This window comes from Zingiber officinale, chromosome 1A (genome assembly GCF_018446385.1).
Source record: "Zingiber officinale cultivar Zhangliang chromosome 1A, Zo_v1.1, whole genome shotgun sequence".
Taxonomy (NCBI): Eukaryota; Viridiplantae; Streptophyta; class Magnoliopsida; order Zingiberales; family Zingiberaceae; genus Zingiber; species Zingiber officinale.
In genome coordinates, this window is record NC_055987.1 from 153,927,624 (window position 1) to 153,999,712 (window position 72,089).

The following is a 72,089-nucleotide window of genomic DNA, read 5'->3' on the forward strand; positions in this document are numbered from 1 at the left end:
CTACATTATACTTTTGAAATATAATTTAACCGGTCTAATAGACAAAGAAATATATACATTATTTTTGGGAGAGAGTATCTCAACTCCATTTTAAGAGGGGCTCTCCTTTTTACCGCTACTAGTTAGGATTCGGGCGACACTGTAAAATCTTGACCCGAATCCGGTGGCCGTTTAGACGGGGGAGATTCATAATGATGGGCATCAAGAAAAAAGCGACGAGGCAGAGCCTCGCTTAAGCGACACCATGACCGGGCAGCCATGCCCAAAGCAGCTTCGAGGTGGACCATCGCCCCACCTGCTCCCTTTCCCTTTTTCCTCCCTCTCTGATCGCATCGCTCCCTCCTTCCTCATTCACCCAAACGGGCATCCGCGACGATGGGCGGCAGCAGCAGGACCAGCCCCCGCCTGCCCAGCTTCTGCTTCAACCGCATCGCCGCTCGGGTCAGGGTCCGCTCCCCGCCGCCCAGCGAGAGGAAGCCTCCTCCAGCCGACAATGCGGTGGAGCCCAACCCCGCGGAAGAAGAGGCTGAGGTCGCCGCGATCGGGCGGAGGAGGATCATGATCGTGGTGGACACCAGCCCGGAATCCAAAACGGCGATGCTCTGGGCGCTCTCCCACGCGGTGCAGACCAGCGACTGCGTCGTCCTCGTCAACGCCGTCAGACCATCCTCCAAGCACGGTGAGAGGTGGATTCCATGAGAATTGAAGCGAGCACAGGAGTAACCAAAATCTACGATGTTTTGTGATGGCAGGCGATCGATCGAGAGATTCCAAGTCTCGTGAGCTCCTCCATTCCATGAAAAACATTTGCCAAGCCAAAAAACCAGAGGTTAGTTCCTGAATAACTAAAAACACTCTGTTCTTTATCATGCTACTAAAAATTCAGCAGTTAACCTGATGTCAAACCGTTTGAATTTGCTTCACAGAAAGGATTACAAGAAGGGAATTAACATGATCATTATAGTTTCTGGAAAAGCAGAGTGCATTCTTTTGAGGAAAATGTTAGATAACAACTTTTTTTTTTAATAGATTTTGTAAATAATTAACTAAAGAATCAGTCCACAAATAACTGTAAATACTCAATATAAATGAGTAGCAGCATGACACAAGCTGGAAAATACATTGATTTTAGAAAGCCAAAGGCAATATGCTTTAGCAGACGCGGAGTGACGATCTCTGTCGATGATGAGAACGTTAATGTGTGTCAGGTTGTTGTGGAGGTATCCGTGGTGGAAGCGACGGAGCTAGGGGCGGCCATCCTGGAAGAGGCGAGAAAGCAAGGGGCCTCCCTCCTGGTAATGGGGCAGAAGAAGAGGTCCTTCACGTGGAGACTGGTCATGCTCTGGGCCGGCAACAAGATCTCCGGCAGCGTCGCTGACTACTGCGTGCAGAACGCGACGTGCATGGCGGTGGCGGTGAGGAGGAAGAGCAGGAGAGGCGGTGGCTACTTGATCACCACCAAGCGGCATAAAGATTTCTGGCTTCTGGCTTGATTGAAAATTGAAATTCGGCTGGGTGTTTACATAATTAACTGATTGAATTCTTTTGGTGGTGTTTGGTAGATATTGATGTAGATTTATTGCACCTCCTTGCGATCTGCTAGTTTGCCGATTTGGTTTTTGTTTTTGGGTTGCGGTTAAAGAGAGAGAGAGAGAGAGGGGTATTGTGCCGATTTGTCAAGGCTGAAATATTGAAGAGGCATGTGCCGATCAAGACATTTATGTTTGAATATGACAATATCACAATCTAATACGCCGACCAAGACATTTATGTTTCTCCTGCAATCTCAAAAGACCTTTCGCGAACTCCTGATTCCCGGTAACTAACAGACCATTCAAGACACGATTGAACATGAACTTCCTTGGCAAATGACCCCTCTCCACCATCTCCATCACCATCTTCCCAGCTACTAGCATGTCCTCAGACCGTCTCCTCGAGAACATTGCACTTATAATCACATTATAAGTGTCCAGATTTGGCAAACAGCTCTCCTTCTCGTGCATTCTCCCAAACAGCTCCAAGCCTTTCTCAAACTCGCCCTCCTCAAGCCAATGCCGTATTAAAAGGTTAAACGTCTGCACATTTGGCTCGCAGTTGTCGAGCTTCATCCTTCGGAAAAAAACCATCGCTTCATTCATCTCCCCGGCATGGCAAAGCCCTCGAATCAGCAGATTGTAAGTTATTGTATTAGGAGTGTAACCCTTCCTCGTCAATTCATCAAACAGCAAGGTGGCATCTTTAACACAACCCTTTATGCAGTTTACCTGGATCAACGCATTGTAGGTTGCCACTGAAGGCAAGCAGCCCTCGGAAATCATTTCATCGAATACCTTCCGAGCTTTTTGTAGCAGCCCGGCAAGGCCGAGCCCGTGCACCATCGTGGTGTACGAGACGACATCAGGCCGGCATTCCAAATCACCAGGACCACCCCTCCGTCCTCTCTTCTTCATCTGCTTGAAGAATTGCAGCGCCTCATTCACCTGCCCTATCCTGAAGAACCCCTTAAGCAGAATGTTGTAAGTGTTCTTCGTCGGCTCGATCCCGGAGTCCACCATCTGACGCAGCACCTCGAGCGCTTTGGGAGTGCGCTTGATCCGACACCATCCGTCGGCGATGATGTTGTAGGTCACGGCGTCAGGGCGAAACCGGCCGCGGAAGACCTTGAGAAGGGAGGCGGCCTTCTCGACGCGGCGGGACTTGCAGAGGACGTCGAGGAGCGTGTTGAAGGAGGAAAGGTCCTGGGGGCACCCTTGGTGGTGCATGGAGAGGAAGGTGCGCACGGCGAGGTCGGGCTTGCCGGCGCCGACGTGGCGCTCGAAGAGGATGGCGAAAGTCCGTGGCGAAGGGGGGATAGCGAAGCGGTCACGGTGGGAGAGGATGGAGGCTACGGCTCGCCGGTCGCGAAGGCGCGCGGCGAGGTCTACGGCGTGGTCGAAGGAGGAGGCGGCGGGGCGAAAGGAGGGGAGTTGGAGGAGGGCGCGGAAGAAGAGGAGGGCGCGGGGACCGTCGTTCCAGAGAAGCTTGAGGACACGGTCGACGAGGTGGGGCGGCCATGGGGAGGTGGGGAGGCGGTTGGACAAGGTGATGTGGTCGCCGGAATGGGCGAGGACGAGGCGGACGACGAGGGAGGGGAACTCGAGTTCCTCTTCCGGTTGAGGTTGGATTCGGGAAGGGGGATTGGGAAGCGAAGAGAAGGAAGAAAAGAGGGATTTGAAGTGGAGAGCATGGAGATTGAGACGGCAAAAGGGGTAGTTTCTGCTGCGACGACAGCCGAGGCGGAACGGAAATGGCATAGTGGAAGTGGGAGATGGAACGGCTTTGGGTTGGGTTTGCCATATTTAGTCACTAGGAGGCGGCCTTTACCCAAAAGGCCCAGTAGTATTCGGTATCACTATCTTCTGCTAAGTCTAATGTGAGACGTATTTGACACTAAATACAATATTTTCGTAAACTCTCAATCTGTAACTTTTATAATATGAAGTTATAAAATTTTTAGGGGGTGTTTCAAGTTATTATATATAATTTTGATTATATGATTAGTAATCACATAGTTAAAATTATGAAGAATAAAATATAATCAAATATTATTTAATTCAATTTAAGTAATGCAAAAAAAAATTTATTTATTTAAAATTTTTAATAAATAACATAATTTAATATTTTAGTATATTACCCTTAGTTATAAAACCAACCATATATATCTTTTAAATTCTACATTTTTTTATTTTTTCTTTTCACATTTTTCTTTATTTTTATGTTTTTTTTCTATTTTTTATTTTTTATTTTAAAATTTTTTTTTTTTACGTTTTTTAAAAATTTTTATGTTTTTTTTAGTTTTTTATGTTTTTTTAAATTTTTTATTATATATATATTTTTTATAAATTTTTATTATTTTTTACGTTTTTCTATTTTCTATTTTTTATGTTTTTTATTTTTCCCTATTTTTTAAAAATTTTTACGTTTTTTTCTCTATTTTTAATTTTTTAAAATATTTTTTTACATTTTTTTATTTTTTAAAATTATTTTATTTTATTTTTTATATTTTTTTCTTTATATTTTTTTTTATCATATTTTTCTTTTATTCGAGGGTATTTTGGGTAAAAAAAATTAATAACCTGGATTAAGGAAAATTTCAATTTTTCGAGATCTTTCGATTCATGGTTACATGCCCCTTTTGTTGACATGTCGTGCATGAAACATTATCTAAAAATCATCAATTATCTAAATTAAATAGAATTTTCGTTGATAATTTTGAATGAATAATTAAGATTATCAACATAATTCTCAACTAAATACACCCTTATATTATGATAACTACCGTTTTATAATTGTAATAGTATATACTTATTTTATTTTATTCATACAACTCATTGATATGACGGGATAATATAAGATAATAAATGGGAATAATATACTTAAGGCAACTTGATAATTATACCTGGATTGTGAGTGGACTGGAATATCTTTTTATTAAAAATAAAAAAAAAACCTTCCTGGTAATTAAAAGCAAAAACAAAAGACGTCCTTTTAATTTTTACTCTTTTATTTTTTCAATAAAAGCAACCCATTAAACCACCACTATCACAAGCAGAAGCTCCAACCATTAAAACAGAACAATAAAATGCCAAAATGGGAAAAGAGAAGCTTTGAGAAAGTCCAGTGAATGGTATACTCGTCATGAAACATAGACGAATTCTCCTTCACGGAGAGAGAAAAAAAAACAAGAGTAGATCGTAAACAAAATGACATGTCCTGCTTTATCAACCAACAATTGAACTCCCAACAAATCCAGAATACGTGTTATTTTCGAGGGGCGTAGTAAAAAAAAATGTTCAAGCTCCAGAATGACAGACTGGTGATGTTGTGAACTGGCCATCTTTGTGAGCGTGGATAAACTGCTGGGGCAATGGGTGCTCTACCTACAATCATTAGGAGAATATTAGAAATACAGGTATGAATGAAACACAGTGTTCATCTTCTAATCTTCTTCGGAGTATATGAAAATATTCAATGAGATGACTGAGTTGATTCGACTCTAGACTGAGTTACAGCTCAAATCAAAATAAGTGCTAATAGTTTATAACAATTCTCTCAGGTGTCAAAAAAATGTTTTACAAATCAATCTGGTTGTGCCACTTCTGAGATATTTCAGAAGTGATTATAGACGCATTTGTACATGCAAAATGTTTCATCTCACTGAAACTTAGCTATTGATTTTAAGACTTGTATAAGTATGAGAAAATCATACCTACAACTACAGCACTAACATAAAATTATATATAAAAAATTATAGTGGTAGCAATCTTTCACATTGTTTATGGCTATTGATTTTTTAAGATTTATCATATGGCAAAAAGGTGATTCGCTCACCCTAGAACCTCCGTCAATCTATCCCAGGACCAACATGAGGGAGGTAAATCATGATAACTGAAGTGACAAGTGGGCGGGTGAGTGAGTTGTCTGGGGTGCAGAGATTTACGTCCTGTCAATCCCGAGATTCGACCCCACGACCTCAAGTGACCAACCACTTACCACTTCTGCCGAGTCTGTGGGGGCTTTTTAAAACTTATCATGACCGTTGCTTGTGTATGAACTATGCCAATCAGTTAGAGATGGTTTGGATATTGTTGGGAATATAATCAAAATCTCACTTTAATCAAATTGAATCTTAAACTTAATTTTTCAAATAAACCCAAATTAAATGAAGCCCATGTTATTAGATAATATTTTAGTAGATAAGATTTGATCACGTTATTAGATAAAGTCTTATAAGATAAGACTTGACCATATTTTATAAAGTCTTATTATATAAGATTTGTCCACGTTTTAAAAAAAACTTATCCGGTAAGATAACCCCAAAAGCAAGGGTTTTATCTTAACTTATATATATACATGGTAGTTAGCCCTACGAGCATGTGATTTTTAAGAGACTCCAATTGCTGCTGTGCTCGTGTGGATACCACTAGAGGCGCGAAAGTACTGATCACGCTCAGATTGGCCTGACTCTCCGGATTCACAATGGTTTTACGCATCAATTAAAATCCTATACCAACGATATAATTAGAACTCGCATGGATCTCTAGTGAGTTCCCTATTATGTTGTGTTTTATATTTAATTTGTTACGAAATCCAACAGTGGTATCATAGCCGCTTGTGAATTTGATTACATCGTCTTACTATTTGTTTTATATCTGATATAAACAAATATCTTTATTATGATTATACAAATGATTTATGGGTGCTTTTGATGAGTGTTTTGATTAATTTGGTATAAAATAGTAGTGATTGTATCTTCATGTTAATTCATGGTGGTTTTATATCAATTGATATCTTTGCGGTAATATGTTGTGAACAAATTGCAAGATATTAATTGTTATGTTAATCAACGAAATTGTGTTTTGATTACAATAATGGAACAATCTATTTTGAACCGTTTGTGAAATTCGATTGTTAATATCAAAGGGAACTATGACAGCAACTCATTTAACAAGTTAAGGAAAATTATACCGCCGCCAAGGGCGCTATCCCTTGGACCCTGCCAGCGGCATTTCCTTAAATCTCGTATGGTTTTGCCACATAAATCATTAATTGAAATCATAATAAAAATGATGTTATAAAATTGATACATGTGATGTATGACATAGAGCATGGTTATGACCTTTTACCCCAATATAATTGGATTGTATGTGTGTGTTTATTATAAAATTAATACAGCCTGCGTGTCGTGTCTTTTATCTCCACATCTCTAGTTGTAAAATTTCTCTCCTCATCTAACTCCCCTCGAATGTAACTTGAGATTTCTCCTAGTTGTGTAATATACAGATTAGAATAGTGCTATTATAGAACAAGATGGAAGGGTTATAATTGAGGAGGCCAACAACACATAACATCCGAAGAAGAACTCGGAGAAGATGCAATTCCCTTAAGCTGACAACCGCTTGGAGAAGATGCAATTCCCTTAGGTTGACCTTTCGATCCTCTCATTAGTTTGAGAAGTTCATATTAGATGGGTCATAACCCTATCACGTTTATTTTCTGCTGGTGCGATGTATGTTGATATATGCCATGTTTATGTGATGCATGCTAATTTAGTAATTTAATTAAAATTAAGTCAATTTATGATGCCTACCAAAGTTTGATACTCATTATTGTCTTGATCAATAGTAAACAAGTTTATCAAAGTAAAATGTCTCTATTTATCTTGGTAGAATGCGATAGGATAATTGTGATATCCAGCTTGTCAAACATTGGGTGTGACTTAACTAGGTTATCTCAATAAGATTAAGAACTTAGAGGCATAAAGTTAGGGAATACACCATTAGATGGGCAAAGAACAAATTGTATTGTTAATCTAATTATCCAAGAGTTACATTCGATGCAATTGGTAAATGTTACCCACCTAAATAACCGAGATAAGGTAAAATATGAATCTTGGCACACTAAATTGTAAATACTATTGAGTTTGGGGCTAGTACTGTGGGAAAACTATGTTTGCCCACATCCATGACTTGCTCCTAATCTTTATTGAGTTTGGAGTTAGTAGTGTGGGTAAACTATGTCTGCCTACCTTTATGACTTGTTCCTACCTAGCCTTACAATTTAATGGAAAAATTATTTAATTAAAGACCTAATTAAATGAATCTATTTTATGATACTTATTTCTGCACTTATTATTGTTGTAGATTACCATGTTTGTAAATACGTCAAATACCCTATTATTGCGATCTATTCTTGAGAAAGATAAGCTCAATGGAGTTAATTTCCTGTACTGGTATCAAAATTTGAGGATTGTCCTCAAGCAAAAAAGAAAACTATATGTCCAAAAGCAATCCATTTCTGAACCACTTGTTTCTACTGCCTCTCGTGCTGATAAGGATGTTTATAAAAAGTATTAAGATGATGCATTGGATGTATCATGCCTTATGCTTACGACCATAAACTCTAAGCTTCAGAAGCAACACGAGAACATGGATGCGAATGATATGGTTGAACATCAAAAGCGACTATATCAAGAGCAGGCAAGGCATGAGAGGATTGAAGTATCAAAAGTCTTATTTTTATGCAAGATGACAGAGGGAGGCCTTGTAGGAACTCATGTTCTTAAGCTAATTGGATACGTTGAGAGCCTTAACAGGCTGGGCTTTCCATTAGGCCAGGAGTTGGTCACTAGCTTACTTATGCAATTATATAGTAAATTTGTCATGAATTACAACATAAATGAAATTGACAAGTCGTTGCCTGAGATGTTAAGCATGTTGAGAATTATCGAACTGAATCTTAAGAAGACCAAGTCCAATACCATATTAATGGTGCAAAAGGGCAAAGGTAAATGCAAGCCCAAAGGTCAAGACCTAAACTAAAGGCAAGGCAAAGTCTTCTACATTGAAATCCAAAGGCGGGGTGGCTAAGCAAGGAACCTGCTTCCACAGACAGGACATTGGAAGAGGAACTGCAAAGTATACCTACAAAAATTAAAAAAAAAAAAGGACGTGAGACTTCCGCCTCAAGTATTTATGTTATAGAAGTCAATTTATCTACTTCATCATGAGTATTAGATACCGGATATGCTCTCACATTTGTACTAATATGAGAATGACAAAGGGTGAAGTGGGTGGACCTATGAGTTGACAATGATGCAAGAGTTGCTGCTATGACTGTAGGATCCTAATTTTTAACTTTGCCTATTGGCCTTATTTAAAAACTTGAGAATTGTTATTATGTGTATGATTTAACTAGAACCATTATTTCTATTTCTTGTTTGGACAAGAAAGGTTTTTCATTTACAATAAAGAACAAATGTTATTTTATTTATTTAAATGATATGTTTTATTGTAGTGTACATTTAATAAATGGACTCTATGTTCTAGACCTTGAAAACTCAGTATATAATATAAATACAAAAAGGTTAAAATTCAATGATTTAAATAAACATATGTCTGGCACTATCACTTGTGTCATACAAATGAGTGGTATCAGAGTCACTCGCAAATTCAATTACATAATTTTACTGTTTGTTTTATATATGATATAAATGAACATGTTTATTATCATTATACGAATGATTTATGGGTGTTTTGATTTTATGAGTGATTTTAATGGATGTTTTAGTTAATCTGGTATAAAACAGTAGTAATTGTAACTTCATGTTAATTAGGTAATATAAATGCTATAATCTGGTTTCATTCGACTAATTAATTAAACAATGGTGGTTTTATGATAATTAATATCTTTGTGATAATCGATTGTGAATGAATTGTGAGATATTAATAATCGAAATTGTGATTTATTTCAGTAATGGATCAATATGTTATGAACATTTTATGAAATTTGATTGTTAATATCAAAGAGAAATGCAATAGCAACTCATTTAACGAATTAACGAAAGTTGTACCACCACTAGGGGCGCTACCCCTTGGACTTCACCGGGGAGCGCTGCCCCTTGGACCCCACCAAGGGCGTTGCCCCTAGAACCTCGTATGGTTTCACCACATAAATCATTAATTGAAATCATAATAAAAATGATATAAAATCGATACATGTGATGTATGACATGGTGTATGATTATAGCTCTTTACCCCAATATGATTGGATTGTATGTGTCGGTTGTAAAATTAATACGGCCTGTGTGTTGTGCCTTTTATCTCCATATCTTTATTTGTAAAATTTCTCTTCTCATCTAACTCCCCTAGAATTTAACTCAAGGTTTTTTCTAGTTGTGTAATGTACAAATTAGAATAGTGATATTATAGTACAAGATTGAAGGGTTATAATTAAGGAGGAGACCAACAACACATAACATCCGAGGAAGCACTAAGATGCAATTCCCTTAGGTCGATAACTGAGGAAGCACTTGGAAAAAATGCAATTCCCTTAGGTTGACTTTTCGATTCTCTCATTGGCTTGAGAAGTTTGATGAGTGATAACCATGTTATATTTATTTTTTGCTTGTGTGATCTGTGTTGATATATATCATGCTTATATGATGTATGTGATGCATGTTAATTTAGTAATTTTATTAAAATTAAGTCAATTTACGTTGCCTACCAAAATTTAATACTTATTACTGACTTATCAATAGTAGCCAAGTTTACCAAAGTAAAGTGTCTCTATGTATCTTAGTAGAATGCGATTAGATAATTATGATATCTAACTTGTCAAACATTTGTTGTGACTTAACTAGGTTATCTCAATAAGATTGAGAATTTAGAGGCATAAAGTTAGACTTATACATAGTGATGTATGTGACCCTTTTAATACAACAATTAGAGGAGGCTACCAGTATTTCATTACTTTTACTACGATTTCAGTAGATATAATTATGTGTATTTAATGAAACACAAATTAAAATTCTTTGAAAAGTTCAAAAAATTCAAAAATAAAGTACAAAATCAACTTAGAAGAGGTATTAAGATACTTCAATCAGATCGAGATAGTGAATACCTAAGCTAAGAATTTCATGATTATCTAGTTGAGTTTGTGATTATATCCCAACTCACTCCACTTGGAACACCATAATGGAATAGTATATCAGAAAGGATAAATTATATTTTATTAAATATGGTACAATCAATGATGAGTCAATTGCAAATCGTTCTTCTTCTTTTTGGAGACATGCTTTAGAGATTGATGCTTTCACAATTAACCATGTTCCATCTAAAGCAGTTACAAATACACCATATGAGATATGGACTGGGAAGGGTACCAAAATATCTTTTATGAAGATTTGAGGTTGTGAAGCTTACGTTAGACGTCAAGTCTTAAAGAAAATGACCCAAATTTGATAAGTGCTACTTTATAGGATATCTCAAAGAAACAAAGAGATATTACTTTTACTATCCTACACAAGGCAAAGTATTTGTTGCCAGAAATAATATTTTTCTAGAAAGAGAATTTATTTCTACATGAACTAGTGGAAGAAAAGTAGATCTTGAAGAAATTTGAGATACACAAATTAGCACTGATACTTCGATGGAACCTGAAGATGCGCCACAAGATGTTGTGGATCATGAACTCATTGCATCACAAGAAATTGTGGAACAACTTGCTCAAGTAGAACAAACTCTATATAGATTTGATAGGACACATCGTCAAATCTACATATTCTCTTCTCTTGTATGACCACTGTGATGTAATGCTTATCGATCTAAACAAGTCTACATCCTATCAGTAGGCTAGAATGAGCCCAGATTATGAGAAATAACTAGAGGTCATGAGATTTGAAATGAAATCCATGTATATCAACCAAGTATGGACTTTGGTTGATCCACTTGAAGGAATAAATCTCATTGGGTGTAAATGAGTTTTCAAGAAGAAAACTAACATGGATCATAACGTGCATACTTTTAAAGGGCAACTGGTAGTTAAAGGGTTCAAGCAAATTCATAGTATAAACTATAATGAAACCTTTTCACGTGATGCTTAAATCCATTCGGATCTTGCTTGCTATTGTATCTTACCATGATTATGAGACCTGACAAATGGATGTCAAAACTGTATTCCTTAATGAGAATCTACTCGAGGATATGTACATTGTTAGGACCAAAAGGGATTTAGATATCTCCACAATGACTCTTGTGCATAGTCGACGATTATACCTTCTAGTAGTCCGACTCTGATATTAATTGTTAGAATCAAAAGATTTCAAATATCTCTATAATAGTATGATATTGCCCACTTTGTACCTAAGCCCTCATAGATTTATTTTTTAGCTTTACCCAAAAGATCTCATATCAATAGAGATATCTTATAAATCCATGATCTTTTTCATGTATTTACAATTTGGGACTTTGATTGTATTCCCAATAATCCTCCCTTCAAATAAAGGACCACTATTATTCTCATGGTTCGGGCCTCCCTTCGAGCATCGGGTCACTCTTGACTTATTCAGGGCCTCTCCTCAAGCATCAGGTCACTGACCTGCTTAGAGCCTCCCCTACTTCGTTCAAGGTTGCACCCACATGGTTCGATATGGATCATGCCTTTGGCTCGTGCTTCTTCTGGTGGTTAGTCTAGTGAAGAGCGACCTTACCCTTTTGGTCCTAATAATTAGTATCAGAGCAAGGTCGCTCTTCACTTGACTAACCGCCAGAAAAAGTACGAGCCAGAACCATGATCCAGATCGAACCATGTGGGTAGAACCTTGAACGAAGTAGGGGTGACCCTGAGCCGATCAGTGACATGATGGTTGAGGAGAGGTCCTGAGCAGGTCAAAAGTGACCCGATGCTTGAGGGGCGACCCTGAGCAGGTCAAGAGTGACTCGATGCTTGAGGGGAAGCCCGAACCATAAGAATAATGATGGTGCTTCGTTTGAGGGGAGGATTGTTGGGAATGCAATCAAAGTCCCACATTGGAAATAAATAAAAAAGATCATGGATTTATAAGATAAAGATATCTCTATTGGTATGAGGTCTTTTGGGTAGAGCACAAAAATAAATCCATGAGGGCTTTTAGACCCAAAGTGGACAATATCATACTATTGTGGAGATATCTGAAATCTTTTGGTTCTAACATACATGACACAACCTGGGGTTTTGTTGATCCAAAGAATGTCAAAAAGGCATGTAAGTTGCATAAGTTCATTTATGGATTAAAGCAAGCTTCTAGAAGCTAAAATCTTTGATTCGATGATGCGATCAAAGAGTTTGATTTCATTAAGAACAAAGGTGAATCTTGTGTCCACAAAAGAATGAGTAGAAGCACAATTATCTTTCTCATTTTGTATGTGGAAAACATATTTCTCATTGGAAATGATGTTCCTGTCCTATAGTATGTAAAGACTTGTCTTGGAAATTATTTCTCAATGAAAGACTTAGGTGAAACTACCTATATTTAGGCATTAAAATCTATAGAGATAGATCTAAGAGATTGCTTGACATAAGTCAGACTACATATATTGACAAAGTGTTTGCCATCTAATATTCTAAGAGAGGATTCTTGCCAATGTCACATGGAGTGAGCCTTTTTAAGGCTCAATGCCCCTCTTCTAAAGAGGAGAAGGATTATATGGATAAGATTCCTTCTGCATCTACTATTGAGTCTATCATGTATGTCATGTTATGTACTCGTCTTGATGTCTTGTATACATTAAGCATAACGAACATATACCAGTCTGATTTGGATGAAAATCATTAGACAGTCATCAAGGATATTCTTAAGTACTTGAGAAGAACTCAAGATTATTTCTAAATATATGGAGGAGATTATGAGCTCATTATAAAGGGTTACAGCAATGTCAGCTTCCAAACTGATAAAGATGATTCAAGATCGTAGTCAAGGTATGTGTTTTTCTTAAATGGTGGTGCTGTGAGTTGAAGACACAGTTGCTGATTCTATCACAGAGGCTGAGTATATTGTTGCTTCTAATGTAGCAAAAAAGGCTATTTGGATCAGACAGTTCATTACAGAACTTGATGTAGTTCCTAGCATAGCTAATCCAATATACTTCTATTGTGATAATAGCAGGGCTATTACTCAGGCTAAGGAACCTAGGTCTCATCAACGATCCCAACACATACTTCGGCAGTTCCATCTCATTAGCGAGATTATCGATAGAGGAGATGTGAAAATATGCATAGTACTGATAACATTGCAGGCCCACTAACGAAGACTTTGGCATAGAGGAAGCATGATGGCCACACTAGGTCCTTAGGTATTAGATACTTTGATTGACTCTAGTGCCAGTGGGAGATTGTGATGAGATGATTGATATGAGACTATTGTATCATATTTTAATAAAAGACAATATTTTATGTTTATTATATTTATTTATACTTGTGCAATTTTGAATAAATATAATAATGCCCTAAAGTGGTAGATTCTATTTTATAGCACATGAATTAGTTGAATTGATTGTGAGAGACTATAGATATATATCGAACATTACTTTCAATTATTCCTAGTCAAGTATTAATATACAAGGGCAATATTAATGCATTGAGACTAGCATGTACGTTAACTAATAATTTAATCTCACAAGCCATGGATATAAGATATCAAGTTAACACATGAGTATATATTAAAGAATATGTATTGTATTGACCCTATGAGAATATTTCATGAATTGTTATATGAGTGTCATAAACATTCTCATAGTGACTATTAGTATAGATAGTCGTTTGACCTAAAGTCACTACGGTTTCCTACATAAGTAGTTGCATACTTTAGTATCGATACACGTCGCAACAATGTCGATTATAAAGTCATTCACTGGCTATGCAATGAGTTATGAAGAGGGATGTGAGTGATGCAGATGTAATTTATCTCTTCCATATAACGGAAGTGATATCTATGCGCCCCTTGATTAAGTAGGACTACTGAAATGCATGTCCAAGCTCAAATAAGTCAATATGAGATATTGAACTTATTTGGTTAAGTAAGTCTACTTAGAGATTAAGAAATACATAGATTGATAAGAGGATGACATAATCTATGTCTCGTAAATCAATTTAGATATCATGGACATAAGGACTAAGTTATACAATAAAATAGTCATATACAGATTAGGTCGGATCTACGATATTTTCGTCACTTGGGTAACAATGATGCATTCCTAGATACCGCTCATTGCTTGTGTCTTTAAAATGTGATTTTAGAGTCACTGCCAATGTTACAAGAATCTATTGAGTCACACACAGAGAGCGCATCAATTTTGAAGTTTGTTTTATTTTAGTATAACTAAAATAAAGTGTGCCTAAGTTTTAAGTCTGAAATTAGTTTTGGATTTTAAACTTGTTAAATTAATAGCGGTCCTCGTTTGAGAAGAGCATTGTTGAGAATATAATTAAAGTCCCACTTTAATCTAATTGAATCTTATTGGATTAATGAGTTAATCTAATTGGATCTAAAACTTATTGGATTAATAGTTAATCTAATATTTATTTAGGTTTTTCAAATAAATCCAAACCACATGAAACCCACATTATTAGATAATGCTTTAGTACATAAGATTAAACCACGTTATTAGATAAAGGCTAATTAAATAAAACTTGGCCACATTTTATAAAGTCTTAATAAATATGACTTGATCACGTTTTAAAAAGTCTTATTAAATAAGATTTAGTGGCGGCGAACATGCCTTATCTTAGGGTTTATCTTAACTTATATATATACACGGTAGCTAGCATTATAAGCATGTGATTTTTGAAAGACTCCAATTGTACTTGTGAGACGTGTGACAGCTATGTTCATGTGGATACCACTAGAGGTGCGAACATACTGATCACACTTAGATCGGCCTGACTCTCCATGTTCGCAACAGTTTTATGCATCAAGAGGTAAAATCTTGTACCAATGATGTAATTAGAACTCGCATGAATCTCTAATGGGTTCCCTATTCCGTTGTGTTTTATGTTTAAATTTGCTACGGAACCCAACAAATACAACCGATGAACTAAATAATCCTTGGTACAAGAATTATGATGATGCTAATATAGATACAACTTGCTAGGTAAGATTTCAAATAAATATCTAAATCAGAATAAATTGCTAAAGGAAGTCCTATATAAAATCCTGATTCTTTATGAGCTCCCATTAACAACGAATATGACCAAGTAAGAAACACGCTCTTATTGAAGAAAAAGGAAACTTCTCACTGTCGTACAAGGAGAACATAATTTGACCAATATGTTTTTTTTTACACGAGATGTCTTTATTATTTCTAAAATTAACGAGGGGGAATACTATACGGGTGTTTGGGAAACCAATTTGGTATTGAATTTAAATTCAATTTTCAAAACTTACAACTGAAACTCAATAAACAAACAGGTAAACTAGAACAAAATTATAATTACATTGGAATAACTGGAACATTAAGAAATTGAAGAATCTTACCCAGTCATTATCAGGACCAGCGCCTGGGACCAATACATTAATGTCACTTGACTTAGCTGTAGTTATAGAAGCTCCAAGTGAGTCACTACTCAGATACAATTGGCAGCCCGAAGTATTGTCTATCGATATAGTTGGTGCAGAACACTGGAAACACAAGCATAATTCAGAAAAGCGACAATGTAACAATACTAGTAAACTAGAGAACTAAAGACAGTCAGGAAGGGATCTACAGTGCAAACGTTTAAGAAATCTACTCAATTAGCTTCCAGCTACAATTGTCAATTATATGTATTGGTTTTCTCATTATGAAACCATAAAACTTGACTCTACTACATGCATTCTTCTCAGTATGTTTCAAATATAGGATGACTGGATCAAGTTTCTAGAGCACTAAAAGAAATAACAAAACAACTTTGAAATTTGTCATTTCTAGAACTGGCAAACTAAAACATGGGATATGCAGTTGCACTTACTAAAATATACAGACAATCAATGATGAAATATTGTCATAGGTATTATATTGAATATAACCCCTCCATATGAAAGAGGAACATCTCCTCTAATCTAGGAACATGTATAAAGCCTATCTGACACTCGTCAAGCTAGAACGCAGATGTTTTGCTTTAGTTTCTTATTTTATGTTTGCTATTGTTGAATTTTTATTTTACATGTTTTTATTTATGTTTGATGAATCCATCAGTATAAAATGCAGTCTGACTATTCTGATTCAACCCCCAATTTTCCAGAAGTGATCCCATTGTAATACACTTTTATAATTCCAGCTTCTGGAAATCCAAAAAAATATACACAAAAAATGTTATCGTACCTGACATTGCACTTCAACACCATTGCAATTCACGATTTCAAAAGCAGCTACAACCTCCTAAAGACAAGCAGGAAGAAAAAATAAATAAACACCATATCTTCATTGTCGTATTGATACATGGTGATTGAGGAAGTCTATGCACAAGCATATTTTGTACTAACCGTGAACAAGACCCCCATCTTGGTGCATTTATCAACAGTTATGTTGTTCACTTTTCCTGCATAACACGATCAGGGGGGCAAATAAATAAATAAATAAATATCAAAATGGGACCATATTACGTTCTATATGTATACATTATTGCAAATTACACCAAAACTCAAGATAAAAAATGAAGAATTGCCTTTGACTTGTAAAACTGAATCCTTGCACCCGTATATGTATACAGACTGCTTTGTGTCGCAATCTTCAATAATCAAGTTCTTATTTCCAATGTGATTTTCAACTGCCCATCTGCCCAAAATATTTTTAAAACAAGAATCTCCACGGAAAAATGTTGAACATTGAAAGACAAGGAAACTGAAAACTAGTAAAGCTATAAAAGATTGAGAATTTTAGGAAGTGGAAGCTAGCCTCACTTGCGTCCCATTTGGAGCTCCAACTTGGAGGATACTTTGGTGTTTGTAATGGAACTGGCACGAGTACCTTTTTCAACTGACACCACTACACCAGTTCTATCAACTCGGTTTTTACTCTTCATGTCATCTGTAACTTTTCTCAAGCCTAAGAAATACAGAACAAAATCAGTACATTGGGCTATCACCAGGTTAAGGAAAAAGAAAAAAAACAAAAACAAAAACTGAGACTTTAAACAATGCACCAGCAGTTACTGATTGTCCTGAGCTGATTGCTTCAAAGACAGCAGACATTCCTTCTCTAGGACGTGATTGTACAGTTCGTGGGGAAATAAGTGGACCTGTTGGAGGTGGTGGTGCACTAGGGCTGTTTGATGTAGGAGCTTTTAAGCTTGAAGAAGATGATGGCAGCACGGACACAGATGTACCCCAAGCAGGACCCAAGGGGTAGAAGTTCTTTACATAGTCACGCAAGCCAGGTAAATACAACTCCTTCAATGATTTTGCCCAATTTATATGTTCTGGTTCCTTGTTCTTATACTCCACAAGAATCTAAATATTCAAAAAGGGATATTATTTCACTCGAAGTTAACGAAATTGATGAATAAACCCACTAGGTGATAAATTGCCTATAACAAAATGATTATAGTGAGGTAAATTAGTAAGAGAAAATAAATTTCCTTATCAAAAAGAAAAACAAATAAATTTGTTGTATTATATTTGTTAAGTCGATGACTTATAGACTAATATATTGAGTCATGCATTACATTATAATTGTAAATTATAGGACTTGATGCACCTGAACTAGGTTAGGAACTAAATAAACTTAATGTTAGGACTTCAACAAAACTACTTTGCAGAGTATAACATACTGGATTTAGTTCTCATCAGTCGTGCAAAATTGCTGGTTTTCCTTAGGACTGTTGTGGCATACAAAAGCTAAGGGAGGTGCAATAAATTGGAGAGTCCATCAGAAGTTGTCATCAATAGGGTTTATGTGAACAATTGGTTGTGTATTTTTCTAATTGCAGAAGGTACAGCACTTGTTGGCCACCTTTGTCAGTCTCTAAAACCCACCTTTGATTGTCAAATATTGGGGTTCAATAGATTATGAAGATAGAAATACGCAGTTGACTATAAACAACCACATACTAAAATAGCATGGATATTGATTACATAGAAAAGGAAGTAATATATATATCACAAAGCACATTGATATGCTTCTCCATCATAGTAGTAGGATACTTGAAAATAAGAGAGATAGAGAACACAAAATGAATGTAGACTTTCTATAGTTCTATCCCTTTTTATTCATAAAAAAAGACTTTAAGTGCAAATCTAACTGCTTTAGCTTATGGCTTATCCATAGAAATTTTCCATCCCCAAACAATCTTCAACTATCCATGTTAACCAGAAAAGGAAAAAGGAGAACGCTGAAATAAATGAATCTTGATTCTTAATCTAAAAATTTTTTGTCACTGATTGCTATATACACCACTAAGTTTTCAGCTCTATTCTTACCTTATTACTGTAGAATTCTGCCATCTGCCAGCTTTCTTCTACATGTGTGATTGGCATTCTCATGCCTGGATGTTTGCATATTTAAGGATTGAAAGAAAAACTGGTCAAGAATCATGTGTTGAGAAATTAGTATATACGCCACAAGAACAATGAATACTAGTACACTGACCACAGTCTTTTCCTGTGTAACCTATCCAAGCCAGAGCTGTTAAACCATCAGCAACTGCCTTCAAATGATTGAAATATTCAGATCGTTTTCCTTCAGTGAGGTAATTGGCTTTGGCGATCACATTATTAAGTGGCTTCAAAAAAGCTGCCATACCGGCAACACCTGGATTCTACAGGCATCAACTGAAATTTCTAAGCTCCATGGAACTAGATAGATTATGGAGAAAGCCCACACTCCCAGTCATTTCAAGTTGTTATTATATAGTGTAGTAGAAATAGTATATAGTGTATACAGAAGAAAAAAAACTGTTGGTACAATATCACTTTGATTCCCAATAGAAAGATTTCAATTGTATAACACTAGAATTTACATTCTCAGTCATTTCAAGCTGTAAAACTGTGCAACTAAGAACCTTTTACAACAGAAAAACATAGCAGCACCAGTCAATAACTTATATTGTCAAAATTGGATCTAGTTAATTTGTTGTAAGCCATTGAAGCAAATGTACATTGAAAATCATGTGCAAATAATGTTGCTTAGATTGTCTTCAACAATTCAGAGGAAAGAAATAGACTAACTTGTTGTACCATTTCAGCAGAGACAGAAAGAATCTCCCCTCAGGTTTCACTATCAGAGGTGAAGGCATATGGAAGAACGTGGGGATCGATTGACCTTAAAAAAAAATTTTGATTTTGAATGTTCAATATAATCAATTTTTATTCAGGAAAGGTGTTCACAATTCCCCCCAAAAAAAAAATGAAGAAAAGTGAACAGATATATAACTTATACACACTCGAAGAAAAATGGAATGCAATGGATCGCGATCAGGAAACAGTAAATACAAACTGTGTTGGAGGCTGACCGACCTGGCAGTGCTTGGACTCGACGATGAGCAGCTTAAGCACCGAGAACGCCTCCTCCACCACCTTCGTAGCGTGGAGAACCTCCCCACCGATCTTACCCGCAGTTTCCAAGACCCGTCCCAAGAAACCCGAAACGAGGTCGTCGAGCGCGGAGATGGACGGATCCAGCACCGCGTCATGGGAAATGCATCTGGACGACGCCTTGGGGGCGGGTGGCGCGACGGAGAGCACCTCCAGCCGCGCCACGGCAGACTCCAGCCTCGTCAACAGCTCTTTCTCCATACTTCGTTTCCTAGGGTCGGAGCCGAGTATCGACCTTTCTCCTTGTGTCTGTCTTCCACCAAGGCGGGAACCTCTCTCCTCGAAGCGATGCGTGTGAAGCGCGATGGTTCGCACGCGTTTGGCAAGGGGAATGGTTTTGTTTGAGCTCGATCCGCGAGTTCCGTTCGCCCGGCTTTCCTGGAGACCCGCGTTTTTCGGGCGTTGAAACTAACCGAACCCGAATCTGAAGGTGGGGTTTTGGAGTTGGACCCATAAATTTAGCAAATCTTTATAAAATAATTCGAGTTTAACGATAAAAAAAAATATATATATATATAAAGTAAAAAATGATACTTATATATTTTTAGTTCAGATCATCTGTCCTTATTTATCTCTGTCCCCATATCTCATTATTGATCGGACGATTCAGATTACATCTCAAAGATGTCTTACATATCACAAGGATGCTGCACACATCTTAAAGATGTCATGACACCTTGAAATGTAATCTGAACCGTCCGATCAACAATGGGACATGGGGACAGAGAGAAATGAGGACAGAGAATCTGAATTAATATATTTCTACCATGTATATTCTTGGATAACCCTCATAGGTCTCGCGCTGGGAGTCACTTCACTTTTGAGGATTAGTGAAGTTAAGTAGTATATAGGTGCCAACAGAGTTTATATATATATATATATACAAAAACTTTGTTGGCACTTACATAATACTCTAACTTCACTAGTAGTGCAATCAACGTAAGAATGCCCTGCATGAAAATTAAAATTTTAATTACTTAAAACATATTTTAGCTGGCAATAGTTATCCAGTTCTCTGGATTGAGTAATCTTAAGATGATTAATTCAACCCTATGAAAATTTCTTACTAGTCATCATGATAAATTTGAAAGTGCTTATAATTGGCAGCCCAACAATTCTCACTAGTTTGTCATCTCACTAGAGGAAAATTATTGATGCAATCGTCCTCGGATTAAAGTTGACCAGTTTGACTAAGCTCGAGTTGGTCCCAATTTGAGTTTCGATATTTGACAATATGTGAGAGAAAAGTCAAGTAGATCAAGGGAGGACTAATACTTAACTTGAAAATTCCTAACTAGAGATTAGAAAATAGAAAATCCTAACAAGGCTAAGCAGTGGAAGACCTAATTGAGAACTAAGAAATGGAAAACCTAACAGGGCTAGGCAAGAGAAAAATCCAAGTGGATCAAAAGTTGACCCGACACTTTGCACAAGACTGTAAGTTCAAGTAGGTCAATAAGGACTAGACACCTGACACGAGACGGTAAGTTCAAGTGGATCATGGAGGACCCAACATTTGGTACGAGATGAAAAGTCCAAGTGAGTCAAAGGTTGACTGAATGCTAGACAATGGGAAGTCCCAACAGGTCGTGGATGACTGAATGTTAGGTAATAGAAGTCTTGGTAAGTTGAGGTCAACTGAATACCAAACAAGAGGTTATTTCAGCCTCAAAAAGGCTAAAATTAGGGTTAGTAATTGATTGCTAGAAAATGGAATTAATTAACAAACCCTAAACTTGGAATTCTGGGTTTGCTGCTTGAATTGACTAGTCTGATCGATTGAGAAGTGTTAGGCTGATTGACTAATCGATTGGGAGTTTTTTTGTGGAGTACAGAAGATGCCGAAATTGATTAGGGCAATCGATTCTGGTATCACCAATCGATTAAACAATTTTCGCTAGGAAACAGAAAGGTACTGAATCGTTTGGGGTAATTGATTCAGCATGGTCAATCAATTGGGATAATCGATTGGGAGTGTTTTCTCACGAAAATAGAAGGCTTTAGAATCGATTCACTCAATCGATTGGTCAGGAGAAAAAGAGTTGTTCTGCAGGTTTTGAATGATCGATCTTATATGACAATCGATTGGGGCTAAGACCAATCATTTGGGAGATATTTTCCAACCTGAAAAGAACCCTAGAAAAGTGGTTCTCGTGGACATTTTGAGGAGCCAATTCTTGAGGGTTTGGGCGACAAGTGTTGTTATATTTCGTACCACTAAGAGGTAATCCAAAGGAAGAAAAGAGTAAACAAAGCAAGGTTCATTGTTATAAAGTCATTTTCAATTGTATTTTCCTTTGCATTCTCGTTTTCTTATTGTGTTCTTGTAAAAATAGCTTGTACGAGGCTTCTCCGCCTCCAAAAAGGTTCCTAGAAGGAAACATTTATAGTGGAGCTGTGAGTGTGAGGAGTGGACCTTTGGATTAATCATCTCAAGGAGATGGATACCAAGTAAAATTCAAGTGTTAGCATTATGGAGTCTTCACTTCAAGTTTTTCATGACAACATCAAGGTTAAAGAAACAAAGTGAGTTATTCACCCCCTCTAGTTCATACATGTCATAACAAGTGGTATCAAAGCAAGGTTACTTTTTATCAGATTAATCTTTGAAAAGAGTAAAGAGCTAGAAGAAGAAGAAAAAGTTGAAAGTTTGAGCCCTAATTTTCAACAAGTCAAAGGATAAATTATTAAGGAGCTCAACTTCACAAATGAATTCCCAAGATGGATTTAAATATGACATTCGAACACCTTCACCTTTTGGATTGAAAGGATTCGACCAATGAAAGGCTAGAGTTGAGAAATTTTTTTATAATGAACATAGAGCAATTGTTTGCTCTAATAGAGAGATTTAAAGCCCCCATGGATAGCAAAGGAAAACTCCTCAAGAAGAAGTGGACCACAACTCTAAAAATTTGAGATAAATGACAAGGTAACCATAATTTTGCTTAATTTGGTTTCTAATGATATATTGTGTAAATTAGGGGATTACAAGAGTGCAAACAAATTATGGAGCAAATTGGCCAAGCTCCATGAAAATCCCACCTCAATGCCAAGTGAAGATAAAGAGGGAGACTCTTTGATTCAAGAACATGAGGACTCAGAGATTGAGAGGTGCTCAAGATTCGAGGAAGCAACCACCTCAAGGATTGAGGGAGAGTGCTCATTGACACCGAAACAAGAAGAAGTCTTTATATTCAAAGCCAATGAGGAAGATCTTGGTGCAATTAACTCTAATAATCAAACTCAAGTTTTGATGAATGACAAAAAGTTAAAGTTAGATGTTGTGTATTCTAATTTATTTACCAAGTATGTAGGACTAAAAGACTTGATGAGACCTGACACCAGGTTATGAACTCTAGTTAGGTATGGAGGACCTGATAACTAACAGGAAGCTTATATAGGTTGATATCTGACAGGAAGTCTAGTTGGGTTTGCAGGACCTGACAACTGGCTGAAGTCTGAATGCGACATTTGGCAAGAAGACCTGGTGGATCAAGAGATCAAAGTCAAGTAAGCCTGCAATTGATAAGTGAAGGTAAGTATTGGAGGAGAGAGATCTAGTGAAGGCGCATTCCCCGTTGAGGGAACAATATGTGTCAGTCTGACCTAGGGTCTAAATGTATTAATACTTATATTTCATATTATGCTTGTTCTACTAACTCTATGATGTAGGAAATTAAAATTGGAGTTAGGGCATTCCAGGTGCCCGAAAGGGATCCAAGCACCTAGACGTCTAGGCTACTAGGGAGGATCCAGGTGCTCGAGATGACTTGAATCTAGCTTTACGAGCAGATGAGTTGGCAAACTCTGGTTGGTTGGCTTACATCACCTTCCAGGCATCCGGAAGGAATCCAGGCACCCAGGAAGGGATAGAGGTGACTTGGATAGAGTTTCGTCAAGGTGCAGCCACATCAGCAACCCAGGCCCTTGAAAGGGATCCAAGCGCCTAGAAATAGATAATCTTAGCAATGAAGATGAATAGGATAGACATCAGTGGAGGCGCCCGGGGGTGGTCCAGGTGCTTGGAAAGACCTATAAAAGAAGCTTTGACTAGCAACTTTAGGTAATCATTCCCTACGAGTTTCGTATTCATGCGCTGTTTCAAGAAGCTCTCTATGGCACCGAAATGCTACTCCAACAACCAACGCTCAAGCTACTACTCTACTTTATTGTTCGTATAATTTATTTATTATCTTATATTTAAATCTTTGTATTCTTATTGATCTTATAGTGAATTTTTCAACGAAAGCACTTAACAAGTGCGTACCTTGGAGTAGAAGTTGTCGAAGCCTTTGAACCAAGTAAAAATAAAAGTGTTAACTTTGTTTCTCTTTCTCTTATTTCCGTTGCTTTAATTTAACTCCCGTTTTATGAAAAAGTGAAAAAGCGGCGTGCACTATTTACCTCACCTCACCTTTAGCGCTTTTCGATTCTATAATTGATATCAGAGCAGGGTCACTTTGAATTGTTGCAACCACCTTTTCTAGCATATTTTTTCATTTTTTCATTATTAATTAAACTTAGTGCAATCACCCCTTCTGATATTTTTTTGTTCATAATTTTTTTCTTTTCGAAGTTGGTGCAGCACCACTCAAGTTAATTTGGTTTTCACATTACTATTTTCTCACACTACTAATCCAAGACGTAGTCTTGGCAATTCTTTGCTTTCGATTTTTTTTTGCAAGTATTAATCTGAATAGTACAAAATGAGGGATCCAACATTGCTCATCCCCACTCTTCAGCAGAGATGACTTTCTATATTGGAAGAAGAGGATGGAAGTCTGCTTGAAGACATACATCAATCAGTAGTTCAACATTCGACGAGGTACAAGGCTCTAAGAGATGATGCAACCGGTGTTGCATGACCCACAAAAATGGAACCCAAAAATCAAGAAGTAGGCCCAAGTTGACTCAAAGGCACTGAACACCCTCCAATATGGGATGACAAAGGAGGAGTTAAATCGGGTTAGATTGTTCAACAACTCAAAGGAGCTCTAAGACAAGCTGATTAAGTTGCATGAGGGCACAAACAATGCCAAGGTAACTAAGCACATTTATTATTTAACAATTTACTTAATATAAAAATGCAGGATGGAGAAACAATAACCCGACTGCATGCGAGGATCAAGGACATCCTCAACGAACTTCATCTAATTGACCACTACTTGGAAAACAGGGATGTAATAAGGTATGCCCTAAATTCATTTCCTCAAAATACACTGTGGGCTTTTATAGTAGATGTCTATAAAGTTTTGAGGAACTTATCAAAATTAAAATTAGATGAGCTACTTTGTGAGTAAGAATTGCATGAACAGACTAACTCATAATAGGTCAAGAAAGGCATAACATTTCTTGTAGGCTCTACCAAGGAGGTAAAGACAAAAACTAAAACCAAACTCAAGCCAGAATTTAAGTCAGATTTAGAATCAAATGAAGAACAACTAGTAAATAAGGTAAGAAGAATGTTCACTAGAAGAAAGAAGGACTTCACCAAGAAAAACCTACAGAAGATAATCAAGTCAACTTCCAACAACCCAAAGGCAAACATCATGTGCTTCGAATGCAACAAGAAGGGTCACTTCAAGCATGAATGGAATAAAAAATCTAGTGCATCATTCATGAATAAAACATATTGAAATCAAACACCATTTTGTTAGAAGCCATATAGTTAGAGGAGACACTGAACTCAACTATATTGAGTCCAAGTCAAACCTGACTAACATCTTCACTAAACCACTACCAAAATCTGAGTTTAGTACTTTATGAAGAAAATTAGGAATGCGCATGATAGACTAGAACTTGCTTTATTTTCAAAATAATTTTTCTTCTTGTTTCAAAACATATGTTTTATAAAACTTATTTTTGATTAAAGCTATGCTTTTAAACTTAAACTTTTATGGACTTAGCTTAGTTTTTCCCCTTAGAAAGCATGCACCTATAGTTTTAGATAGCCAGCATCTCACAAGCACACTAGGATTACCTTGCTTGTGCATTCAAAAATTTAGATTGGTGTGAGATGCATAGGGTCTTTCTTGGGCTTCAGATGCTTATATCAATGCATCAAAATAAGTTTGGGCGAAAATACCACAGTACATTGATCAAGTTAAACAATCCTTTTTAATAAACAATTAGCTAGATAATTTTTCTTAACTTGACTAATCCCATGAATGCTACTATCTTTTAGCAGTTAGTTAGTAATTAAAGATTAGACATTTAAGGATGTATTTTTAGATGATTATTTTTAAATTAATATCAAGTTAAGGGGGAGAATCTGCTTTAAAAATTACTTTAAAAATAACTTTTAAAATGTTTTTAAAATTTCTTTAAAAATTATTTTGAAAATATCTTTAAAAATATTTTAAAAATTACTTTGAAAAATATTAGAAAACTACTTTAAATACTTTGAAATTAATTTAATAAACTTCATTAAAGTCACTGATCCGGTGGTAAGAAAAGGGGGCCCGCCCGGAGGATGGTCAACGGCCCTGTGGCGGTTGTAGTCAACGTTAACCTATCTGAGCGATCGACGCGGATAGCGCTCGAGCCGGTGCTTTGACAGCTCGGCTGTTATGCCGAGCTTCCGACGCTCACAAGCCAAGCAGGACTCCTCTTGTTCAGAAGACCGCACTAGTCGCCCTCAGCCGAGCGGACGACCTGCTCGGCTCGGCCACGATGTCCACATAACTATCGGGTGACCGACAGGCCGAGCGTCTCTTCCTTTCAATCCAGTACATGTCCCTTCCCGGACGGCAGTGAGTCCAAGCATCTATCCCGTTTAGACTAGTAGCAGACAAAAGGTGCAGAAGAAGACGAAGGGGACAGGTGGAGATATCCTTCTCGAGACATGTGCCGTCGACAAACAGCATGGTCGGCGGCCGGGCCGGACAAAGAATCGTACGGTGGAAGTTTCCATTGTCATGGCAGAGATATGCTCGGACGGTTGCGGTATGGCGTCAGATGTACTTTTTTGACACATCCATTTTGAGGTATGTCTTGGTAAGCGTGCACACCTCAAGAAGCGTGCATGCGCCTCCCAAGGGTCCTATATAAAGACCCCAGGCTTCGACGGAGGTAGGCATTCTCATCTACTGTAGCTAGTCTTCACGCTCGTTATTCTGCCTCGATCTCTTCTCGCCGGAGCTGACTTGAGCGTCGGAGGGCCGTCGCCGGGAACCCCTTCCCAACTCGGTTTTGTATTTGTAGGTTCTCACCGGAGGCTCACACCAGTCAGAGGTTCATACGCTGTCGACAAGAGCGCCACATCCCCAGCGTCTGTCGACTCAGCGCCCGGACATGATCAAATTGGCGCTGTCTATGGGATGATCAAATCTGGAGTCGAGGCGATGGAAGAAGTTGGATGTCAACATACTGTGACACTCTCCCAAGAAGAGCTCGATGCGCTCATCCAAGCGCGAGCAGCGAAGATAGTGGAGCAGCAACAAAAGGCTCACGCCGAGCGGTTGGCACAGTAGGCCACCTCAGCATCAGGAGGCCAAGCAGCACTAGAAGATCGACCGGAGCAATTTTCTATGTGGGCGCAGAATAGAGGGCAGACCAGCACGCTAGGAGAGGCACCCGCCGCCCCTATTCCCTTCCATCGGGCCATGTTCCAGACTCCGTCCAAGCTGGCCCAAGCCAACCAGGGATCATCCGATGAAGCGCCCGTGAGGGATGCTAGGAAAGGAAAGGCGCCTCGAACCGAGTCATCCCCCGAGCGGATCAATCGCCAATTCTCTGAGGCGATTCTACAAGACCCGCTCCCAAAGCATTACGCCCCGCTAGCGATCGGAGAGTATAATGGTACAACTGACCCGGACGACCACCTCGGTAAGTTTGACAATGACACCACTCTTCATCAATACACTGACGGAGTAAAATGCAGGGTCTTCCTCACCACCCTGTCTGGCTCTGCACAACGTTGGTTCCAGAGGCTGCCGGACGGATCGATTTAGTTTCAAGGATTTCCGAACAGTTTTCCTCCACCACTTTGCAAGCAGCAGGCGCTACCAAAAGACCAGCGTCAGTTTGTTCTCCATGAAGCAGGGGGCCAGAGAGACTCTCCGAGCGTACATCCAGCGATTCAACTAGGCCGCTCTGGACATTCCCGCAATCTCATCCGAGACTATGATGCACGCCTTCACCCAGGGGCTGATGGATGGTGACTTCTTCTGCTCTCTCATCAGGAAGCCGCCGCGTGATTATGACCATATGTTGAAAAGGCGAGTGAATACATCAACGTGGAGGAGGTGCAAGCGGCCCGTAAAAAAGAAACACCGGCAGAGTTAGCAACACCGGTCAAGCGGCGACCTCAAGCCATTCATCAACCACCCAAAGGACCCCGGATTGAGGGGATGAGGCCGCATCAGGAATCAAAGCTGCATGTTGTCCAACACATGGAGGCCGAATGACCTAAGCCGAGAGGAAAGGTATAGACTCCCATGTTTTGTTCACTTCATCAGTCGACAACCCACAACACCCGCGACTGTCAGAGTCTCGCCCCGGTCACTAAGCCAAGGAACTATCGCCGCCGATCACCTTCGCCTGACCGACATCATAATCACCAAAACGCCGGACGGTGAACAACTAGACAGTCACCCGAGCAGCGACATCCGTACCAACCAAGAAGCAACCCCCGAGCCTCCCAAGAGCGAGCTAGACCGTCTTCTCAGGAGGAAGAAAATAGAAGCAACACCGCTCGAGGGGAAATCAACATCATCGCTGGAGGGCCAACCAGCGGAGACTCCAACCGAGTCCACAAGTCGTATGCCCGATGGTTGGAGATCCATGCCGTAGGATGCAATCGAGAGAAGGCGAACGGGCCCGAGATCAGCTTCGACCCTAATGAGCTCGACGGAGTTGAAATGCCTCATGAAGACACCCTCATTATCCGAGCGGTAATAGCAAACTACACTATTCATCGCATCTTTATTGACACAGGGAGCTCGGTTAACATTATCTTTAAGAAGACGTTCGACCAGCTTCAGATCGATAGGGTTGAGCTGCTGCCTATGATAATGCCCCTGTTCGGATTCACTGGCAACGAGGTTCAACCCGTCAGCCAGATGAAATTGGCCATTTCGCTCGGAGAAGAGCCGCTCAGAAGGACGTGAACCACTAACTTCATCGTAGTGGATGCGCCCTCGGCGTACAACGTCATTTTGGGCCAACCAGCCCTCAATGAATTCCAGGCCGTCGTGTCAACATTCTATCAGAAGATCAAGTTCCCTGTCGAGAATCAAGTGGGAGAAGTAAGAGGCGATCAGTTGGCAGCGCGACGCTGCTATGTGGAAATGGTCCGAGCCGAGTCGAGGTTTGCTTGGAAGGCCCCCTGGATCGAGGTAAACGCTATAACTGAAAGGCCTCCTACCTTAGTTTATGAAGAAAAATAAGAAGTGCAGATCCGAGATGGCCGACCGGAGGCCACAACCTTCGTTACATTCGACCAGGAAGCCGGCCCGAAGGAGGAGCTGATCATATGCCTACCGCGTAACAATGACGTCTTCGCATGGTCAACACACGAGCTACCAGGCATCTCGCCGAGCGTCGCACATCACGAGCTTCATGTCCGACCGGACGCACGACCCGTAAAGCAGAGGAAGAGAGACTTCAGCGCGGTGCAGAATGTCATCATCCGAGCGGAGGTCGAGAAGCTTCTGGAAGCCGACCATATACGGGAAGTGCAATTCCCTAGCTGGCTCGCGAATGTGGTGCTGGTCTCCAAGCCGGGTAACAAATGGAGAGTCTGCATCAACTTTCAGGATCTGAACAAGGCATGCCCGAAGGATTTTTACCCTTTGCCCCAGATTGATCAAATGGTGGATTCGACGGCTGGGTGCGAGCTGATATGCATGCTGGATGCATATCAGGGGTACCATCAAGTGCCACTTGCCCATGACGATCAGGAGAAAGTAAGCTTCATAACTGCGGACGACACTTACTGTTACAACGTGATGCCGTTCGGATTGAAGAACATAGGAGCTACATACCAGCGACTCATGAACAAAGTGTTCCGGAAGCAGATCGGGCGAAACCTGGAGGTATACGTTGATGACATACTTATTAAATCAATTCGAGCGGTCAACCTTTGTGCAGATATAGAGGAAACCTTCGGGACGTTGAGGACATACGGGGTCAAGCTAAATCCCCAGAAGTATCTGTTCGGAGCAAAAAGTGGGCACTTCCTAGGGTACATCGTGACCGAGCGGGGCATAGAGGCAAATCCCAGTAAAGTGAAAGCGCTGCAAGACATGTCGCCTCCCAGAAATCTGAAGGAAGCTCAACACCTTACGGGAAGAATAACCGTGCTGTCCGCTGACCGGAGCTTGCCATTTTTTGAGATTCTGCGTCGAGCCACTAAGTTCCAATGGGACGCAGAGTGCGACAAAGCCTTTGAAGAGCTCAAAGTATACCTCAATTCCTTACCTGTGTTAGCCAAGCCGGTCACCGGGGAAGCCCTTAGAGTTTACTTGTCCTCGACTGAATATGCCGTCGGATCAGCTCTTGTGAGGCCGGACGGTGAAGAACAGTCTGTGTACTTCTTAAGTCACATACTAAAGGATGCTGAGTCCCGCTACACTGGTCTCGAGAAGTTAGCCTTTGCGCTGGTACTTGCCGCTTGAAGGCTTCGTCCTTATTTTCTGGCGCACCCGATCGTTGTGATGACGAACAACCCCCTGGGGAGGGTCCTTCTCAATCCAGAGGCGTCCGGTCGGCTAATCAAATGGACCACAGAACTTAGCAAATTCGACATACGGTATCATCCCCGGACGACCATCAAGGCATAGTCGTTAGTAGATTTTGTCACTGAGGTACCAGATCCCGAGCCTGAAGCCACCTGGAGGGTGTACATGGACGGATCGACCACTCGGCAAGGAAGTGGGATCGGCGTGCTGTTAATCTCCCCCCACGGGGAACGGATGCATTTGTCCATACGTCTGGATTATCGAGCGACCAATAATGAAGCAGAGAATGAGACGTTGATAGCTGGACTGCAAGTCGCTCGGCATGTGGGAGCCAACAAGGTCTTGATTTATTCAGATTCACAGTTGACGGCTTAACAACTCTCGGGAGCATTCGAGATAAGCAACGTCAGGCTCAAGCTTTATGTGGGAGCCTTCGAAAAACTGAAGGCCAGTTTTCGAAAGGTGCTCATCCAGAAGATCCCCCGAGCGAAGAATTAGGTAGCAGATGAGCTGGCTAAGCTAGCCAGCTCGATATCACCAATGGTCATCCAACAGTCAATCGAGCAGGTATCTCTGGTCACCCACGTTGACCAGATGGAGGGGCTCACATTCCCAAATGACTAGCGGACGGCTATAGCAGAATTTTTGAGGTTAGGGGCAACACCTTCCGATCGGGAGGAAGTGCATCTGCTCAGGAAGAGTGTTGGTCAGTTCGTCCTCATTGGCGATCAGCTCTACAAAAAAGCGTTCTCCAGGCCTCTGCTCAGATGTGTTGGTTCGGAGGATGTGGACTATATTCTGCAAGAGGTACACCAAGGCTCATGCGGGGCATCCGGGTGGCCGCTCGTTAGCAAGAAAGATTCTTTTGGCCGGCTACTTTTGGCCAACTTTACAGGAGGACGCCGCTCGGACAGTCGCCACGTGCTTATCTTGCCAAAAATACCATAATTTCTCACATTGCCCCACGGAGGAGTTAAAGACTCCACAGTGTCCTGCCCTTTCGATCAATGGGGCATGGACATTGTAGGACCATTTCCAATGACAACCAGACAGCAAAAGCTTTTACTGGTAGAGGTAGACTATTTCTCAAAGTGGGTGGAAGCCGAGTCGCTTGCGAAAATAACCGAGTAGATGGTCAAGAAGTTCATTTGGCAGCACATAATATGCCGGTTCGACATTCCACGATGGCTCATGTCCGACAATGGGCGGTAATTCATCGGATAACAACTCAGAGAATGGTGCGAGGGGTATGACATTCAGCAACACTTCACCTCCGTGGCTTATCCGCAGAGCAATGGGCAGGCTGAGGCCGCTAATCGGGAGATCCTTCGGATTCTTCGAGTTCGGCTCGATCATATTGGTGGCAGCTGGGTAGATGAGCTCCCGGGCGTGTTATGGACGATTCGCACTACCCCTAAGGAGGGAACGGGGGTCACACCTTTCCACTTAGTGTACGGAGGGGAGGCTGTCATTCCCGTGGAGGTTAGAGTAGAATCCGATCGGGTGCAACAGTACGATGCGAGTAACACCGAGCGGAGGCAGCTGGAATTGGACATGGTAGATGAGGCGAGAGCCAAGGCATCCGTCTGGCTAATGGCGTACCGGCAAAAAATGAAGCAGAATTACAACAGGCGAGTGATTCCCAGGGCATTCCAAGTCGGCGACTTTGTATGAAAAAAGGTGAAGTCGATCGAAGATGTGAGCAAGCTAGAGGCACCCTGCGCTGGGCCCTTCAAGGCCATCGAGAAGCTCCGATCGGGCGCCTATTACCTCGAGGATGAAGATGGACGACATCTAGAACGACCATGGAGCGCTAAACATCTCCAGCCGTACTGAGTTAGATGAAAGGTGTGCCCATGTAATTCGTTATATGTACTTTCCGTTCCTTGGTTCCCTTTGAATGCAGGAATGATATCAAAAAGAAAAGAATACGCCGAATGGCTAGGCCCCATGAAGACCGTTGAGTGGTGACGTTAAACTCTAGGATCGAAGCGGCGACCATAAATATCCCGCTCGGAAGACCGTCGAGCGACGACGTTAAACTCTAGGGTCAAAGCGACGACCATAAATATCCCGCTCGGAAGACCGTTGAGTGACAACGTTAAACTCTAGGGTCGAAGCGGCGACCATAAATATCCCGCTCAAAAGACTGTCGAGCGGCGATGTTAAACTCTGGGGTCGAAGCGGTGACCATAAATATCCCGCTCGGAAGACCGTCGAGGGCCGATGTTAAACTCTAGAGTCGAACAAAGCCCCCGGCCTAAAGACCGTCGAGCGGCGACGTTAAACTCTAGGGTCGAAGCGGCGACCATAAATATCCCGCTCGGAAGATCGTCGAGCGGCGACGTTAAACTCTAGGGTCGAAGCGGCGACCATAAATATCCCGCTCAGAAGACCGTCGAGCGGCGATGTTAAACTCTGGAGTCGAACCGACGACTATAAACCCCCCGGCCTGAAGACCGTCGAGCGGCGACGTTAAACTCTAGGGTCGAAGCAGCGACCATAAATATCACGCTCGGAAGACCGTCGAGTGGCAACGTTAAACTCTGGAGTCGAACCGGCGACTATAAACCCCCTGTTACACAACCGTAAGTGTACGATTTCATCGTCAGTAATAAAAATATCGAATCCACAAGAACTGTTGATTAAGCACTAGAGATATCACAAATTAAGTTATCTAAACAAACCTAAGATTGGTGAGAAAGGAGAGTAAGAGAGAGAGAGAAGAGGAAAGTGAGAAGAGAGAGAAGAGAGAGAATCGATCTTGGAGGGAATGAGTTTTGGGATATGGATTCTAGGATTTCGGTTTCATTATTATACTAGGAGATACTACACAGATTGCTTAGTTTCTATCCTCTATGTTAAGTCTTTATTAAGTCTTTATGCTCTTGCAGGAAGTTAGATTGGCCAGTATCCCTAAGTATCACGTAGAGACGATCCCTGTGAAATCCTGTAACGGTTAACCCCCTTGTCACGAGGGCGTCTCGGTAGATCATTGGGATACATATCTAGTAAAGAACAATAAAGATAAGGGTAGAGGTTCGGTACGGTTACCTACTTCCTTATGGAGGAATTGCCTCTCCTTTCAAAAGAATGTCCTAGACGTCCATGAACGGGTTACCCTTGTCACTAGGGCACCTCGGGTATACGATCTAGAGCACTCTCTTTATAAGAGCAACAGTTCCTAAGGGATTGTCTCTCCTTTTGAGGGAACGTCTTAGACGTCCGGAAAGGGTTACCCCTGTCACTAGGGTACCTTGGTCAATACGCTCTAAGATATCCCCTTTGCGGGATCAATAATCCTCCACATCAATCAATCAAAGAATAGAAATATAAACATCTCACACAAGCATGAACAAGATATTAACAAGTCATCGTATAGAAACAAAGTGAATCTACATAGTTCTACATCTCCATTGCATTACAAATACTCCCTAATCCTAGAAGAGGGCGTCTACTCCATTGTGGGGGAAGAATAACCCCAGAACATAAAGAAAAGCATACTTACAACCCTAGAAGGAAAGGAAGAAGAGATGCTTGATGATTCCGATGTCTTGGGGATGCTTCCTTGCTCCGTAGATGGACGGATCGTGAAGAGACAGCGGTGGATGAAGCTCGACGGCTTTCCCCGAGGGGAGGGACAAAGTCCTGAACTAAAGATCCCTCAAAAATAGGTTTCTCGACTCTTTTATAAGCTAGGGTATGGGCGCCGCACGGCCCGTGGCACGGCCGTGCAAGGTTGGCACGACCATGCCCATCCTCTCTTCTGGTCGAAGCCGCACGGCCGTGCAAAGCCGCACGACCGTGTCTTCCTTCTGCACTGGTTAAGTGGCACGACCATGCGATTCCGCACGGCCATGCTCTTCTGCTGCATTGGTCAAGTGGCACGGCCGTGCGATTCCGCACGACCATGCTCTTCCGCTGCACTGGCAACACCGCACACCCATGTAGAGTTGACACGGCCGTGTGTCAAGGCCATATGTCACTTGTAAGCCATTTTAGTGCCTCTTAAAGTAGTATTCTTGAGATGTGGTCTTCATGAAAGTTGTATATCTTGAAGTTAAATACAATTTGGTATAAAGAACAGCCCAAAATTCCAATGGACCAAAAAGTTATACCTGTTTTACTCTTGGTGTGAAGTGCAGGATTTGACACGATCGTGTGCCAAGGCCGTGTCTAATAGAAACGAACTTTAGCCCTTCAAGAATTGGTTTTCTCTGGTTAAAGTCTTCATAAGAGTTGTAGATCTTAAAGTTATCTACATTTTGATATCTGGAACGGCTCATAACTCCAACCGAGTAGAAAGTTATGATCATTTTACTTTTAGTCTGCAGTGTTGGAAATTCCACACGCCTTCACACGGCCGTGTGACATTCACACGACCTCAACACACCCCCCCACACGGCCTCCACATGGCTGTGTGGGTTCCGCACGGCCAGAACATGAAGAAAACTTAGTCTTCACCTGCCTGTGATACTTTGGATGCTCTAGACTTCATGTAGACTTCGTTTTTGTTCCAAATCACGTCCTATCAATCAGAAAACACACAAAAGAGCATATCTCCGAACAAAAGAGTATTTATGATGAATATGTGCTAAAAGAGGTGAACATGCATAGAATATACGTGAATAAAGTAAGTGAATGTGCATCAAAATATGTATAAATGATCATAAGATCTACGCACATCACTCCCCGGCCAAAAGCCCGTCGGGCGGCGACGATAAAACCCTAGAGTCGAATGACAACCTAAGGGTTGGTTTGGCAAGCATGAATAGCCGATCGAGAGAATCTCTAAGTCGATGGTTAGTGGTCGAACGACGATTTCATATCTAGGAGTCGCTATCCTGGGACTTATCAGAAGTTAAGGTCAAGTATTCCGCTCGGACCTAAGCAATCAACCAATGACAGGAGTAAACACGGAAAAACTAATTTCATTAAAAAAAAGTTCACGCCGGACGACCAACATACATCCACGACTTACAAAAGGATTAGCCCTCCTCACTCCAGATAATCAAAGATTGGCTCAGGGATGACATCGAGCAGCCCGACCAAGTCCTTAGGCGAGATAGCCGTCGCTTCAGAAAGGTGACCCTTACCCTTTAGATAAGCAGTCGTAGAATTAATGGCCTCCTCAAAGGCGATAATGAGCCGGTCACAGACCTTCTGGGCAAAATCATCCGAGCGGACATAAGCTTGCCTCATCACAGCAAAGCGGCCTGATTCGCCGTCCTGGTACTCCTTAAGGGTGACTCGAGAAGCTTCAAGGGCGTCTAGGAGATTCTTCAGTTCTCCTTGGAATTCAGTCTTTTCCACCGATCGACTTTTCCGTTCGGCGGACAACATGTCGGCTAATTCCTGGACACGTTGCTCCAACGTCCGAGCCTCAACGTTTTTTGCGTCCAGATCAGTAATGACCTTGTTCTTCTCTGCAGTCGCCAGCCTGATCTCCTGGTCATGTGCCTTGACCTTGGCTTCAAGCTGAGCCACCGTGGTTTCCAGTCCAGAGGATTTATGCCGCTCATCATCCAAGAGCCTCTTTGTATCGACCAGCTCGGCCTTCAGCTCAGCAGGTGAGGGCCCTTGGACCGAGCCACCCCCGGAAATCTTAAGTCTCTTCAACTCTTCCTCTAGCAGCGCCAAGCGATTGCTGACTGCGATGCTCTCCACCCAACTTTGCACTCAGAGAAAATAACGTTAAAAGCCAAGCAAAGATAATAATGTGAAGGGAGGTGGGGGAGGCATACACCGGTGGCTTGCTGCAGATGGCTGTCGCCGAGCTGACCGGGGGTCATCATGGCAACACAGGCCCTTGCATCCTCCCATATTTTGGCAAGCATCCCACGAATGGTGATCTGGTGCTCTGGAATTGTCGGCCGGTCAGCTGCTAGAAGGAACTCTTCTGTTGGTAGGTGCAAGATGGTCTTAACTATTCATCGGCCGCTTAGAGTAGATTGAGCTGAACCTAAAGGATCGGAGGACTAGCCGGTTGGAGCTGAAGTGATGTCGGAGCACCGTATAAGTCGACGGGCCGGTGGCAGAGAACTGATTGGTTGCACTTCAATTGGATCCATCGGCCGATCGAGCTGTGAAAGAGTGCGATCCAACGCCAACCTGCTCAGACACCTGCTCCGCAGGTATTGCCGAACGGGCAAGTATCTCCGTCTGGCGGCGTTTGTGGATCACCAAAGGAACATCCTCGGTTGATTGCTCCACGTCCTCATCTTGAGTAGAGGGGTGTCTGGCAGACGAAGTAGCATCACCCACCGCTTCTGTGGCAGAGACCCGAACGGCTGATCCAACGATAGTAGTAGGTGCCTCGCCGCTCTCCCCTTCGTGTGAGCCGATCGGCGCAATGCCGAGGTCGGCCATCTCCTTAGCAACCGCTGCTTCAATCTCGGCAGCCCTCAACCTCATCCGCTCAGTAGCGCGAGCACGCATCATGATGCCAGCTGCAAAAAGGGAAAACAAATCAGTTAGATCAAAAGGAAAAGAGAATCAAGAAAGCTCTTACCCATGCTGCTCGGAAGTTTCGAGCGGATCGGACTCAGTCCGAATATGTATAACACGCCCTCACAGAGCAGCTTGTGGATGTTGAACTTTTGGCCAGCCAACAGGTTGGCTGCGTGAAGGTAGGATGGCTAGCTCTTGTATATACTTAGCTCTGGTGGAGTGGGTACGACGGTCTGCCATTTGGTTCGGAAGGGCGACGATTCGGGTAAACGCAGAAAGAAAAAGTATTCTTTCCAGTGTTTATTGGAGGTGGGCATTTTGTCGAAGAAGACAAGGCCGATCCGAGATTGGAAAAGGAAAGTACCCCACTCGGACTGTTTGGGATAGTAGAAGAATAGAAAATCTTGGGAACTAAAGGGATGCTGTGCAGCCTAAATAAGACAACCACGCCGCACAGCAACCTAAACGAGTTTGGAACGAGTTGGCCGAGCGAGAGGCGAAAATATTTACATACTTCAATGACGAATGGATGTATGGGAAAACGTAGACCAGCTACAAACTGGTCTCGGAAGAAGCAAGTAGTGTCGGTCGACAGATCATGAGGCCGATCAGACGAAGTAGCTAATACTAATTTATGGTCAGGAGGAAGTTCGAAGGTGCAGACGAGGCTCACCGCATCACCTGCATTAAACCGGCTCTCCATGCTGGTATACCAGAGGCCGGGAGCAGGGTCAGACGGTTGTGATGAACTCGCCATCACCGAAACAGTGGAGAAAGCGAGAATATAGGGAGGTCAGCAAAAAAGACGACAGGGAAACATCGAAAGCTCAAAAAGGCGAGAAAAACAGAGGCAAAGACAAGAAGAAGCAATGACCTTACTCGGAGGAGGGAAGGAAAGCGTGAATTAACGGAACCCTGAGCGCAAATCGTCGACGGAGCGATGAGCACTGAGTAGCCGGAGCACCAACACGCGAAAATTGCGAAATGAATCAGGAACAATGCTATGACTTTATAAAAGAGAGGTTCGGCCGAGCGGAGTCGTTCGATCTAGGTTGCAGGCCCCAAGGCGCAAATCACACCCTTGAATTCAAATCACCAGAGGTCACATCAAGCCTGTCGCCTCGTGCGTATGATGATAGCGGTGGTGCCACGTGGCTGTCAATCATAGGAGGGCATTTAATGAAGGCCATTATGAAGGTGTGGCTGCATGCTTTGCCCTGATAGACAGGATTTGCGAGCATTCCGAGGAGAACTGACGCAGGTCATCGCTGATCATCTTCAGATGGGCAGACCAATCAGTAAAAATTCTACCAATTGATAGCGGACACGCTTCCGTTCGGCGGTATGAGGTAATGTTATGGCCGCTCGGCATCCCTGACATGTCGGCCCGGTGTTGACATACTAGTCCAGTCAGTCGGACTTACAGCCTCCTTCGACTAGACTTAAAGGGAAGACACGTGATCCGGTGTTGGCATATTAGTCCAGTCAGTCGGACCTATAGCCTCCTTCGACTAGACTTAAGGGGGAGGCACGTGATCCGGTGGTAAGAAAGGGGGGCCACCCCGGAGGATGGTCAACGGCCCTGTGGCGGTCGTAGTCAACGTTAACCTATCTGAGCGATCGACGTGGATAACACTCTAGCCGGCGCTTTGACAGCTCGGCCGTTATGCCGAGCTTCCAACGCTCACAAGCCAAGCAGGACTCCTCTTGTTCAGAAGACCGCGCCAGTCGCCCTCAGCCGAGCGGACGACCCGCTCGGCTCGGCCACGATGTCCACCGAACTACCGGGTGACCGACGAGCCGAGCGTCTCTTCCTTTTAGTCCAGTACATGTCCCTTCCCGGACGGCAGTGAGTCCAAGAATCTATCCCGTTCAGACTAGTAGCAGACAAAAGGTACAGAAGAAGGCGAAGGGAACAACTGGTGATATCCTTCTCAAGACATGTGCCGCCGACAAACAGCATGGTCGGCGGCCGAGCCGGACAGAGAATCGTACGGTGGAAGTTTCCACTATCAAGGCAGAGATATGCTCGGACGGTTACGGTATGGCGCCAGACGTACTTTTCTGACACATCCATTTTGAGGTATATCTTGGGAAGCGTGCACTTCTCGAGAAGCGTGCATGCGCCTCCCAGGGGTCCTATATAAAGACGCCAGGCTTCGATGGAGGTAGACATTCTCATCTACTGTAGGTAGTCTTCACTCTCATTATTCTGCCTCGATCTCTTCTCGCCGGAGCTGACTTGAGTGTCGGAGGGCCGTCGCTGGGAACCCCTTCCCCGCTCGATTTTGTGTTTGCAGGTTCTCACCGGAGGCTCACACCAGTCAGAGGTTCATACGCCGTCGACAAGAGCGCTACGCCCCCAGCGTCTGTCGACTCAGTGTCCGGACAGGATCAGTCACTATAAAATATGTCTTGAAAAATAGGTTGCAAAATTCCTTTTAAATACTTAAAAAAACTTCTTGACAAATTCTTTGGAAAATCTTTTGAATTTTTTTTTAAACTCTAAAAACCATAATGTATTTGTTAAGCTTACTTGATTTATTTACTTTTGGTGCCAGATATGTTTATTGCTTGCTTACTGGCTTGACATATACTTCATATATCTTATTTTCATGTCTATTTTTAATGAATGTCAATGGGGGAGAGTAAGAGTTTAAGATAAGACAAATAAAAACACATAACCCAAAAACAATGTAAAGAGAATAACATAATAATTTCAATTATTTTGTCATATATGCTAGTATTGTTCTTTATGCTTGTAATTTTTTCTAACTTTAACTTAGGTTGTCATTGCATTAAAAAGATGAGGTTGTTGGTACAGTTAGCACCAATGGTTAAACTCAGATTTAGATAAATGACAAATGGTTAAAGTTAGGTTCTGTATGATCTGATACTTTTACCAAGTGTGTAAGAATTGATGAGTCTAAAGAACCTGACACCAGATTGAAGCCTAGTTAGGTCTGAGGACTTGATAACTGACACGAAGTCTAAATAGGTCAAGATGTGACCCAATATCTAGCAGAAAGTCTAGCTGGGTCTATAGGACCTAATAGCTAGCTAAAGTCTAATTGGGTCTGCGAACCTGACAACTAGTAGGAAGACCTGGTGGGTCAAGAGGCAAGTCAAGTGACTACAAATGATAAGTGAGGTAAGACACTAGAAGAGAGTGATCTAGTGGGGGCGAGTCTCAGTTGGAACTGTAGGCGCTAGTCCATTTTAGGTCTTAACTTAGACTTCTAAAATAGATCTAAGCTAGACCAACGCTTATAGCTCCACTGGGACTTGTCTTCATTGGATCACTCTCCTCCAGTATTACCTTACTTACCATTGTAGACTTACTCAACTCTTGACCTACTAGGTCTCATACTAGATGCCTCATCTAGACTTCAGCTAGTTGTTAAGTCCCGCAGAGCCAACTAGATTTCCTGCCAGATATCAACCTATCTGATATTCCCGTGCTAGTTATTAATCTAATTGAACCTCAGCCTGGTGTTAGGTCCCATCAAGTCTTTTAGTCTTTCACACTTGGTAAATAAGCTAAAAAACACAACATCTAACTTTAATCCATTTATCATTCATCAAAACCTGAGTTTAACAATTAGTGTAAACAACATCAACAGATGAGTCCGAGTATGAATCAAGCCACGGATCTGTATCCATTTTTGAAGGTTCCAACGAGGTAAATTTTAATTTAAATGCAATTTTTTTAAAGTAATTGCATGCTTAAATAGAAAATTAACTAAAATTGAAAAACAAGTTAAATTGTTCCTTAAGGAGAATCATAAGGAACAACTTAACCTAAATTCCTCGACTGTACAAATTCAAAATGGAAATTCAACTCAAGTTGCAAAACTTGAGTAAAAAAATTCCATTTTGAAATGTCAAGTTGAGAAGTTTAGAGGTCTTCTAGTAAAATTTACCACAAGATCCAAATATCTAGATATGATACTTTGATATCAAAGAGCTGTATAAAATAAGTTCGGACTCAGATACAAATCTAGCTCAACTAACAAAACATTCATTTCACTTGTAAGTCAAAATAAAAATCAAACCAAAGCATGAGTTCTGAAAGATTATCTAACCAATCAAGTAGGACAAAATAAATATTATGCACCTAAAAATGAAATTCATATATAAATATAAAATAAAGGTTTTATGATTCAGGGGGAGACATCAAATTAATTGGAACCTCAAACCAAAGAATGAGTTCTGAAAGATTATCTAACCAATCAAGTAGGACAAAATAAATATTATGTACCTAAAAATGAAATTCATTATATAAATATAAAATAAAGGTTTTATGATTCAGGGGGAGACACCAAATTAATTGGAACCTCAAAAACATAGCCTACCCACTTGGGTAATTAGGGATAGATAGGAAAAAGATAATTTGATTCTTGTCCAAAATAGTACCAGGGTGGGGCAAAATGATAGTACGTTAGGGAAACTTGATCTAGGAAGTCAAGGAAGGTAAGGCGTACCCTACTTGGTCTACTTAGCTAAGTGGAATAAATTGAAGCTATATCACCACATCATAGACTAGTTAAACCAAAGTTTTTCAATAGGAAAGTTAAATGTACAATTTTTGAAAAATACTTTATCTAGAAGTGGTCGTTGCTTTGATACTCGAGAAGGCCCCTGTGCCTCACTACAGCCTGAAAGTCAATTTTTGAAATATATATTTAATTGACTGACAGTTAAATCTAAATCTAACATAAGGTCAAACAATCTACAAAATCAAGAAAAATTAACTAAACATCTCACAAGACTATAAGAATACCTTAGTTGAAAACATAAATAGGTGAGATGAATAGGTTAACTAAAGTTTAAATCTTAACTAAACTCACTTAAAACTTTAATTAAACTTAAATTAAAACTTTAATTTTAAACTTAAATTAAAATTTTAATTAAATATAATTAAACTTAATTAAAATTTAATTAAACTCAATTAAAACCTTAAATTAAAACTTCAACTAAACTTAAAACCTTAAAACTTAACTTAAAAACTTAATTAAAAATTTAATTAAACTCAGTTAAGACCTTAATTAAACTTAACTTAAAAACTTAATTAAAAATTTAATTAAATTCAATTAAAACATTAATTAAACACTTAATTAATGATTAAATAATATCATCTCCTAATTTTGTAGGAATCTAAGTGGATACTGAATAGTGAATGCTCCAGACACATGATTGGGGATTACACCAAATTCACAAAACTAAAAATCAAGAGCTTAGGAACGGTTGCCTTTAGAAATAACAGTAAATTTAAGGTAATTGGAATAAGTAACTTTGAACTCGAATCTGATTTTATTATTTGAAAAGTTTTACTTGTCAAAAATTTAAAGTTTAATTTACTTAGTCAATTATGTGATTTTGGTTATAAGGTTAAGTTTCTATCATGTGAATGTTTGATTAAGCACATGGACAACCCTAACATAAAATTTAAAGGATTTAGGTAAAATAATATCTATGCAATTAATTTAGCTAGTTTCTCACTTACGTGTCACTTAACACAAAAAGAGGAAACTTGGCTATGACATAGAAGACTATCCCATACCCACTTTAGGAATAATACTAAATTAAATGGATTAATTAGAGGATTACCAAAATTATTTAGCCTAAAATCAATCATTTATAATGCTTGATAACAAGGTAAACAAACTAAATCAACTGACAAACCAACTAATCATGCTCAAACCAATTCAATACTTGATAATCTTGTCTGAAAGCGGGAAGGTAGAAAGCTGGGGATGTTGCGGCTTTGCTGACTGACCATAGATCTCGCTCTGCTTAGAGCTGTCAGACGGGCCAACCCGTGGCGGGGCGGGTCGGCCCGTGGCGGACTAATCATTTGGCGGGGCGGGGCGGACTAACCCGCCAACTTGGCGGGTTGGGAAATTTCCAACCCAACCCATTCTAAGGCGGGTTGCGGGTTTGGCGAGCCAACCCGCAGGCCCATCAAAAATTTTTAAAAAAATTAAAAAATATTTCATATCTTCAACATTTTACTTTGAAAAAATTTTCTACAATTAAATGTATACATAAGCATGTATTTTAAATATAAATGAACACAAATGAGTACTTATGTTGGATGAAAAGTACTATTTTTATTTCAAAATTATAATAAAGAAAGACAATAAATTGGCCTAAAACTTAGCTTACATGTGTTTTTCAACCCGCGGGCCAACCCAAGCCCGAGCGGGCCGACCCGCGCGGGTCGCGGGCCTAGGCGGGTCGGCCCACGGCGGACTTGGGTTGATAAAATTTCAACCCAACCCGCTTAAATTGTTTGGCGGGGCGGACCAACCTGACGAGCCCAACCCAAATTGACGGCTCTAGCTCTGCTCTGCAAAACAAGTAACGTCAGTGCCGAGCTAGAGAAGGAGTCTCCGGCATTGGCCCTCCAACGCTCAAGTTAGTCACCGGAACTATAGAAGAAGCAGAGCAACAGTAGAACTAGCACCAAACAGTAATAACGCGTACCTCCACCGGTGATGGACCCCTTTTTATATAGAGTCCTAATGGGCGACGTGCATGCTTCTCGAGGCATGAGTGCGTCCTCTAATACATCCTATGAAAGGACCTATCAGGAAAGTACATCTGACACCATACCTTAACGGGGCATGCATATCACTGACAAGACAGTAGAAGCTTCCGCCGTACGATCCACCTGTCAACCATACCTCATGTCAGCGACACTATCTCCTAAAAGGATGTTGAGAGATACTACTATGGTCCCATTGCTTGGTCATGCGAGATAGTCGCTCGGCCGGGACTCCGCTCCATCCATGGCCAGGTCCTGCTGCTTGGCCGAGCAGGGTAGCCACTCGCTGGGACCTCTGCTCTGTCGACTTCAGTTGCTCTTCCGTGTGATGACTGTGTAGTAACATGCCCTCCCCTGTTCGGACAAGCTATCCGGTCTCCTTCAGCGTCCTGCTACTCTGTACCGAGTGTCGGCTGTCTTACGTATCATCCTAAGCTGGACGGGTGGTCGACTCAGAGACGCCTCTTGCCGATCGGGCCCTGACTATCCCGATCGATCATTGTAATTGTCCTTCGTTCGACCCTTTGACACCTGGGCATTGACCACCTTAACTTTGACCTCCACTTTGGCAGTTAACCCTGTGCCAGGTGGGCCTCCCTATATCGCCACATCACAATTCTCCCCCTCAAGTCTAGTCGAAGGAGGCTGCAAGTTCGACTGACTAGACCAGTAGTCTTTGGCGGCTTCCACGGTTTCGCCATGCATCTATGTATCTCCAGGCTAGGCTTGTAACTACCACTCGGACCATGCCTTTCAAAGCGGATTGTGCCTCGGCCGTTCGATTGTATAATAATCCATTATCTATGCTCGATCGGGATGATGAGTGACAACCCTTGGCGATTTTTCTTCTTTTCTTGCGCTCCCTCGGCTGAGCACCTTGACATCATCAAATTTCTTGAAGACCGTGTAAATCTTTGATAATTATGGCCGAGCACACAGCCATACCTTTTAATTAAGTCTCATTAATGCCTTCCGCTAGTAGCATGCCATGTGTCCTATTTTCTACAGCCGTACGTTTGACGTGACAAGCTGATATCCGCTGATGACGTGACAGGCGCCGTTTCAAATTCAACGGTTGGATTTTCTCCTAGTTTTTCACAACCCTGGATTGGACGGCTCTGATCAATCGACTATGAGGTTTATAAGCCTCACTTGCGTCGTCATCTCCTTCCTTCCTCACACTCTCATCTTCAAGCTCTCTCGGTGAAGTTTCGTTGCTTCTTCTTCTCTGGCAATCTTTCTTGTAAGCTTCTACACTCTTTCTCATTTGCATCTGTTCTCCATTCTTCCTCAACCCCTTTTTCGATGGCCAATTCCTCGCAACCTCCCGTCCCTGCCCTTAGGCTCTGGTATACTTCCACCGAGTTTAGGTTCAACGGGGACGATATTGAAAGCCTGAAATTTATATATGAGTTTCCATCCGACTACGAAGTTGCCATTCCTTCTGCGTATGATTGGCTGCAGGCACCTTTACTGGGTTTTTGTATTTCTTTAAGGACTAGTTTGTTGCTAGTTTGTGGTTCCTTGTTCATCCCTTCTTTTCTACAGTTTGTAAATATTTATGTATTTCTCTTAATCAATTATTGCCGAACTCCTTTTAACTACTGTGAGGGGTCGTAATTTTATTCCACCTGCATGACATTCCTCTGACCCCCCCGACTCTTTCATTACTTCTATTACCCAAAACTGTCCGAGCCGGGGACCTTTCTGTTCCAAGCCCAACTAGGCTTGGTTTTCTTTGATAAAATATCATCCTCTAATAAGCATTGGAGGGACTGCTACTTTTTTGTTCTCTTTCCCGAGCAACCAGATTTTCCGACCAGCTGGCAGCTAGAAGTGACGAACCCACCACTGCTCAAGAAGTACAAAAGTCGATCGAACTATCTCCAAGTAGCTTCCAACTTGGCTGGTCAGAAGTACCACATTCATAAGTTACTGCCGGAGGGAGTCTTTTACGTGTTCGACTTGAGTCCGATCCGCATGAAGCTTTCATCCAGCCTAAGTATGCTCTTTTAGTCTTTGAATCTAACTAATTTTTCCTTCTCTTTTACAACTCGAATCATGTTGTGAGCACTTTTGGTCAGCAAGTGCAAGCTCACGGACGTAGAGATCAATGCTGCGGCCATGGCCGAGCTAGAGGGCCTTGGCCTACAGCCAGTCAGCTCTCACGAGGATCCGCTCGATGAAGAAGAGGGAACACAAGCGTTGGGGAGTAGAGTTAGGAGAAGTCAGACATCAACGAGTGACGCAGTGGCCACAACAGCTGACCTTCCTCCCGAACGACCCTCCTTGTTGCTGATCGATGTACTTCTGAGTCGGTCACATCTGGCGAGCCCCTACAAAGGTGCAAGAGACGCTGAGTGGAAGGGCCATCCCGATCTGCAACTTCTGCCTTGCAGACCCCAACACTGGCCATCTCCCAACCCTCCTCCGAGCGGGGCGAGACCTCCCTTCCTCCTCTTGAGCAGGGAGTCACATAGATCCCTGATTCCATATCATCTGATTAAACACCCTCGTTGTTTGTGCTATATCAGGGGACAATTTATGCGCCACCGGTTTCCTTCATGCCACCATCTCTACCGGCGGCCCAAGTGTCCTGGATCCGACTAGTTTCGATGTCCTGGTCTTCAGGCAGGGCAACTTCAGACCCCTTCTGGCCCGAGCAGCCAGAGGCAAATAACGACAATTATCTAGTTGCTGACCGACGAGTATCATAGTGTGGACGACCCAACGCCCTTCACCCCCGAGTACCAGATAAGGATCTAAGGGTTGCTCGCACATATATGGCCAGATGCCCGGGCCCGTGTGGTGATCATCTCTCCTGAGGAACTTGCCAACAGTCACACTTAGATGTCCACTGGGGTATGTATGCTACTTTTGCATTTACTTTTTATCCGTTCAGCACTTACAATTTTCCTATTGCTGCAGTTCTGGCCAGAGAGCCTAGTCATGTGCCACAAACTCGCCTATTTAGAGCATGAAGTCTAGCAACTATGTGCTCTGAGTGGCCAATTGTCTGTTTCACAAGTGCGCTTGGAGCAGATGAGCGCTAAAGTGACCCAATTAAAGGTTGACCTGCAGAGGAGCTCCGAGCTGCTGGAGGCAGAAAAGGACAAGAGTGTCGAGCAGGCAACGCAGTTGGTGAGGCTTAACAAGCAAGCCACCTCCTTCAAAGCGAAGATTCACTCAGCCAACACTAGGAAGCTCCAAGCTATCAAGGATTTGGAAATCAAGAACAAATAGTTTCAGGTGTTGGCTCATAATTTGAAGGAGGCGGAGGCCTCCCTGAATACTGAGCGGGAGGGTTGGTAGGCCGAAAGCTCCATCGCAAAGACCCAGCTTGCCGCAAAGAATGAGGAGCTGGCCAAATTGAAGGCAGACTTTGAAGCATCCCAAGCGACCCTCAAGGCTTATCAGAGTGCTGAGTCCAGCCGGTTAGAGCTCATGAAGCGGGACTACCTCTGCTCGGACGCCTTCAATGACCAGCTCATCGACCGGGTGCTTCGTCTTTTTAACCTTGCCATCAATGGGATGTTAGAGTATATACTAAAAGCCTAGTTTTTTGTAAATATTTATTTTGAAATAAAGAATCACATTGTCAAATGTCTATATTTATATGCTAAGTGTAGTTGTTCTATTAATTTATATTGTATATAACATGGTGTGTGGTGTCACACACAGAAGATCATGTTATCAGTTCCTTATAAGTTATAAATAGTAGCTCATGACTAAAATGGATAGGAACAAACCATTGAAATAGTCATAGTGTAATTTGGTATTAGTTTATCTTGACTATAAAATTACACTAGTACACTCTGAGTGTATTGAGCAGGATCATTTGAGGTAGTTTCTTTTTATACTGACTGAATAAAAGAACAAGACCTTTGTTATTATGGAAGTGTGTACTCTTAATCCTGATATAATAACAAGCACATATATTTCGTATTTATTTCTTTAATTTATCAGTGGGTGAGATTTAGTTCGATAAATCAATATGCCCGATAAGTTGGGAAATAATATTATTTATAGTGTGTGTTGTTAATTATAGAAGGAAACTGTGTCCTAGAAATCTAGGTTGATGATGTTCCCAAGAGGAGCTCATAAGGATTGTCATGTAAACCCTGCAAGTGGACTTAGTCTGACATGATAATAAGGTTGAGTGGTACTACTCTTGGAGTTAGATACTAATTAAGTGAGTTATCGGTAACTTATTTAATTAGTAGACATTCGATATCTTAAACACAGGGAGATTAACACACTCATGATAAGAAGGAGCCCATATAGTAATATATGATTGGTGCGGTAGTTCAATAATAACTCTTTAGTGATATGAGTTATTATTGATGAACTCGAGTTGGGTGTTCGGGGTGAACACGGGAAACTCAAGTTCATTGAGAGACCAAAACCAATTTCTCCTTTCGGTTCTTGTCGTAGCTTCTTATTTATAGAGTCTTATATACACCCAAACTCAACTTCTTACCCACCTTAAGGTGGCTGGCCAAGCCAAGCTTGGAACCCAAGCTAGGGCCGACCAAACTAAGGCTAGATGGGTTCAAGTGGTGGCTGGCCCTAGCTTGGAGCACAAGCTAAGGTGGTCGGCCACAATAAATTAAAAGGGGATTTTAATTTTTTAAAAATCTTTCCTTATGTGGAAGCCATGATTTTTAAAAGAGAGTTTAAAATTTAAATCTTTTCTCTTTTAGCTTTCTACAAAAGATTAAAAGAAAGATTTTATATCTTTCTTTATTTGTAGTTGAAAAGGAAGATTTTAATTTTGGAGAAAACTTTCTTTTTTTGTAACCATCCACATGTTTTAAAAGAGAGATTTTAATTTATAAAAGTTTTCTTTTATGACCAACCATGAAGGGAATTTAAAAAGAGAAATTTTTATTTTAAAAATTTCTGGAAACAAATAAAGAAGTTTTAATTTTATGTTTAAAACTTTCCTTATTTGGAGGACATGTAGGGGCCATCCATAAGATGGATTAAAAAGAAATTTTAATTAAAATTTTCTTATTAGCCATTGACAAAGAAAATAAGGAAGTTTTAATTATGTTCAAAACTTTCCTTATTTGCCATGACCAAGGATTATAAAAGAGAGGGAGGAGTTGCCCCTTGAATAACACATCTATTATTTCTCTCTTCTAATTCCTTGGTGGCCGACCCTCTCCTCTCTTCTTTCTCTCTTCTCCTTTTGTTGAGGCCGACGACACTTGGAGGTCTTGTTTCATCTTGGTGGCCGGTTGCTTATGGAGAAGAAGAAGAGAAAGAAAGCTTCCCTTGAAGAATAGTTGGTGGCCGAAACTTGCAAGGAGAAGAAGGAGGCTTGGGTGGATTCTCATCTTGGTAGATCGTGGCTCACACGACGTCCGAGATAAGAAGAGAAATACGACAGAAGATCAAGAGGGGTCTAGCTACAAAGAAAGGTATAACTAGTTGTCTTATTCTGCATCATACTAGTTTTCTTTGTATGAATTTTGAAATACCAAACACAAGAGGTTAACGATTCTAGGTTTCGAATTTATGATTCGATTTTATGTTTCTTTTGTTTTTTCGATCTTGTGATTCGATTATTCTTAGTGGTTAAACCTAGGGTTACTATAAGGAGATTAAATATTGAATTTCGTTGAAAGACTTTGATTAGGAAGTGGTGGATGATCCCATATCCAAGAAGGCCTAGTGCCTCGCCATGTTTAACCTAGAAGCCGATTTCTGAAATAAATATTTAATCAACTTTGTAACATGGGTGGATTTGGATTAATAATGTTAAGCATCGTTTGTGATCCAAGTTTAAACCTCTAAGAACAGATAAGTTGAATTTGGAATCAATAATGTTAAGTTCTGTTTGCGATTCCAAATTTAATTTCTAAAGAACACACAATAGGTTGTTAGGAATGGTTCGGGGCTTGTACAAAATTTTTGTATAGGAGAACCAGTACGATATTCTGGGTAGCAACTAACAATTGGTATCAAAGCTAGGATTTACCTCTGTGTGTTTGGTTTTTTAGTTTAATTATGCACATGTCATACATATTTTAGGCGAGATAATAGTAGGATGTGCAAATAGATTAACTCTGTGGTTGCAGGCATCCTAGATCCAACTATTATGACCCTAATGTGATTGTGTGTGATTGGACCCTCGAACATGTCGAGGGCATTTTATGTGTGTGCATGATTGTATGTATTAAATACAGCAGGAGCTGTATTAGTTTTAGGATTTTACATTTTTGTTTCGATCTAGATTACATGTACATTCCCTTGTGGAATATAGGATCGATAAATGTAAAATTCTATTTTTGTCATGGATTGTATTCTTGCAAGGTGTGGTACTATTTAAGGACCATAGGCGCAGCGGGAAAAGAAGCAAGATAGATGCGACAACTAGACCCGATTGCGGTGGCTAAAGATGGCAGCAGCTAAGGTTGACATCACATGGAGGACAGTGATGGAAGAGGCCATAATAGTTGGAGAATGATTTTTCCATATTTATTGCTTTTTATTTGCTATGATGTGTGTGTGCATGTGATGTGTGCTTGCATGATAAAATCCTCATCTTAAATAACTAAGTGGGAGAGGGATTTTAAATAAATTCCATGGTTTCCATTACTGGTTTGTAAGTGATGCAAACAAACTTGCGTGTTGGCTCTGAGTGCCTTCCTCCACAATAGATGAGTTTGTTTGCAGATCACTAGATCAAATTTTCTAAATGGATGATTATAAGAAATTATTTAGGAGCGTGTGATCTTCTCCAACTGAAGGGGCATAATCCTATTTAATGGACTAAGTATCAAGTAATGGTACACACTTAGGCACATTTAATAGTATCATCCCTAACGAAGTCACTGCTATTGTTTGTGTGACCAAAGGAAAATCAACTATTAATTTTATTTGTCATAAAGTTAGGATGACAAGATAATAAAATTAATGGGTAAAACCTCCTCTTACAAATGTTTGGATTTGTATACGTCCACACTAACGTGGCATGCAAAATTCACGGTGTTTTGAGGTGTTGATAAATTTAAATAATATTGTTTGAGGAATCAATATTATTCTAAATTTAGATTCTTGATCAAAACTTATTTTGTGATTCTTAGGATGACTTTCAACCCATTGGCTATTATTCTAAAAGAGAACAAACTTACTGGTCCCAATTATATAGATTGGAAAAGAAACCTGGACATTGTTCTAACTGCTGAAGGCTATAAGTTTGTACTGTTAAAGGACTGCCCTAATGTGCTTAATAGTGATTCTAGTGAAGAGGAGATTGAGTATCATAAGAAATGGGTAAAGGCAGATGAGATAGCGCGGTGTTACATTATGGCTTCAATGTCAAATGTGCTACAACATCAGCATCAGGACTTGCCAACTGCCTATGACATGATGAACAATCTCAAGGAACTCTTCGGACACCAGAATCGGGCTGCTAGGCAAGAGGCTATGAGAAATTTAATGACAACCACCATGTCTGAGGGGACACCCGTAAAGGATCATATCCTAAAGATGATGACTTATTTGAACGAGATACAAATCCTTGGAGCTGAAATCGATAGGGAAACCCAGGTCGATATTATTCTCCAAATGCTACCCAAAAGTTTTGAGCAGTTTCGCCTAAACTACAATATAAATAAAAGGATTTATTCATTGGCGGAACTACTGATAGAACTTTAGGCAGCAGAAGGGATATTTCGTCATAATTCTCAAATTCACTTTGCTGAGAATGTTTCTACTTCTATGTCGAAAGGCAAGAAGAAGAAAAAGGAAAAAGCTGGCTCAACAAAGAAAGTGAAAGATCTCTAGGTACTGGACTAAAAGCAGGAGTGAAGAAGTCGAAGGGCAAGTGCTTCATTTGCAAGCAGTCGGGATATTGGAAGGCGGATTGTCCTCGTAGGAGAGAGAACAATAAAGGGGTTCCAGGAAACCCGATGTCTATATGAGGGAGAGATAACTGTCTACATGGACAATGCTATAAAAGTGGCAGCTGTTGCAGTGGGAGACGTCTACTTATCATTCGATAGAAATAGAACTTTGATTTTGAGAAATTATCTTTATGTACCAAGTTTTAGAAAGAATTTAATTTCAGTTTCTAAACTGTTTTTGGATAGATATACTGTTTCTTTTGATGACAAAGTGGTTGTCAAGAAAAATAGGATAATTATCTGTTCTGGTACATTAGTTGACAATTTGTATACTCTAAATCCAATAACTTCCACAAAGCAACAAATGAAAATTAATAACACATCCTCTAATTCTAATAAGATAAAGGAACCTTCAAATATGAATCAAACATATCTTTGGCATCTAAGACTTGGTCATTGTTGACTCTCCGCAAGTGTACGAAAATATCATAAGTAATAATAAAAGATATCATATCCACAGGGACTGGAATAACCACTAAACATGTCTCAACACGAGTTAGCTAAACAACTGATCAATTGATTCACAAAAGCAAAGTGTAACTATGAAAAGTAAAACATAGAAACAAAAGAATAAGAAACAAGAATAAGGGCAATGATAAGGATGTTCTAGGAGATTTGGTTTCTTTGTAAGGTTATCAAATGTAAATGATCTACCAAATCTTATTCCTCAATTGTCCATTATTTGTAGAAGGTTGTCGGTTCTCTCTTGCAATAGACAACCGACCTAGGACTAAAATCTATACCTAAATGTAATCAATTAGGTATGAATCTATGTTGTCCTTACACGGGCTTGTTCTTGTCGCGAATGCCCCTCAGATAATCAACATAGGAATTCACAATTCATCAACCGCATAAAGATACAAAGATTAATGCATACTATCTATCCTACCCCCTTGAATAACCCTATTTCACCTTCGAGATCATCCCTTAAATGTCCTTACATGGGCATGTCTGTCACGTACATCCCTCAAAAAATTGAATGAGGAATTACTTCTATAAGATCCATAAGATATCCAAACATTCAATCAAGCATGGTAATTAAGCTCTAATCACAACAATCCACACAAGAAAGAATGGATACAAATAGGGCAAAATCATAGAAATAGGAAATTGACATATCTACAAGAGTTTTACATCAAATCATCCTTACAATTACTCCCTCCATCCTAGAACAAAGAAATCTACTCCATAAAATTGGGAAAGAAATCCGAAGAGAGGAAGATTACAAGCATTCTTGATCCTAAATCCAAGAAGAGGAAGAAAGAAATCTTATCTATGATGAAGAACCGTCTCCGGATCCGATCCACAATCTAGGAGTCGAAGCGTTGAAGTTCCACCCTTTAATCGCCGGAAAATCCCTCCAAGATGGTGGAGGAACGCCCAAATCTTGATTTCCCCTAAAAAGGGAGAAGATCCCCTTTCAATTCATGAAGGAGGCCTTATATAGAGGGGAGGTTTGGGCGCCACACGACCCCGAGGCACGACCATGTGAGGTTCACACGGCCAAGGCCACTCCCTTCTCTGCCTACCTTACACGACTGTGTGTGATATACGGCCGTGACATGCTTCATCCACAACTCCCTTTGCATGGCCGTGTAGATCTACACGGCCTGCACTGCCTCTGCCACTGGAAACCTTGCACGGTCATGTGGTGCACACGACCAGGGCCTTCTTGGTCTCTGGAAACCTTGCACGGCCGTGTGGTGTACATGGTCGAGGCCTCTTTTAGCTTCAAATCTTAGCACGACCGTGTGAGGTTCACACAGCCGAAGCCACTTCCTTTTCTACTGTAACCATATGACCAAGGATCTCCACATGGCCTGGGCAACCCCCCATGGCAGGGTCGTGTGAGGTTCAGGTACAACGCCTTCCTCTCTAGCTTCGCTTGTAGATTTGGCCTCGAACATGAATCCTTCACCAAATTCGACCCCTGTATAGAGAAAATGCACAAAAACATATTTCTGAACAAAAAGAGTAAATATACTGAAAGGAAAGCTGGAAGTATGAAAATGCATAGATAAAGCATGCTCAAAGTATGTGAATGTGCGTCAAAACAAGCTAAACAAGAGTATACAATTTACGCACATCAGCCATATTAACTTGAGTAGGATTCAAAGGCTAATAGCTGATGAACTCTTGGGTTCATTAGTGTTGTAAAACTTTCCAACTTGCGAATCTTGCTTGGAAGGAAAAATGACCAAGAGACCTTTTAATGCCAAGGGGTATAGAGCCAAAGATGTGTTAAAACTGGTTCATTCTGATTTGTGTGGTCCTATGTCTATCCAGACAAGAGGTGGTTTCAAATATTTTGTCTCTTTTATATACGACTATTCGAGATATGGGTACATTTACTTGATGCGCCGTAAGTCTGAATGCTTTGATAAATTTAAAGAATACAAGGCTGATGTGGAGAAACATCATGATAAAAGTATCAAGACACTACGGTCTGATCGTGGTAGAGAATACCTCTTTGGAGAGTTTAGGAATTACTTATCAGAGGTCGGGATTCAATCCCAATTGTCTGCACCTGGTACACCCCAACAGAATGGTGTGGCAGAATAAAGGAATAGGACTCTTATGGAAATGGTTAGATCGATGATGAGTTATTCAGAATTACCAAATTCATTTTGGGAATATTATCTGGAAATAGCAGTGTACATTTTGAATATGGTACCTTCTAAATCAGTACTCTTTACTCCCATAGAATTGTGGAATGGGCGTAAGCCTAGTTTGAAACATATTCGGATTTGGGGTAGTCCAACACATGTGCTGAAGGGTGACACTGACAAGTTGGAATCATGTAGAGAAGTTTGTCATTTGTAGGATATCCTAAAGGAACAAAAGGTGATTTGTTTTATAATCCTAAAAATCAGAGGATTATTGTTAGCATCAATGCTCGATTTTTAGAGGTAGATTATGTAATGAACAATAAGCCCATGAGTGAAATTATTCTAGAAGAAATTAGAGAGGACGCGTCTAGTCTAGTACCGACAGTACAAGATGAAATATCATAAGAAACTGCAACACGTGTCACAAATGATGTATAGTTACAGATAGTGCCTCGTCGTAGTGGGAAGGTTATGAGGCAACCTGACAGATTCATGTTTTTGGGAGAGTGTTCGGACTTGATCCCTGGTGAACATGAACCTGATCCCCGGACATATAACGAAGCACTCCAAGATAAAGATGCAGTATCTTGGTAAAGAGTGATGAATTCTGAAATAGAATCTATGTATTCTAATAAGGTCTGGGAGCTTGTAGAACCACCAAATGGTGTAAAAAGATGTTGGATGTTAATGGATCTACAAAAGAAAAAGAGGGACAGATGGGAAGGTAGAAACCTTCAAAGCAAGGCTTGTTGTGAAGGGGTACACTCAGAAAGAGGGAATTGATTATGAGAAAACTTTTTCGCCGGTAGCCATACTTAAGTCTATCCGGATACTCTTATCTATTTCCGCTCATATAGATTATGAGGTTTGGCAAATAGATGTCAAGACAGCTTTCCTTAATGGAAGTCTTGAAGAAAACATCCATATGAAGCAACCAGAGGGGTTTATTGCAAAGGGCAAAGAACATCTAGTGTGTAAGCTCAATCGATCGATTTATGGACTAAAGCAAGCTTCAAGATCTTAGAACATCCGGTTTAATGAAGTAATCTAGTTATATGGATGTATTCAGTGTCTGGATGAGTCTTGTGTATACAAGAAGTGTGATGGAAATGTGGTGGTATTTCTTGTACTATACGTAGATGACATTTTGTTAGTTGGAAATAATATCCAAGTGCTGTCGGAAGTAAGGGCATGGTTGTCCAAGCAATTCGATATGAAGGACTTGGGAGAATGCACGCATATTCTCGGGATCAAAGTAATAAGAGATCACAAGAAAAGAATGTTGTGCTTATCCCAAGCTTCATATATTGATATAATCCTAGCTCGTTTTAGCATGCAAGACTCCAAGAAAGGTTTTCTATCTTTTAGGCATGGAGTATCTTTATCTAAAGAGATGTCTCCAAAGACATCAAAAGAGATAGAAGAGATGAAAGCAGTTCCTTATACTTCAGTTGTAGGAAGCCTAATGTATGCTATGTTGTGCACGAGACCGGATATCTATTTTGTCGTGGGCATGGTTAGTAGATATCAAAGTAATCCAGGGCAGGGATATTGGATTGCTGTAAAGCATATATTAAAGTACCTGAGAATGACTAGAGACTATATGCTGGTATACCAAACAGATGCTCTGCTCCTTGTGGGTTACACGGATTCTGACTTCCAATCAGACAGGGACAATAGTAAGTCTACATCAGGCTATGTGTTTACTTTAGGAGGTGGAGCCATTGCATGGAGGAGTGTTAAGAAGAAATGCGTTTCAGATTCAACCATGGAAGCTGAGTATGTGGCAACCTCCGAGGTAGCCAAAGAAGCTGTATGGCTCAGGAACTTCTTAATGGACTTAGATGTGATTCCTGGTTTGCCCAAAATCATCACAATTTATTGTGATAATAGTGGTGTAGTAGCAAACTCGAAGGAACCACGAGCCCATAAGGCGAGTAAACACATTGAGCGCAAGTACCACCTGATACGAGACATCGTAAAGCGAGGAGAAGTTGTTGTCGCCAAGATTGCATCAGTAGATAACCTGGCAGATCCTTTCACTAAGGCCCTTCCGGCGAAAGCTTTTGATCGACATGTTGAGGGGATGAAAATCAGATGTATGACAGCATATATGACAACATAGTCTTTTAGTATAAGCGGGAGATTGTTAGAGTGTATACTAAAAGCCTAGCTTTTTGTAAATATTTATTTTAAAATAAAGAATCACATTGGTCAAATGTCTACATTTATATGCGAAGTGTAGTTGTTCAATTAATTTATATTGTAGATAACATGGTGTGTGGTGTCACACACAGAAGATCATGTTATCAGTTTCTTATAAGTTATAAATAGTAGCTCACGACTAAAATAGATAGGAACAAACCATTGGAATAGTCATAGTGTAATTTGGTATTAGTTTATCTTGACTATAAAATTACACTAGTACACTCTGAGTATATTGAGCAGGACCATTTGAGGGAGTTACTTTTTATACTGACTGAATAAAAGAACAAGATCTTTGTTATTATGAAAGTGTGTGCTCTTAATCCCGATATAATAACAAGCACATATATTTAGTATTTATTTCTTTAATTTATCAATGGGTGAGATTTAGTTCGATAAATCAATAGGCCCGATAAGTTGGGAAATAATATTATTTATAGTGTGTGCTGTTAATTATAGAAGGAAACTGTGTCCAAACAATCTAGGTTGATGATGCCCCCAAGAGGAGCTCATAAGGATTGTCATGTAAACCCTGCAGGTGGACTTAGTCCGACATGAAAATAAGGTTGAGTGGTACTACTCTTGGAGTTAGATACTAATTAAGTGAGTTGTCAGTAACTCATTTAATTACTGGACATTCGATATCTTAAACACAAGGAGATTAACACACTCATGATAAGAAGGAGCTCATATAGTAATATAGGATTGGTGCGGTAGTTTAATAATAACTCTTTAGTAGTATGAGTTATTATTGATAAACTCGAGTTGGGTGTTCAGGGCGAACACGGGAAGCTCAAGTTCATCGGGAGACCAAAACCAATTTCTCCTCTCGGTCCCTGTTGTAGCCTCTTATTTATAGTCTTATATACACCCAAACCCAACTTCTTACCCACCTTAAGGTGGCCGGCCAAGCCAAGCTTGGAGCCCAAGCTAGGGCCGACCAAACCAAGGCTAGATGGGTTCAAGTGGTGGCCGACCCTAGCTTGGAGCCCAAGCTTAGGTGGCCGACCACAATAAATTAAAAGGGGATTTTAATTTTTTAAAATCTTTCCTTATGTGGAAGCCATAGTTTTTAAAAGAGAGTTTAAAATTTAAATCTTTCCTCTTATAGCTTTCTACAAAAGATTAAAAGAAAGATTTTATATCTTTCCTTATTTGTAGTTGAAAAGAAGACGAATACGACAGAAGATCCAAAGATCTCTAGCTACAAAGAAAGGTATAACTAGTTGTCTTATTCCGCATCATACTAGTTTTCTTTGTGTGGATTTTGAAATACCAAGCACAAGAGGCTAATGATTCTAGGTTTCGAATTTATGATTCAATTTTGTGTTTCTTTTGTTTTTTCGATCTTGTGATTCGATTGTTCTTAGTGGTTAAACATAAGGTTACTATAAGGAGATTAAAATTAAATTTCATTGAAAGGCTTTGAGTAGAAAGTGGTGGATGATCCCATACCCAAGAAGATCTAGTGCCTCACTATGTTTAACCTGGAATCCGATTTCTGAAATAAATATTCAATCAACTTTGTAACATGGTTGGATTTTGATTAATAATGTTAAGTATCATTTGCGATCGAAGTCTAAACCTCTAAGAATAGATAAGTTGAATTTGGAATCAATAATGTTAAGTTCTGTTTGTGATTCCAAATTTAATTTCTAAAGAACACAATAGGTTATTAGGAATGGTTCAGGGCTTGTACAAAATTTTTGTACAGGGGAACCGGTACGATATTCTGGATAGCAACCAACATGGGACGCTTGACCAGTTGAAGGGTGGTGGCTATATCTTGATCGCTCTGACAAACAAGGTCATCAGTCGAGACAAGATGACCGAGTCGTTTCCTAACGATGTACTAGATTACCTCGAGTGAACCCGCTCCTGTGGATCTTGTCTCATTTTGTAGTGCTCCTTAGAATTTTTCATTTTGTAGTGTTCTTTTTTTCTAAGTGTTAATAGAAGATCGCCCGTTCAGCGTGCTTCTCCTTTTATGCATTGATCTCCACTCTACTCGAGTAGGACAATGAATCACTTACCGTTTTGCAAAAAATTTCTTAAGTATGACTCCATGGGCTACTGATTAGCGACATTATATTTGTCGATTATCTTTATTAGTAGTAGGCTTCGCTTTAGAGCAGTCGATTAGCCATTTTTATTATAGCCTCGGGTTTAAAGTCGCTGCTTGACTGTTGATGAAGACCAAAGTTTAACGTTGCTGCTCGACGATTGGAATGCGTAGACACGGCTTTAAGGTCACCGCTCGACTATCGATGAAGACAAGGTTTTAATGTCATCGCTCAACCGTAGATGTAGACGAGGATTTAAGGTCAATGCTAGACCACTGATGTTGACGAGGGTTTAAGGTCACCGCTCGATCGCTGATGTAGACGAGGGTTTAAGGTCGCCGCTCGACCGCTGATGTAGATAAGGATTTAAGGTCGTTGCTTGACTATTGGTGAAGACTAGGATTTCTAGTTGCCGCTCGACTTTTAACTTTGCCGATTAGCTCAAGAGTCTGGAACATTTTTGATTTTATTCATATTTATCCTGCATCCAAAAGACATACATGCACTTATACAGTTATATTTATATTTATTTACGCACCTCTCACCCGACCCTATAGGGTTGGAGATGGTTCACGCTGCACGACCACTCGAGCTGTCTTCCATCTTCGTCCTCCAGATAGTAGGCTCCTGAGTGAAGCTTCTGCATGACCTTGTAGGGTCCCACCTATGGGGTTTCAAGTTTGGTGACGTCGCAGACCAGCTTTATTCTCTTCCATGCCAGATCGCCGACCTGGAAGACTTCGGGATCACCCTCCGGTTGTAGTTCTTCATCCATTGCCGATATGCTATTAACCGAATGATAGCCTTGTCCCGTGCCTCGTCTACTAAATCGAGATCCATAAATCTTCGCTCGATGTTCCCCTTATCATAGAGCTGCAGCCGATCAAATTCTACTCCGACTTCCACCGGGACTAACGCTTCATTGTCGTACACTAGATGAAATGATGTTACGTTGGTCGCCTCCTTTGGAGACGTGCAAAAGGCCCACAGGACGTTGGGGAGCTCATCGACCCAGCTGCCTCTTGCGTGGTCGAGCTGAGCTCGTAGACCTCTAAGGATTTCCTGGTTGGTGACTTCCACTTGGCCGTTGCTCTAGGGATAAGCCACTGAGGTGAAGGCTTGCTGAATACCATAGCCTTCACACCACTCCTTGAGCCTTCGACAAGCGAACTTCCTCCCTTTTCTGAAATGAGCTGGCGGGGGATGCTGAACCGACATAAGATGTTCTGCCAGACGAACTTGATGATCATCTGCTCAGTTGTCATTGCCAATGGCTCAACTTCTACCCATTTTGAAAAATAATCTATGGCGACGAGCAGGAATCTTCGCTGAGTGGTCGCCATTGGAAACAGTCCAATGATGTCCATTCCCCATTGGTCGAATGGGCAAGACACCGTGGACGTCTTCATCTCCTCAGTCGGTTGGTGCAGGATATTATGATATTTTTGGCACGATAGGCAAATGGCCACTGCCCGAGCAGCGTCTTCATGAAGCGTGGGCTAAAAATATCCGGCCAGAAGGTTCTTCCGGGCTAATGAGCGGCCGCCTAAATGACTTCTGTAGGAGCCTTAATGTACTTCTTGGAGTATATATTCCATGTCCTCTAAGCTGACGCACTTAAGTAGCAGCCTTGAGAAATCTCGCTTATAAAGCTGGTCTCCGATCAAGGTAAATCTTCTGGCCCTCTTTTTCAGTAGGCAAGTTGCTTCCTAATTGTCCAATGTGCTCCCTGATCGAAGGAATTCAATTAATGACATCCTCCATGTTAGTTAGAGCCCTAGAGACAATCATTTGATGATTGTTGTATGGACTCATTGTATCATATTCTTGTATATTAATAAAGACATTTGTTTTGGTTATTATACTTACTTGTATTGGTGCCAAATAACTAAGTATAGTAGCGTCCTTGAGTAGAAGGTTCTTACCTATATCAATCGATTGGTTGAATCAATAGTGAGATGATATAGGGAACACTACTCTTAATCATTCCTAATCGAGTATTAACATTCAGGGACAATGTTAATGCAACGAGACTAGCATGTAGGTCAACTCGATGACTTGATCTCACAAGTCATGGATATAGAGACATCAAGTTGACACATGGGTATGCATTGGAGAATGTATACTGAATGACCCGCCATGAGAAAGTATCATGGATCGTTATATGAGTGTCATATACTTTCTCATGTGACTATTAGTATGACTACTAGTCCTTGGACCTGAAGTCACCATGGATCCCTACATAAGGAGTTACGTACTTTGGCTTCGTCAAACGTCACACGTAACTGGGTGGACTATAAAGGCTAGGGGTGGCAATTTTTGACCCGACACGAAAACACGACCCGAACCGAACACGAAAAAATCAGGTTAGGGTTGGGTAGTTTCGGGTTCGGGTCGAAATCGGGTCGACCCATTTGACCCAATTAATAAACAGGTCGGGTTCGGGTCAACCTGAAATGACCCGATTACAACCCGCGAACCCGTTTATAAATAATTATAAATTTAAACTAAAATTACAAATTTAAAAAATTTAAAAACCTTAAACATAGAGATATGTTATGCTATTGATTGTAATGTTGCTATGGCTTATCATTTATGATATGAATTTTCAATTTGTGTAGATAAATGTTATTTTTAATTTTTAATTAAATATACAAATTTTATTTAATGAATTCAGGTCATATTCGGGTCAAACGGGTCAAACAGGTTAAACGGGTCAAACGGGTCGAACAAGTTAAACGGGTTAAACGGGTCAAGCGGGTTAAACGGGTCAAACGGGTCGGGTTCGGGTCGGGTTCGGGTCAAGTGCAAATAAACAGATCAGGTTCAGGTTGAATATTTTGACCCGAAATAATAATCAGGTCGGGTTCAGGTTGTCATTTGCCAACCCGCCAACCTGCCAACCCGAACCTGTCAACCCGAACCCGAACCGAATTGCCACCCCTAATAAAGGCGATTACTGGGTATGTAACGAATTATGCAGAGGGATGTGAATGATGTAGATGGGATCTATCCCTCCTATATGATGGGAGCGACATCTGTTGGTTGCTACTCGGAAAACCTAGAGGTTCCACTGTACAAAAATTTTGTACAAAGGTCTGAACCTTTTCCTAGCTACCATGTGTTCTTTTAAATTAAATTTTGGATCGCCTGCGGAACTTAACACGTTTGATCCAAAACTTAATCTATTCGTTCTTTTAGGTTTTGACTTGGGTCTCCTGCGGAACTTAACACGTTCGACCCAAATCACCTTAAGTTATTAATTCCATTAAATATTAATTTCCATAATTGGTTCCCAGTACTGACGTGGCGAGGCACATGGCCTTCTTGGATATGGGAGCAACCACCACCGACTAGACAAAACCTTTTATGGAAAGCTAATATTTAATTTCCTAAAATAACTTTAGGTTAACCGAAAAGAACAATCAAATCACAAGAAAAAAAACAAAAGAACACAACATCGAAAAACATATTCGAAATACTAGAATCGCATGCCTCTTGTATTTGGTATTATTTCCATAAATAACTAGCATGATGCGGAAAGAAAAATTACTAGTTATACCTTTTAGAAAGACCTCTTGATCTTCTACCGTATTCCTCTTCTAACCTCGGACGTTGTGTGGGCAACGATCTTCCGAGATGAGAACCACCAAGCACCTTCTTCTTCCTTGCAAGTTTCGGCCATCAAAACATCTTCTAGGATGAAGAGGTTCGGCCACCACCACCATGCTCCAAGGGATGCTAGAAACGAGGCTTGCTTTCTCTCCTTCTTCTCCTTCCTTGATTCGGCCACTAACAAAAGCTCCACCAAGAGATAAGTTTCAGCCAACAAGAGGAGAGGAGAGAAATAGGGCCGGCCACACCAAAGAAGAAAAGAGAGGAATAAAAAGAATAGAGTTGTTCACAATGAAGCCTCCTCTACCCCCTCTTTTATAATCCTTGGTCTTGGCAAATAAGGAAAAATTAATAAAACCTTCCTTAATTCTTTTTGAAAAGGAAAAAATTAATTAAAATTAATTTTCTTTTTCCAACTTATTTGGCCGGCCACCTACAATCCACAAATCAAGGAAAGTTTTAATTAAAACAAAAATTAAAACTTCCTAATTTGTTTCTAGAAATTTATAAAAATTTCTCCAATAATTTTATCCCTTCATGATTGGTTAATAAAAAGGAAATTTAATAAATTAAAATCTTTCTTTTAAACATGTGGATAAAAAGAAAGTTATCTCTAAAAATTAAAATCTCTTTTAATCTACAAATAAGGAAAGATATCAAATCTTTTCTTAATCTCTTGTAGAAACTTATAAAAGAGAAAATTTAATTTTTAAACTTTCTTTTAAATCAGGAACATGGTTAAAAAAGAAAGTTTTCTTAAAATTTAAAATCCACCTTTTAATCAACAAATAAGGAAAGATTTCAAATTTTAAACTCTCTTTTAAACATGTAGATGATTTACAAATAAGAAAAGTTTTTACCAAAAATTAAAACCATCCTCTTAAACTACAAATAAGGAAAGAGATTAATCTCTTCTCTTAATCTTTTGTAGAAAGCTATAAAAGGAAATTTTTAATTTTTAAACTCTCTTTTAAAATCATGATATCCACATAAGAAATAATTTCAATAAAAATCCTTTTTAATATTCTAGTGGCCGGCCACCTAAGCTTGGGACCCATGCTTTGGCCGGCCACCTACATGCCTCATTCACTTGGCCGGCCCTAGCTTGGGTTCCAACTAGCTTGGCCGGCCCCATTGGATGGGTAAGAAGGTGGGTATGCAGTGGGTATAATTCTCTATATAATAGAGGCTACGATAGGGACCGAGAGGAGGAATTGGTTTTGGTCTCCCGATGAAATTAAGCATCCCGTGTTCGCCCCGAACACACAACTTAATTTCATCAATAATAATTCATTCCACTAAAGAACTATTATTGAACTACCGCACCAATCCCAAATTACATTTTGGGCTCCTTCTTATTATGAGTGTGTTAGTCTCCCTGTGTTTAAGATAACAAATGTCCACTAATTAAGTAAGTTACTGACAACTCGCTTAATTAATATCTAGCTCCAAGAGTAGTACCACTCAACTTCATCGTCATGTCGGACTAAGTCCACCTGCAGGGTTTAACATGACAATCCTTATGAGCTCCTCTTGGGGACATTCTCAACCTAGATTACTAGGACACAGTTTCCTTTTATAGTCAACAACACACACTATAAGTGATATCATTTCCCAACTTATCGGGCTTATTGATTCATCGAACTAAATCTCACCCATTGATAAATTAAAGAAATAAATATCAAATATATGTGCTTGTTATTATATTAGGATTAAGAGCACACACTTCCATAGTAACTGAGGTCTTTGTTCCTTTATAAAGTCAGTATAAAAGGAACGACCTCAAATGGTCCTACTCAATACACTCTAAGTGTACTAGTGTAATTATATAGTTAAGATAAACTAATACCTAATTACACTATGACCTTCCAATGGTTTGTTCCTTTCCATCTTGGTCGTGAGCTACTGTTTATAATTTATAAGGAACCGATAACATGATCTTCTGTATGTGACACCACACACCATGTTATCTACAATATAAATTAATTGAGTAACTACATTTATCATAAATGTAGACATTTGACCAATGTGATTCTTATTTCTAGATAAATGTTTATACCAAAAGCTAGGCTTTTAGTATACACTCTAACAATCTCCCACTTATACTAAAAGACTAAGCTGCCATATCTGCTGCCATACATCTGATTCCCATCCCTTCAACATGCCCATCAAAAGCTCTTGCCTTAAGGACCTTAGTGAAAGGATCTATAGGTCATCACCTGATGCAATATAGGCAGCAACAACTTCTCCTCGTTTATACGATTTCTCGTATTGGGTGGTACTTGCGCTCTATTGTGTTTACTTGCCTTATAGACTTATGGTTTCTTCGAGTTTGCTACTGCACCAACATTATTACAATAAATTGTAACAATCTTTGGACAAACCAGAAATCATATCTAAGTCTATCTTGAGGTTATTGAGTCATTCAGCTTTTATGGCTACCTCAGAGGCTTGCCATATACTAAGCTTCTATGGTGGAGTCCAGAAAAACACCTATGCTTATCACTCTTCCATAGTTATGACTTTGCCTCCTAAAGTAAACACAAAACCCTGAGGTTGACTTATTATTATCCCTATCCGATTGGAAGCCAAAATCCATGCAACCCACTAGGACCAAATTAACTGCCTTGTAAGCTAGCATATAATCTTTAGTGCCTCTAAGGTACTTTAATATATGCTTTACTGCAGTCCAATGTCCTTGTCTAGGGTTACTTTGATATCTGCTAACTATGCCCTTGGCAAAACAGATTTCTGATCTCGTGCATAGCATACATTAGGTTGTCTAACTGCCGAAGCATAAAGAACTGCCTTTATTTCCTTTATCTCCTTTGATGTCTACAGAGACATATCTTTAGATAAAGTTACTCTATCCTGAAAAGGTAAGAAACCTTTCTTGGAGTTTTGTATGCTTAAAACGAGCAAGGATTTTTTCGATGTATGAAGCTTGGGATAAGTAAAATATTCTTTTCTTGCGATCCCTTATTACTTTGATCTCAAGAATATATACATTCTCTCAAGTCCTTCATATCGAATTGTTTGGACAACCATACCCTTACTTCTGACAACACTTTGATATTGTTTCCAACTACCAAAAATGTTATCTACGTATAGTACAAGAAATACCACCACGTTTCCATCACACCTTTTGTATACACAAGACTTATCCGGTTACTAAATAAATCCATAGGTCTGGATTACTTTGATAAACCGGATGTTCCAAGACCTTGAAGCTTTGCCTCAGTCCATAGACTGATTGAGCTTACACAAGATGCTCTTAGCCCTTTGCAATGAACCCTTCTGGTTGCTTTATATGGATGCTTTCTTCAAGACTTCCATTAAGGAATGCTGTCTTGACATCCACTTGCCAAATAGATAAAAGAATCTGGATAGATTTTAGCATGACTACTAGTGAAAAAAGTTTCCTTTTTCATCAAGCCTTGCTCTGAAGGTTTCTACCTTCCTGTCTATCCTTCTTTTCCTATTATAGACCTTTTACACCCAAAGGCTTTTACACCATTTGGTGGTTCTACAAGCTTCCAGATTTTATTAGAATTCTAATTCTGTTATTCATTACTCTTTGCCAAGATGCTGCATCTTTATCTTGGAGTGCTTCATCATATGACCGGAGATCAGGTTCATGTCCTTCAGGGATCGAGTCCAAAAACTCTCCCAAAACATGAATCTTTTTAGGTTGCTTAACAACCCTCCCACTACGACAAGACACTTTCTGTAATTGTGTATCATTTGTGATACGTGTTGCAGTTTCCTTGTGGTATCTCATCTTATACAGTTAGTACTTGATTAGACATATCTTTTATTATTTCCTTAAGAACAAATTTACTTATGAGCACGTGGTTCCTTATATAGTCCTTTTCTAAAAATCAGTCATTGATGCTAACAATGACCTTCTGATTTTTAAGACTATAAACCTACTTTTGTTTATCTAGGATAACTTACAAACAAGTGAACTCCTATCCAACTTATCATTGTCTCTCTTTAACATATGTGCTGGATTACCCGAATCCGAATATGCTTCAAAATAGGTTTTCACCTATTCAGCAATTCTATATGAGTAGAGAGTTCTAACTTGGAAGGTACTATGTTCACTTTCGTTTTCAGAGTTTATCCTTAAAACAAATTTGGTAATTTTCTGAATAACTCATCATCTATCTAATTATTCCATAAGAGTCCTTTACCTTCTTTCTACTACACCATTCTGTTGGGTTGTACCAGATGCAGTTAGTTGGGATTGAAATCCAACTTCTGATAAGTGACTCCTAAAATCTCTCAAGAGGTACTTTGCCACTACGATCTTCCATAGTGACTTTTTACTTTAACATTTCTCCGCATCAACCTTGTACTCTTTGAACTAATCAAAGTACTTAGTCTTGCGGTACATTAAGTAAATTTATTTGTATCTTGAATAGTTGTCTATAAAATAGACAAAATATTCAATACTACCTCTTTTCTGGATAGTCATAGGATCACACAAATCAGAATGAACCGATTTCAACATATCTTTGACTCCATACCCCTTGGACTTAAAAGCTTCTTGGTTATTTTCCTTCCAAGTAAGACTCGTAGGTTGGAAAGATTTCCACTACCAATGAACCCAAAAGTTCATCAGCTACCAATGAATCCTACTCAAGTATAACCTAGCTTTAGATGCCAAAGATATAATTGGTTCATTTCCGAAGGTTGCTATCTCTTAAAATTAGAAGATGTGTTACTAATTTCCATTTGTTGCATCGTGGGAGTTATTGGATTATAAATTGTCAACCATCATACCAGAATAGATAACTTCCCTATTTTTCTTGATAACAACTTTGTTATCAAAATAGACACAATATCTATAATAGTTTAGAAACTGAAATCAGGTTCTTTCTAAACTTGGTATGTAAAGATAATTACTTAAAATCCATATTTTATTCTTTATCAAAGGATAAACATCTCCCACTGCAACAGCTACCACTTTTACAGTAGTGCCCATGTGGACGGTGATTTACCTTTCATTTAGTTGTCGGGTTTCCTGGAACCCTGCAATGAATTGCAGACATGATTAATGACATCTTGTATCTACACTCCAGGTTCTGGTAGATAACACCACTAGACATGTTTCAACTAATGAATTAAATACACCTAAATTGTTCTTAGTTCTAAAAAAAACAGTCTACCTTAATGTCCAAGTCCTATTTCCAATCATTACAATTGGGACTACTAAGTCTTTTTCTATAGTATGACTACTAGGGATTGACAAACATCCTAAGAATCACAAAAATATTTGGTCAAGATCAACTCCTTAAAATCTCCATGAATTTTGTGTATACAAAATCAAAGAGGAGATTTTATTTATTAATTTTATTATCTCGTCAATTTTACTTTATGACGAATAAAATTAATAGTTGATCTATCTTTAATCAAATATTTGGTCAAGACTCTAAATTTAAAATAATATTGATTCCTCTAACAATACTATTTAAATTTACCAACACCTCAAAACACCGTGAATTTTGCATGCCACGTTAGTGTGGACGTATACAAAATCAACATTTGTAAGAGGAGGGTTTTACCCATTAACTATCTTGTCAACGTAACTTTATGACAAATAAAATTATCTCAAACATCGTTAATTTTGTATGCCACGTTAGTGTGGACGTATACAAAATCAATCATTTGTAAGAGGGGTTTTAACCCTTTAATTTTATTATCTTGTCAACCTAGTTTTATGACAAATTAATAGTTGGTTTCATTTGGTCACACAAATAATAACAGTGACTCCGATGGGGAGGATACTATTAGATGTGTCTAAGTGTATACCATTACTTGACACTAAGTTCATTAATAAGATTATGCCCCTTCCGTTGGGGAAGATCACACGCTCTTAATTAACTTCCTATAGTCATCCAAAAATGGAAGTCTGTTCTAGTGATCTGCAAACTAGCTCATCCGTTATGGAGGAAGGCACTCGAGCCAACGCAAGCTTGTTTGCATCACTTACAAACCAGTAATGGAGACCATGGGATTTACTTAAAAATCCCTCTCCCACTTAGTTATTTATTAATGAGGAATTTTAACTATGCTAGCCTACTAAATATGTAAACCAACATGCACACACAGCACAATATAAAAGCAATAAATAGAAAATCTAATTTTCAACTATTATGGCTTTTATCTCTAGTTGTCCTCCGTGTGTTGTCATCCCAAGCTGTTGCCATATTTGGCCACTGCCACCGGGTCTAGCTGTCGCATCCATCTTGCTCCTAGTTCCGCTGCGCCTCTGGTCCTTAGAAGGTTCCACGCTTTGCAAGATTCGATCCGCGACATAAATAGAATTTTACATTTTTGATCCTATATTCCATAAAAGGAATGTACATGTATCTAGATCAAAAATAAAATCCTAACAAAACTAAATACAGCTCCTGCTGTATTTTATAATACAATCATGCACACACATATAAATGCCCTTGACATGTCCAAGGGTCCAATCACACACATAATAACTAAAAGCCATAATAGTTGGATCCTGCATCCACAAAGTTAGCACATCCTACTATTAACCTGCCTAAATTATGTATGACATGTGCATAATTAAACTAATACCAAATACAGAGGCAAAACCCTAGCTCTGATACCAATTGTTGGTTGCTACTCGGAAAACCTAGAGGTTCCACTGTACAAAAATTTTGTACAAAGGTCTGAACCTTTTCCTAGCTACCATGTGTTCTTTTAAATTAAATTTTGGATCGCCTGCGGAACTTAACACGTTTGATCCAAAACTTAATCTATTCGTTCTTTTAGGTTTTGACTTGGGTCTCCTGCGGAACTTAACACGTTCGACCCAAATCACCTTAAGTTATTAATTCCATTAAATATTAATTTCCATAATTGGTTCCCAGTACTGACGTGGCGAGGCACATGGCCTTCTTGGATATGGGAGCAACCACCACCGACTAGACAAAACATTTTATGGAAAGCTAATATTTAATTTCCTAAAATAACTTTAGGTTAACCGAAAAGAACAATCAAATCACAAGAAAAAAAACAAAAGAACACAACATCGAAAAACATATTCGAAATACTAGAATCGCATGCCTCTTGTATTTGATATTATTTCCATAAATAACTAGCATGATGCGGAAAGAAAAATTACTAGTTATACCTTTTAGAAAGACCTCTTGATCTTCTACCGTATTCCTCTTCTAACCTCGGACGTTGTGTGGGCAACGATCTTCCGAGATGAGAACCACCAAGCACCTTCTTCTTCCTTGCAAGTTTCGGCCATCAAAACATCTTCTAGGATGAAGAGGTTCGGCCACCACCACCATGCCCCAAGGGATGCTAGAAACGAGGCTTGCTTTCTCTCCTTCTTCTCCTTCCTTGATTCGGCCACTAACAAAAGCTCCACCAAGAGATAATTTTCGGCCAACAAGAGGAGAGGAGAGAAATAGGGCCGGCCACACCAAAGAAGAAAAGAGAGGAATAAAAAGAATAGAGTTGTTCACAATGAAGCCTCCTCTACCCCCTCTTTTATAATCCTTGGTCTTGGCAAATAAGGAAAAATTAATAAAACCTTCCTTAATTCTTTTGCCATGAAAAAGAAAAATTAATTAAAAATTAATTTCCTTTTTCCAACTTATTTGGCCGGCCACCTACAATCCACAAATCAAGGAAAGTTTTAATTAAAACAAAAATTAAAACTTCCTAATTTGTTTCTATAAATTTATAAAAATTTCTCCAATAATTTTATCCCTTCATGATTGGTTAATAAAAAGGAAATTTAATAAATTAAAATCTTTCTTTTAAACATGTGGATAAAAAGAAAGTTATCTCTAAAAATTAAAATCTCTTTTAATCTACAAATAAGGAAAGATATCAAATCTTTTCTTAATCTCTTGTAGAAATTTATAAAAGAGAAAATTTAATTTTTAAACTTTCTTTTAAATCATGAACATGGTTAAAAATGAAAGTTTTCTTAAAATTTAAAATCCACCTTTTAATCAACAAATAAGGAAAGATTTCAAATTTTAAACTCTCTTTTAAACATGTAGATGATTTACAAATAAGAAAAGTTTTTACCAAAAATTAAAACCATCCTCTTAAACTACAAATAAGGAAAGAGATTAATCTCTTCTCTTAATCTTTTGTAGAAAGCTATAAAAGGAAATTTTTAATTTTTAAACTCTCTTTTAAAATCATGATATCCACATAAGAAATAATTTCAATAAAAATCCTTTTTAATATTCTAGTGGCCGGCCACCTAAGCTTGGGACCCATGCTTTGGCTGGCCACCTACATGCCTCATTCACTTGGCCGGCCCTAGCTTGGGTTCCAACTAGCTTGGCCGGCCCCATTGGATGGGTAAGAAGGTGGGTATGCGGTGGGTATAATTCTCTATATAATAGAGGCTACGATAGGGACCGAGAGGAGGAATTGGTTTTGGTCTCCCGATGAAATTAAGCATCCCGTGTTCGCCCCGAACACACAACTTAATTTCATCAATAATAATTCATTTCACTAAAGAACTATTATTGAACTACCGCACCAATCCCAAATTACATTTTGGGCTCTTTCTTATTATGAGTGTGTTAGTCTCCCTGTGTTTAAGATAACAAATGTCCACTAATTAAGTAAGTTACTGACAACTCGCTTAATTAATATCTAGCTCCAAGAGTAGTACCACTCAACTTCATCGTCATGTCGGACTAAGTCCACCTGCAGGGTTTAACATGACAATCCTTATGAGCTCCTCTTGGGGACATTCTCAACCTAGATTACTAGGACACAGTTTCCTTTTATAGTCAACAACACACACTATAAGTGATATCATTTCCCAACTTATCGGGCTTATTGATTCATCGAACTAAATCTCACCCATTGATAAATTAAAGAAATAAATATCAAATATATGTGCTTGTTATTATATTAGGATTAAGAGCACACACTTCCATAGTAACTGAGGTCTTTGTTCCTTTATAAAGTCAGTATAAAAGGAACGACCTCAAATGGTCCTACTCAATACACTCTAAGTGTACTAGTGTAATTATATAGTTAAGATAAACTAATACCTAATTACACTACGACCTTCCAATGGTTTGTTCCTTTCCATCTTGGTCGTGAGCTACTGTTTATAATTTATAAGGAACCGATAACATGATCTTCTGTATGTGACACCACACACCATGTTATCTACAATATAAATTAATTGAGTAACTACATTTATCATAAATGTAGACATTTGACCAATGTGATTCTTATTTCTAGATAAATGTTTATACCAAAAGCTAGGCTTTTAGTATACACTCTAACAACATCGATATTCTTGATAGAGTGAGACCACGAAGTGCATGGCCATGCCCAAATGAGTCAATATGAGATATTGAACTCATTTGATTGAGTGAGTCTACTTGGAGTTCAAGATTTAGATTGATTAGAGGATGACACGGTCTATGCCTCACATTGATCAATCTAGATGTCTAGGATAGAAGGACAATGTCATATATTGTGAGGAGTCACAATTAGTAGTCACAAGGTGATGTTGGATCTCAATATTCTTATAACTTGGGTAGTAATGATGTGTTGCTAGATACCGCTCATTACTTATGCTTCTAAATGGGTTTAGGAGCATTACCAACGTTATAAGAACCTATAGGGTCACACACAAAGGACAATTAGATGGAGATTAGGTTCATATGATGAACCATGAGGATTAGATTCATGTGATGAATCAAATTGGATTAAGAGTAATCCTAATTGAACTAATTGAGTTGGACTCAATTTGATTCATGTGTTCAATGAGTCTAATTTAGATTATGACTCATTGAATCAATTTAATTAAATGAATTAGATCCATTATATTAAATTGACTTGAATCAAATGGTTGGATTTAATCAACCATGGGAGTTATAATGTCAAGTTTGACTTGACTTGAGAAGAAGAGGAAAAGTTAAGTTTGACTTGACTATATGCCACCTCATTTGTGAGTTGGCATTAAGTGGCCAATAATGGTGTTACACATCATCATGTTTAGCACATGTGTGTGCCACCTCATGGAGGTTACAAATCTCATCTTTAATTATAACTCCATTAAGTGGCCGACCACTTATGGTGTGGATGAAGATTTTGATTTTCATTCAAG

General features: G+C 39.9%; 3 protein-coding genes across 3 annotated transcripts; 1 reads left to right on the top strand and 2 right to left on the bottom strand.

The window, feature by feature from the left end:
• The first annotated feature begins 206 nt into the window (after window positions 1-206).
• On the top strand, window positions 207-1,626 carry LOC122038068. The gene is made up of 3 exons (XM_042597637.1): window positions 207-679; window positions 753-829; window positions 1,209-1,626. The coding sequence occupies exons 1-3, from the start codon at window positions 376-378 to the stop codon at window positions 1,491-1,493; spliced, it is 666 nt and encodes a 221-aa protein (XP_042453571.1). The 5' UTR covers window positions 207-375; the 3' UTR covers window positions 1,494-1,626.
• Window positions 1,627-1,688: 62 nt separating this feature from the next.
• Window positions 1,689-3,299, bottom strand: LOC122038066 (pentatricopeptide repeat-containing protein At1g74900, mitochondrial-like). Its single transcript, XM_042597636.1, has one exon. The coding sequence runs from the start codon at window positions 3,291-3,293 to the stop codon at window positions 1,740-1,742; it is 1,554 nt and encodes a 517-aa protein (XP_042453570.1). The 5' UTR covers window positions 3,294-3,299; the 3' UTR covers window positions 1,689-1,739.
• Window positions 3,300-4,638: 1,339 nt separating this feature from the next.
• LOC122011443 (cyclase-associated protein 1-like) lies at window positions 4,639-20,169 on the bottom strand. Its single transcript, XM_042567837.1, has 10 exons — window positions 19,787-20,169; window positions 18,921-19,089; window positions 18,752-18,816; window positions 17,476-17,782; window positions 17,234-17,378; window positions 16,999-17,108; window positions 16,817-16,872; window positions 16,656-16,712; window positions 15,830-15,973; window positions 4,639-4,919 (listed from the first exon to the last, which is right to left on the bottom strand). The coding sequence occupies exons 1-10, from the start codon at window positions 20,063-20,065 to the stop codon at window positions 4,833-4,835; spliced, it is 1,419 nt and encodes a 472-aa protein (XP_042423771.1). The 5' UTR covers window positions 20,066-20,169; the 3' UTR covers window positions 4,639-4,832.
• Between the last annotated feature and the right edge of the window lie 51,920 nt (window positions 20,170-72,089).

What these genes read in the sequence shown, in the direction of transcription:
- LOC122038068 (XM_042597637.1), top strand. Translation starts at nt 376, where the DNA reads ATGGGCGGCAGCAGCAGGACCAGCCCCCGCCTGCCCAGCTTCTGCTTC. An exon ending in CAGACCATCCTCCAAGCACG is followed by an intron (nt 680 to 752) that starts GTGAGAGGTGGA and finishes TTGTGATGGCAG; the next exon opens with GCGATCGATCGAGAGATTCC. An exon ending in GCCAAGCCAAAAAACCAGAG is followed by an intron (nt 830 to 1,208) that starts GTTAGTTCCTGA and finishes AATGTGTGTCAG; the next exon opens with GTTGTTGTGGAGGTATCCGT.
- LOC122038066 (XM_042597636.1), bottom strand. Translation starts at nt 3,293, where the DNA reads ATGCCATTTCCGTTCCGCCTCGGCTGTCGTCGCAGCAGAAACTACCCC.
- LOC122011443 (XM_042567837.1), bottom strand. Translation starts at nt 20,065, where the DNA reads ATGGAGAAAGAGCTGTTGACGAGGCTGGAGTCTGCCGTGGCGCGGCTG. An exon ending in CAGAATTCTACAGTAATAAG is followed by an intron (nt 17,783 to 18,751) that starts GTAAGAATAGAG and finishes TTGAATATTTAG; the next exon opens with ATTCTTGTGGAGTATAAGAA. An exon ending in GAGCTCCAAATGGGACGCAA is followed by an intron (nt 17,109 to 17,233) that starts GTGAGGCTAGCT and finishes TATTTTGGGCAG; the next exon opens with ATGGGCAGTTGAAAATCACA.